We start from the raw sequence: 72,089 nt of genomic DNA on the forward strand, positions 1-72,089 counted from the left end.
GTTAAAGGATAGTTTGTTAATGTAAATATTTTCATAATTTAATGTCTTTTTGCACTAAATCAAAGAGAAAAAAATTGGTGTTGTCATTATCTGTAGGTTATTATGATATTTTTTTTGCACTTTGCAAATTCATCCAATTCTGGAACCTTTGGCGGGCCGGTTTTGGCCCCCGGGACGCATGTTTGACACCTGTGATGTAGATGTTCATAAAAGTTCAGACTAAAGTTGAGGAACATTATATCAAAAACAGAGAAAACTGAATAAAAGGTGACTTTTCCAGTGAAGATATCAATAAATAACCATGTCCATCCACTGCCATTTGTCAAATTCCATGGGTTTTACTGGTGAATTAATGTTGTAGAAGATGATGGTGTTTCCACTTTCACTACGGAGCCTCTGAACATCGAAATGGGTCATATCTGATGACCATGAAAAGATGACAAACTGTATTTTACATCAATATTTTACACGTATTGAGAAAATTAATGGTTCAGAAATTATTAAACATTTTAGATCAGTAGAAGGTTTTGGCTCCTGGTTGATGTTTAGGTCTTTATGGGTTAATGAATGTGACTCATATTGAGCTCATTAGAAATAGTTGCGAGCTAGTACAAGTGTTTTTAAGAACTTTATATAACAATAATGGAGATAAATGAAATTGTTTGAAACACTCTTTAATGATTAATAACAAACTTTCTGTACAACACTCAGGTTTGTACATTTATAACTATGCCTTTGACCCACACATTTATTGCACATTCACCATGAAATCAGTGCAAAAATTGTCAAGTCTTACACGTGTGTGAAACTCTAGTTAAATGTCAATAACTGAAAATAACTCAATAAGGGGTAACTGGATGAAATTAGAATAACACGTGGTGAAGATGTGATGAATAACAGTAAATATCCGGCTGTAATTTGTTCCCAATTCTTGACTCTTTCAGGTGACGGCTATGGAAAGAATGTCTTTAGAGATAAGCCCATCCCTGGATTGATGTACGCCTTCAGATGGTTCTGTACTTTCATTCTAAAGCCTTGAGTCAAACCTCCATGTAGAGCAGTTCTTTGGAAAACAATTTGGCCACAAACTCTGATATATGCATGCTGCGCAACAGTGAAGTCAGAGAATGATAAACTGTTACCAAATGGTAGAGAACAAAGAAATGACTAGTTTTTCCACAGAATCAGTAAAGTCATTTCAAGTCAACATCACAGAATATTACGAAGTTAAATGGTATGCGACATTTTTGGTCCCGATTCAAACATGATTTTAATTGGCAACAATTCTCATGCACCCATTTATGTGTTTTGTAGCAGATTCAGTTCTGTGAACCTGCACATATGGTCCACTTAGTCTGTCTTAGTTAGTTTGATGCTCCTCCAACTCCATCTACTAACTAAACACAGGCTGTATACTTTGGGAAAAATTAAGAGACTGATGAAATTTTGCAGACCTGACCCATATGGAAAACCTTTGGAATGTAATTAAGAGAAAGACGAATGGTCTCAAGCCATCCAAGAAAACCACACTGCTTCTATCTTTGCAAAACGGCAGCCGATAGCAGTGTCAAACAATGTTGGAGAGCACGTCAGGACACGCAAAACTATGACTGAAAAAGATTCAACCAAATATTGATCGAAAAACATTAGTGTTATTGTTTAAAATGACTATCTTTGCATCATTCAGCAGGATTTGTTGTTGTTTGTTATTTTAACCCAGGGGTGGCCAACCCTGGTCCTGGAGAGCCACTATTCTGTATGTTTTAGATGTTTCCCTCTTCCAACACACCTGACAGTCAATATCAGGCTTCTGCAAAACTTGATGATAGGCTTATCATTTGAATCAGGTGTGTTGAAGAGGGATACATCTAAAACACAGGTGTCAAACATGCGGTCCGGGGGCCAAATCCGGCCCGCCAAAGGGTCCAGCCCGGCCCTTGGGATGAGTTTGTGAAATGCAAAAATTACAGAAAGATATTAACAATCCTTTTAGTTCAGGTTCCACATTCAGACCAATTCAATCTCAAGTGGGTTGGATCAGTAAAATACTATCATAACATATAAATAATCACAATTCCAAATTTTCCTCTTTGTAAATGTAAATATTTTCATGTATTTACACTAAAACAAAGTATAATTTCGCAAAAAATGTGAATAACCTGAACAAATATGAACAACCTGAAATGTTACAAGACAAAAAAGTGCAATTCTAACAAGATTCTGCCTGTTATTAAATGTTTTGTGTGTTGGTAGATCCACTGTGATCGAAACGTTATAATGTACATGTGTAAATGATAAACTGAGGCATAATACTGTCAAAATTACACTTATTTTTTCAGTTTGTTCATGTTATTCACATCTTTTGAAAGGATAGTTTGTAGATGTAAACCTTTTCATAGTGTAAATTTCCTTTTTTCGCTCTAAAACAGAGAAAAGTTTGGAGTTGACATTATTTATATATTTTTAGGTTATTATTTTACTGGTTCGGCCCACTGCAGATCAAATTTAGCTGAATGTGGCCCCGGAACTGAAATGAGTTTGACACCCCTGGTCTAAAACATGCAGGATAGTGGCTCTCCAGGACCTAAGTTGGCCTGTTTTAACCGGCTGTCATTTCCTACAAATAAATGCTCTAGAGCTGTCAAACATACAGCCTACTGGCCAAAAGGGGCAGGCTAAAGGGGCCACTTTTATCCATTTATCTAAAAGATTTATTAGATATTTTATCTTAGAAATCTAAAGTTTATGTAATTAAAGTGGCCCCTGGGTTGGAGTTGGACAAAATAATGGAAACACCTTCACCTCAAGATGATAATGCCCCAATCCATACAGCTAGAATTGTTAAAGAATGGCATGAGGAACATTCTAATGAAGTTGAGCTTCTCGTATGGCCGGCACAGTCCCCAGACCTCAACATTATTGAGCATTTATGGTCAGTTTTAGAGATTCAAGTAAGACGTCGATTTCCACCGCCATTGTCTCTAAAAGAGTTGGAGGGTATTCTAACTGAAGAATGGCTTAAAATTCCTTTGGAAACAATTCACAAGTTGTATGAATCAATACCTCGGAGAATTGAGGCTGTAATTGCCGCAAAAGGTGGACCTACACCATATTAAATGATATTTTGTTGATTTTTTAAGGTGTTTCCATTATTTTGTCCAACCCCTGTATATCCTTTAATAAAAAACGTGAATAACCTGAATAAATATGAACTGCATGACAGGTCTCCAGAAACATAAGCGAACTTTTAACAATATTCTGTCTGTTACTAAGGGTTTTGTGTATTTGTAGATCCACTACGTTGTGATGAACGTGTGTAAAATGATAAACTGAGGCATAATATTGGTGAAATTGAATTTACTTTTCTGAAGAAATTTCAGGCTGTTCATGGTTCATGTTATTCAGATTTTTAAAGGATAGTTTGTACATGTAAACATTTTCATAATGTACATTTTTTTTTAGCTTTCAATTTTTAACTTTTTTTTACCCTAAAACATAAGAAGAGTTTGGAGTTGACTTTATTTATAGGCTATTATGTTATTATTTTACTGAGTTTGACACTGCTGCGCTAGACTATTCTACTGAGAAACCAGTCGAATAAACAAAAAAGTTCATTTTACTCAGATCTATAAATAGTCAAACCCGTGGTCTGCTGGTTTTTCCAGATGTAATGTCTTCATGAAGGGTCAGGAAGATTGTTGCCAAAGACTAAAAGGCAAGTAACTACAGCAAACTTCACATTCCTGCAAAAACTGTGGATTTTTGCGGGCCATGCATAACCTAAACACACAACATCATTTCTAAACACAGAGTTAAAGTGGTCTTTTGTCAGAGGCTGACATTAAATGCCGCTGCTTGTAAAATGTGGAGTGTGAAGCTGTAAAAGCCTCATCTTGTCCCAGCATGTTCTTCTTGACGTGGGCTTGTTCTCAGTCATGTAAAACAATTAACAACACTTACATTTACACAAACTCAGTCTCACAACAGAAATGTGCGGTGTGAAAAAAACAAGTGCTACACAGATATACAGCATCGCACATTTTAACAAATTCAGTGATTCTTCAATATTTGCCCTTGTGCTTCAAACAAAATTTACAAAAACGCAAGATAAAACAAATAGAGTGCTGTTATAAAAGCTAAGAGCTACCACACAGTACATTCATCATCCCTGTGTTTCCCTACAGTGACATTTTCAAATCAGGGCCCGTATTCTTCAAGCAAATCAGAGCGAATGCATAACTTTTTTTTTTTTTTTTTTTTTTGTTAACATAAACTTAAATCTTCCCCTTGGCAGCATAATATTGACATTTAATTATCTATATTAAATCTTAATAAAAAAGGCCCATCTTTCCTCCTCCAGGGTTTGGACAACTACACCACTTTCCTTTTCCTCCACAGATGTTGTTAAACACATCAGTTTCTGTTTAAACATATGTGATGAATTATAACAGGTCTAATTAATTTGTTGGAAGGCAGCTGCTCCGACAACTGACACTAAAGTTTACTTGCTGCATCTCCCTGCCAGAGAGTATTATTAGAAAACATTTTAGCCTTTTCTTGACTTGTTGAATGAAACCAACTTAAACTGATGACACAGTATCAGCGTTCAAGGAGGATTAGATGCTGGGTTGTTGCTTTCTCCCCTTAACTGTTACTTTTTTAAAATCATCTTTCTTTTTCCTACATTACAGTTATATGTCTATGTAAGTCTGTTCTCTATAAGAACACATAACAAATCCTGAGGTCCTGCTTTGATTTTCAAGGGTTTTGCATCCTAGTCGAACTTTCAGTGCATTTCTATTGCTGATTATGAGACGTTTGAGAAATACGAGCCCTGGTCAGCAGAGCTTCTTCAGGCCAGAGGGAGGACCAGTCGTCCAGCAGCGACTCCACCGCTCCTGGTCGGCCCCTTTGATTCCTGCTACCTTCCTCCTTTGGTCCTCATTCGCTAATCCAGGTCCAGCATCTGCTCACCAACAATGTCCATGGCGGCGGAGGCCTTGAAGGAGCTGCCTGCAGACCCAGAGTCCACAAACATGTGGGGTATTTCGTTCCCAAAGTAGATCTTGCTGTTGGCTGCGATGGCTTTGTACTTCATCAGCTGCAGATACTCTGGTGTTAACTTCAGCTGCGAAGACAGAAAAACAGAGCGGCTCCAATCAACTAAAGGACAACCTCTGAGGTGGATGCATTTGGAGTATGTCTCTTTCAAGCAGTTTCACACTTCTATTCAACTACATCTCAGAGGCAAATACTGTACTTTTGACTCCACTACATATGTCCGACAGTTTCAGTAACTTTTCAGATTTCAACTTTTCACCTCTGTCATCTCCAGTGAAAACCATATAATCTCCAAATGTGTTGATTTTCAATGTCTGTGATGAAATGAAGGATAAAGTGTTCATTTGTAGGTTGTGAGTGGTGTCCTCTTTCTTCAGCTAAAGAAAGAAAACCTCCTGAATTAACTGGAAAAACATCTTCATAAAGCTGAAAAAGACCTGTTTGAGTTTATAAAAAGTTGACTTTTTAGAGAAGCACGGAACAGCGATGCTAAAGATACACGATTAACTTAATTAATTACAGTTAAATGGAATTAAACTGGAGTTAAACTGGAGTGAGTGGGTTTATTTATGATAAATGATTATTTAAAGGAGCAGACCAACAACATAAAGCCTGCTGTACCATTAAGTTTTAGTCTGGATTTGTTTTGTAGGGCATATAAGGTTATATTTGTAATTCTTGTTGAGGATGGGGTTATGTTTTATACGTGGCAGCATGATTTTTTTCAGTGAGTAATTTGCCTATAGAGAACCTAATATAGAATACACTGTTGCCCATAAAGTTGGAATCAAATATTTGTTACATCTCCTTATGTAATGATGTGACAATGTGACCTATTCTCAATAGATAAAGTGTAACTGGGACTCAGTGTGAAATCACTGCTCCTATAAATAAAAGAGGAAGCTAAATTATTCCAATGTTATATAGTAATAGAAATAGTATCTGTATTGTCTGCAATACATGGAATTAATTCAGTTAATTTAGTTAAGTGTTCATGTATGAATAAAAACTAAATGTATGTATGAGAAATTATTTTTTGATCCTGTGTGAAATAATTGACATTATTTACACATTTGATGTTTGTCAATTAAAAGTTAAAGTTTTTTTTGTTCTTTGAAACAAATTTCTATGAAATTAAAAAAAAAGAGGAGACGTCAGAGGTCTGGATGCACATATTTAGATGATTTTACAGAGAAAAGTTTGAGCAAAAGCGGTTTATGTTGGACCTGATCTTCATGAAGCGGATTTTCATCTGAATTTAAAGTCTTTCCAGATGAAGTCAAAACTAAAATCACCACAAATAAGAGCCGCGGATCAGATGAACTTCACCAGATCATGTCTGTGAGAACCTGTATCAATCTGGATCCAGGTGAGACCAGAACCTGCAACCAAACCTGGACCATCATTAGAAAAACATCTGCATCCAGATTCATCCTTTTCCCATGACTTTGAAAGCGTTTAAATAAACCTGTTCCTTCAGTTTTATCTCCAAAAAAACCCAAAAAATTAAAAGGTCATTTTACAAGTCAAGAAAGTTGTGGTTTGTTGTAAAACTGTTGAAATATTAGCCAGAAAGTCACAGAGTTGATGTCATGGTAACTGTCTTTCTCCTCAATCTGTTCAGAGTCATTACAGATGTCTTTGTAACTTCAATGCAACCAGACTTGTCGAGATTTGACTTCATTTCACCTAGTTCTCAAAGACTGAGGTACAATGTGCCAAAGCAGCAGGTGTTTTGGTGTCGGTGGCGTGTATCACATACAACATGCAGTCCCTTCTGGAGTGTCACACAAAACCAGATGTTTATTTACTAGCCTTAACACGAATTCCTATTTTCATAGAATGTAAAATTATCTTTTAAATTGACAAATGTGTGCAAATGGAGACATAATTCAAATGGGGAAAGAAAAATGGTCTTTCGCTATTAGTTGTAATACCGTAGTTTGTCTCATGGGTCATAGCATATGGGGCATGACTTCAGCTCTTTACAGTGTGTAGTTCTAATAAAGTTAACTTATTCTGGTCAGGTTTTGTCTTGCGTGTCATAAATCATCCATGATACTGGGGGGAAAAAAATGTAGATTTAATTTTTTGGCTTCATTTCCCAGCCCTACAGGCATACGACAGTCTTACAGGATATGATTCACTGCTGTAGAATAAACTACCAACAGGGTATAAAAACAGATTAAATGACCTCAATTCTAAACATCTTCAGCAGCAAAATGGAACATACACATGAACACAGCTGTGATATTAACCCTTTAAGCGCCAAAGTTGCAATATTGCGACAAGCAACATACGTGAATGAAACAGACCATAATAACTCCAAATAGTTACCAAATCTTGTTACCACCTCCCACCAATAGATGGCAGACATGTGCCCCTTCAATCCTAACACTATTTCAGGCATATTTCCATTCAAAGCAAAGAAGAAAATCCAGTTTTAAAGGCGTGGTCCCGAGCTGGTTTAGTAAGTAAGTAAAGTGTATTATTTTTAGTTTTGATAGATAAGGACAGATTTGGCTACTCTGCTGCTTGGATACAAAGCTACTAAAACTTACTGCAGTTCACTTTCTACTAGTTCATTTATTTTAACCCTTAGGGGTCTGAGCCTATTTTGGCCTATTTTGAGCACTTTTGATTTTGCCTTTATATACTATATAAAGAAATGTTTATAATACCCATGTTTGGTTTCTTTTTTTTCAGCACAACTTCATCTATCTTATCTGCCGATTATTTTTTCACTTTAACCTACTATATCAACACAATCTGATTCGAAAAATGTATATAATTTATTGCATAAATAACACAAAGATGCTTAACAAACCTTTTCAAAGACTTTAAAAGTGAATATTGGTTCCAAATATTAGGTATATAACATCAAATTTGTAATAAATTAAAACTATACTCAAGTATTTGACATAAAAGCATATCTTTACATAGGTGTTTTCTCTGGTTTTCTCACCCACCCGGTCCTCCCAGTTTCCACATCTGGTTCAGGTGGGGGTCATTCTCACCCTTGTCTGTAATGCTAATGCATTCTGTGGATTAGAATCCGCAGATTTGGCCAGTTTTTTCCGTTTTGAAAAAGGACAAAAAATGATGAAGATATGGTCAGAAATATAGTGCCCTCATTTTCATACTTTTACTCACGTTTGTTTGCTCCGGTTTCAAAATGTCATATCTCCAGATGTGTTTGCGCTATCAACATCAAATAAAAATTGGGAGAGTGTTTCAAGTCTGCACTTTTGAATGCAAGTGTTCTATGTGACTGACTTCCAACGCTACGACGTGTTGAAAATGTCATGTGATTCAGTCATGGGGCTGTGATTGTGGACTCCTAACAGTTAAAGATAAGATGACAAAAAAAGACAAAAACACTAAGAAAACTTCCATGTAAATTTGTTCAAAGTTCAATTTTACTAAGTTATGCGATCCAATATGGCCACCAACCTGTGACATCATTTACTCCCATCATAAACTTTGGGTCATACCCAGTATTTTTCCAATTTACAGTATGAATTTATCTCTAACCACTTCCAAACTACAGCTTTTTTTTTGGGGGGGGGGGGGGGGGTTTTGTCGCTTAAGTTTTTTTGAAATTCTTCACACATTTTTGACAAAACGGCAAAAAAAAAAAAGAAAAAAGAACAAACCAACATTGCTTGGTCGCATCACACATTCCTCAACACAACCCTATCCTTTCTTTCCATCATTCCCAGCTCTGTAAATAGTCCATTTATTCCACTTTTTTTCTATTTGTGCTACTTGTTGTCGCAGTCTATGAGTCACCCTTTCCATTGTATATGTTGCATCAATAATTTCAATCCATTGGTCCTGTGTTGGTGCTTCTGTCCTTCCCCAGTGCCTTGCAATAGCTTTTTTGCAAGCCACCAAAAGTATCTTAACCAAGTATATATCATTTCCTACTACATTTCCATCAGACAAGTTACACAAATACAGAATATCACAGCACATTGGAATCTCATCCCATTATTTGTCTTAGTACTCTACACACCATTCCCCAAAACACAGTTATTTTACCACATTTCCAAAAAACGTGTGGGATCTACATCAAATTCTCCACATTCCCTCCAACATTTCTGCTGTCTGTTTAACTGCCTACTTTTCTTCTTAGGTGTAATAAAGAAACGCACCAGATTTTTCCAGGAAAACTCCCTCCAGATCCGTGAACTAGTGGATGTTTGGTGTATCTTCCACATATTGATTCCAGTCAACATATGTAATTTCCACATTGAGCTCCTTATCCCATTTTTCTTTTATATAATTGGTTGAGTTTTGGTCATGTGAGCTGAACCCATGATAGATAGTTGAAATTATTCTTGATTAACTTTCCTTATATGCTTTGATAATGATTTGGATCACACTGTTCACTTCCCTGGAGGGGTCAGCCTGGATTTCCTTTCTGTAATAATCTCTTAGTTGTAGATATCTATAAATGTCATGTGTCCCCAGATCATATTTTTCTCGCAAATTCTGGAAACTCTCCAGCTGCCCTTCTCTTTCTAAACACCCAAACTACAGGTTTTTGAAATCTTGATCAAAATTTAATCAAAAAAAAAAAAAAAAAAAAAAAAAAACTCAGGCCCCTAAAGGGTTAATATAAAAACTCGATATGGTAGTAAAATACTGTCAGGGACCATTTGACTTGACCTTACTTGACAGTATTGTTGCCTTTCCATTGTTGTGCATGTCTTACCTTATTGGCCTCTGCTGCTCTCTGTGACGTGTAAAACTCTGCGTCTGCTTTGGCTTTCTGCCGAGCCAGGAAAGCACCGTCTATGAATCACAAACAAACACTGTCAAGAGTCAACAGCAGTGGGGCCTTTTAACATCAGAGGATATGACCCTGGTGCAAATACTGGACCATCCAACAAAAGCAAAACGACGCTCAAAGCAAATATGGCTGCACAAAATAACATCTGTGCAGCATTTGCAAGCATTGAACATGTCATGACCACACTGATAGGGCCAGTTGAACCAACATGGTCTTGTTCTTTCACTGAGTCACCCTGGATTTGGAATTAATGTATAATTAATAGGTCGTCACCACACTGGGGCATGTCTGAATCTGTAATCAAACACTGACTGATGTGAACTGTTCTATTCAGTTTGATTCTATTATGCAAGACTGAACATTTCTTCTGTACTAACCTTCAATTTCAGAGATCTTCTTTTCTGTTTCCTTCTCCATGATCTTCTGTCCAAACTTGATCTCTGCCACCTGAGCTACTTTCTCAGCCTCTGTAAAACCAAAGAATGCACTTACACTTTCAGCATGTGGTCTGTGTTATGCATTATGATCCTTTTATCTGGAGAATAACCGTGTTTCCCCCCCATTCATTCTCACCGATTACAGCTTTAATCCTCTCGGTTTCTGCCTCTTTCTCCACAACCTTTTGCGTCTGTTGAGAGATGAGCAGTTTGGTCTTCTCGCTCTCCCTGCAAAGATAAACACACTTAAAACTGCAGCAGCTGATAGTTTTTTAATGTCATTGGCAGGAGTTCCATAAATTCCTCCCAGTATATTGTAATTCAAGTGGTCTGAAAGGATGTGAGACTTTTTAAGGTATTCTTTATCTGTAAATTTTTAAATCGCAGTTTTTTTCCAGACAGGTAGGAGGGTTAAAACTGACTGACAACAGTAATTACCAATCGCTGTCCAGAGACTGTATGTCCCAAAAAACTAGACAATCGGACTTTCCACATTGATAATTTTCAAAATAATTAAACAATCTAAATGCTATTTCAGGGTATGACACTATAACTTGTTACCTACATCTTGCAGAAAACCCCATTTAATTTGGTTCAGTGGTCACAGAGAAATGTGGATCTTCGTAAACATGTCATGGGTTCATTTCTTCCACGTTTGGCACTTGGATGCTCTTGGTATCCATATGAATGAAAATATTTTGCTCACAACTGACAAATGAATTCAAATTCTGTGAAGAAGGAGGAAGAGCTCAATCCAGTCTTCCATGAGTTAATAATTTAATATCTTTCTTTAATCATTCATTTTCACACCTTACCAGTGTTTGCAAAACTCCGAAATCTGCTTCCTTTTTGATGCAATTCATTATTCATTTCGTTAGTTGAAAATGAAAAGAAACAAGCAGTCACTTTTTCAAAAGACATATTTTTGTGCAACTTCGTATTTGTAAGGCATGGACACAATGGACAATGAGTCTTCTTACAAAACTTGGAGGGAAGGCACTTCTGACATGCTTTACAAAGATCCCCATTTCTCTGTGACCACTGGCGCAAATTAAATGGAGTTTTCTGCAAGATGTTGGTAATAAGTTATAGTTTCATGCCCTGACATTGCATTTTGATTGAGTCTCTATTTTTAAAGTTATCATTGCAGAAAATCCAACTGTAATTTTTTTGGGACAAACAGTGAAATGCAGCCTGGATGTGATTCTACTGTTCTACTCCATGTCAATACGGAAGCTTAGATAAGATAAGATAAGATAAGATAAGATAAGATAAGATAAGATAAGATAAGATAAGATAAGATAAGATAAGATAACATAACATAAGATAACATAAGATAACATAAGATAACATAAGATAACATAAGATAAGATATTATTTATCCCACCATGGGGAAATTTCACAATTAACAACAACATACAACAAGCGAGTGCAGAGAGCAACACAGGCAGAAAAAACACAAATGAGTGAAAAATAAGAAATTTGGTATTCATACAAATACTTATAAAAATATAGAATTGGAATTAAAAATTCTATATTATTCACATTGTGGCTGTACATGCACATGGTGTGATATAGGGGGGTGGGGGGGGGGTTACTGTGAGCTGTTATAAAGTCTGATGGCTGTGGAGAGAAATATTAACACTAATTAATTGAAACTATGTAAAAATACAACAACAATAACACTACAACATTCAGCTATGCAATCTACTACTACAACATAAATTGAAATTACTGTAATACTTGACATATAATGTGCAATAATCCGTTTACATTCAGTCATTTCCCCTCTTCTGAAGAAGACTGATTGACTTATTATTATTATTATTATTATTATTATTATTATTATTATTATTATTATTATTATTATTATTATTATTATTATTATCTGCACTTTGATCTGTTGTTTTCTGTTTTCTATTCTAAATGTGTGTGTTCTGTTTTGTATTTTCTCTATTTTTTAAATGTGTGTTTTTAATTGTTCATTCACTATTGATCCTGTGGTTCATCATGCCAATGCTGAATGACTATAAAGAATCCTGAACTGTGAATTTTGAATCTTACACAGTATTTTCAGTTTTTACCCCTTGGCCAACTTCAGGCTGAAGGGCTACTGTAATCGTTTTGTCATCTGTGTGTCTGTCTGTCCATTCAACAACATATTCACATTCTCTGAAGAATGCATTGAGATATCTGCACCAAATTTATACTGTGGATGCATCTTGGCATGGAGCAGAAGCCTATTGAAAGTGGGTGACCTTGACCTACTTTTTCAAGGTCAAATGGCTTTGTGCAGTTAGAATATCTGAGTACTTTCAAATATAAATATCTATGTAATAAGTTTTACACAAAGACAATCTAATCTAAATTATAGGGCAGTAACTTTCAACAGAATCTTACACTATATCTGGCTGAGGGGGATTAAAAGTGTGCAGCATGTTATGTATGACAGGGTAAATCTTTAAAAATATGAAAGTAGTACAAAAATGTGCAAATGTAACTGTAAACAGTGTAAACATACATGTAACAGTGTGAACAGTGTAAATACAACTGAATCACAAGATAAGTGTAAATATTCACTGGTGTTACAGTTTTATGATTAATATGTGCATCTCTATTAAAAAAAATATCAGAAAAAGAAACAACAACAGCAACACAAACACAAACCAACACAAACACTTATGCCTTTTATTAAATTCCTTCAAAGTGTTTTCTATATCTGTGAGTCTGGACAGACATGGACATAAACTACAACTGGACTGGTTGCTGGAGGTGCTGGACCTTAGAGCAGTAATAGTAGATACTTATGGTCCTTGATTAGATGTTTCCTGGAGACTGTGTGGGCATTTCTTAGACCAGAGACTGAACATATTATAGCCTTCAAAGAAACAGTCTCCAGGTTTGGTTGAAAACATGACGTTAACAACATAAATGCAGCATGAGCTCCATTACAAAGCAATGACTACTTTTGGTCTAATTTTGTTTAACCTTTTAAACCCTAAGTCTAAAATGGTCTGCTTGGACTTCTGTTCTTATTTTGACAAACTAAAAGGTTAGAAAGTATGTTGTGAGTCTGTTTGCCCATTTTTCCAGAGCACTTTTTTTTTCCAGATGTTTCAAAATCTAGCAATCGTTTACAATTTACTGCATGTTATAATACAGCTAAAATGCCTTTTTCTCCAGCTTCTAGTAAAGGCATGAGTGAAATTACAGTAATGACTCAATAAAACCTATAAAGCACAACATCTCAGGTTTCAGAAACTGTTGAAATTTTTGTAATTGCACCAACAGTGAAAGAGTTACAGCCATCCAAGCTGCATATGTGCAGCATATGTCAGCGATGACATGTCAGGTTTTAAAGACTTAAAAACCAGAAGAAATTATACTAATTTACAAATACAATGTATACCAGGTTTAAAGTAAACAAAAAACCCTAAAACTAAAGCTAACATAGAAAAAAAAATGGCTTTGAAAATGTGACAGAAAATATAAACTAAATGTGTGTGTTCAGTTTTTTATTTTCTCTATTTTTTAAACGTGTGTGTTTTTAATTGTTCATTCACTATCGATCCTGTGGTTCATCATGCCAATGCTGAATGACAATAAAGAATCCTGAATTGTGAATTTTCAGTCTTACACAATATTTTCAGTTTTTACCCCTTCGGCCAACTTCAGGCTGAAGGGTTATTGTAATCGTTTTGTTATCCATCTGTCTGTCTGTCCATTCAACAACATAATCGCATTCTCTGAAGAATGCATTGAGATATCTGCACCAAATTTATACTGTGGAAGCATCTTGGCATGGAGCAGAAGAATATTGAAAATAGGTGACCTTGACCTACTTTTCCAAGATCAAATGGCCTTGTGCAGTTAGAATATCTGAGTACTTTCAAATATAAACATCTATGTAATAAGTTTTACACAAAGACATTCTAATCTAAATTATAGGGCAGTAACTTTCAACAGAATCTTACACTATATCTGGCCGAGGGGGATTAAAAGTGCATAGCATATTACGTTTCCATCTGTCTTGCTGTTTGCTGTATTAGTTCATCTGTTTCTTGAAAATTATCACAAATCTGGATTGCTCAAGACAGAACTGATTCCCATTAACTCACAGAGCGCATGACCCAAGAATTCATGATACTGATGAAAGATTTCATGTAAATGTTAAATAAGCAATTAAACAATGAAAGGTTATTTCCAAAAAGTCAAGGGTATGTTTCAGTGCGTCATGATAATGTTCTGGGAAACATTCCTTTGTTAAAAAAAAAAAAAAAAAAAGTCACCGTGAGAACAGTATGTTCACTGTTCGGTAATTCACTGGAATTAATGTGTCACTTCTGAAGACGTCAACCAAATAACCTGCTGATGATATCAATGTACAGTAATTCTTGATGCATCTTTAGTTTTCTGTACTATTATATGTGAATGAATTCCCTTTTGTTCAGAAAGTACTTAAAAAAACAGACTACAAAGGACTGTTTTATTTACAACTGCATCTTTTCAATATTACTCTGTTTACATAACCAACACATGAATAGAATAGAATAGAATAGAATAGGCTTTATTGTCATCACACCAGTTGTGCAACGAAATTGCAGGTGGTCTCTGCCAGCGACAGTGCACTTACATCTAAATAACACAATAAAATACAGACATTCATTCATTCATTCATTCATCTTCTGAACCTGCTTTAGTGCATGTCTTTGGACTAAGATACAGACATATATTAGAAAAATATAAGATATAAAGTAGTGTGCAATCAAAATATGTGCAAATTAGAGATATACTGTATGAAAGGGGAAAACTTAAAAAATATAAAAGTGGTACAAAAATGTGCAAATGTAACTGTAAATGGTGTAAACATACAGGGTGGGGAAGCAAAATTTACAATATTTTGAGGCAGGGATTGAAAGACAGTGTATGACCAATTAGTTTATTGAAAGTCATGAGAATTTATTTGCCACAAGAAAATTGACATAATAGAAAATGTTTTTATTCTATGTGTCCTCCTCCTTTCTCAATAACTGCCTTCACACATTTCCTGAAACTTGCGCAAGTGTTCCTCAAATATTCGGGTGACAACTTCTCCCATTCTTCTTTAATAGTATCTTCCAGACTTTCTCATAATAGTTTTGCTCATAGTCATTCTCTTCTTTCCATTATAAACAGTCTTTATGGACACTCCAACTATTTTTGAAATCTCCTTTGGTGTGACGAGTGCATTCAGCAAATCACACACTCTTCGACGTTTGCTTTCCTGATTACTCATATGGGCAAAAGTTTCTGAAAAGGTATGGATAATAGTGTTAGGTATGATTATGACATCAATATATGTTTGGTTTCAAAACAATTGACATATTGCCTGCTGAGAAAAAACAACTAAATGTTCATTGTAAATTTTGCTTCCCCACCCTGTACATGTAACAGTATGAACATACAAATACAAATGAATCACAAGATAAGTGTAAATATTCACTGGTGTTACAGTTTTGTGATTATATGTGCATCTCTATTAAAAAAAATATCAGAAAAAGAAACAACAACAGCAACACAAACACAAACCAACACAGTTATGCCTTTAATTAAATTCCTTCAAAGTGTTTTCTATATCTGTGAGTCTGGACAGACATGGACATAAACTACAACTGGACTGGTTGCTGGAGGTGCTGGACCTTAGAGCAGTAATAGTAGATACTTATGGTCCTTGATTAGATGTTTCCTGGAGACTGTGTGGGCAGTTCTTAGACCAGAGACTGAACATATTATAGCCTCCAAAGAAACAGTCTCCAGGTTTGGTTGAAAACATGACGCTAACAACATAAATGCAGCATGAGCTCCATTACAAAGCAATGACTACTTTTGGTCTAATTTTGTTTAACCTTTTAAACCCTAAGCCTAAAATGGTCTGCTTGGACTTTTATTATTTTGACAAACTAAAAGGTTAGAAAGTATGTTGTGAGTGAGTCCGTTTACCCATTTTTCCAGAGCACTTTTTTTCCAGATGTTTCAAAATCTAGCAATCGTTTACAATTTACTGCATGTTATAATACTGCTAAAATGGCTTTTTCTCCAGCTTCTAGTAAAGGCATGAGTGAAATTACGGCAATGACTCAACAAAACCTATAAAGCACAACATCTCAGGTTTCCGAAGCTGTTGGAATTTTTCCAGTTGCACCAACAGTGAAAGAGTTACAGCCATCCAAGCTGCATATGTGCAGCATGTGTCAGCAATGACACGTCAGGTTTAAAAGACTTAAAACCCAGAATAAATTATCCTAATTTACAAATACAATGCATACCAGGGTTAAAGTAAAAAAAAAAAAAAAAAAACCTACAACTAAAGCTAACAGAAAAAAATGGCTTTGAGAATGTAACAGAAAATATAAACTACAGCAAAAAGTCAAAGTAAAACAAAAAAGTAAATTGTCTTTGTTTCCGTCTTGTTTTTGCAGATACACAGAAGGATAAACACCCTCTGTGTAAAATGGGACCTTTGATCCTGATATGCATTCATCCATTCTTTAATCCCTCCTTTTTCAGCTGCTGAAATCAAAGCTTTCCTCATAATACTTGAAACACTAAACCTTAAGTGTTTTCTTTGTATTCTTTTAGCTGTGGTGTCCGACCACCACTATAAAACAAATGTATAAACACTATAATTTAGTTTCTGTGTTCTATAACTAAACAAAGTGTGGGACATTTTCTTAAGAAGCAGTCATTACATACAGTACTACCATCAACTGTAAACATAACACAACAACTAACCCAAACAACACGAGACAAAACTAGAAGCTCAAAATAGTCAATGGCTCAAAATACAGTTAAACCCATAAAGACCCAGTGTTACTTTTGTGGTAGTTCCCATATGAATTTTTCTCTATATTCAACCTTTCTTAAGTGATTTATCACCATTTATTCTAATATTATCCTCTTTATTCTACATTTTTTTGGTGAAAATCAAGTATTTTCTTATATTTAACTCACTGATCACATAGATGTTCATAAAAGCTCAGATTGAAGTTGAGGGTTATTATATCAGAAACGAGAGAAAACTGACGATAATGTGACTTTTTCAGCAAAGATATCATTAACTGAACACAAAAACAACTGTCTCCACCCACCGTCACTGATCCAACTCCATTGGTTTTACTGGTGAATCAATGTTGTAGAAGATGACAGTGTTTCCATGTTCACTACGGAGTCTCTGAACGTCCAAATAGGTCATATCTGATGACCATGAAAAGGTGACAAACTGCACTTTACTTGAACTATTTCAACATTTGATAGGTTTAGTGGTTCAGAAGTTATTAAACATTTTAGATCAATAGATAATTTTGGTTGCCAATGGCTGTTTGGGTCCTTATGGATTCAAGGTATAAAATGCACCGTAAAACTTTATGAAAAAGAAAGACAAAAAAAGAAGGAAAATCTGAAAATTGAGAAACAAACAAAAATGTTAATCACGCTCAGGACAAACATCAGAAACAAATGTATGTTATAAACCTAGACATAAACTTTGTCATTTACATTCAAAAATAACATTTCAATGCAGTGTGCTCAGGAGGCAGCAGCAATACATATAACAGGCACTATATATATATAGATATAGATATAGATATAGATAGATAGATAGATAGATAGATAGATAGATAGATAGATAGATAGATAGACAGATAGACAGATAGACAGATAGATAGATAGATAGATAGATAGATAGATAGATAGATAGATAGATAGATAGATAGATACACAGGATAGAATAAATAAAAATATGAAAACTAGGGGTGGTAGAAAAATATCGTTATCGTTTAATATGTTGCAATATTTCATTTCACAATACTGTATCAACATTAAAAAGTACTGTATCTATATATATATATATATACACACACATATATATATATATATATATATATATATATATATATATATATATATATATATATATATATATATATATATATATATATATATATATATATACACATATGTGATATGATATATAACTGATATTTACTGATATAAATGATTTACTGATATATATAATATATCAGTTTTGTTTTCTGGTTTTCTTTTTTTTATATACTTTATAATTATTTAACACTATTTTCTTAAATAATGGTTATTTCAAGCATCCTTATAGCACTTTTTACTGTCTGAGATATTACAGATGTTAACAGATGTTTGTTCCTTTGTTGGGATTGCACAAAAATAATATTATGAGGTTGGATGATTCAGGAACTGTACACTCTGCATTCTATTCACAACTAATAGAACATGAACTTTTGAGCAGGATCTTAAACTGTAATGTCTCTAAAACATAATTTAAGTTTTAAGTTTTTACCGAGAAAAGTTTTGTGATATAGTGTAAGATCCTTTTCTGATCAAATAAAAATATGTTTAAAGCTGTGGGAGACTTTCGTCACTAATTTTCCATCAAATCTGTAAAACCTCAGTCATAGCCTCAGTATCCCGAATCCATAAGTCTTTCTGTGATTACTCACCTGAATCTCCTCCTTCACGGTGAAAAATTTCTTAGTGTACTCCACCATAAACAAACCATTTGTTTACAGACAGAGCCGGTAGGTAACTTGGACATCTTCGGAGTTTTGTCGTGACGTACATTGTGGGAAGCGGAGGTTCACGAGGCCGCCTGGCAGCGGCAGCTCTGCTTCCCTCCAGCTGTTTAAGCGTTTCAGCCGTTTCTGCGTTGTGTTTGTTGCAGCTGCCGCTGCCAGGCGGCTGCACGGACCTCCGCTTCCCACAATGCACGTTGCGACAAAACTCCGAAGATGCCCGAGTTACCTACTGGCTCTGTTTGTAAACACATGGTTTCCCGCACCTTTAATATTTGTGCATATTTCTGGTGTAATTAAAATTTTTCCAGGAAATAATCTTTTAAAAAAAGAAACAAAAGAAACAAAAAAATATTGGCTTGTTAAAAGTATCATGATATATTGTATTTTGATCCTAGTATTGTGATTTGTATTGTATCGCTAGATTCTTGTGAATACACACCCCTAATATAAATTATGTGTGAAGTATAAAAAACTATGGTTATAAGAAAGACCTTAAAACACTATAAATCTGCAAAAAGAGAGAAAAACATCACATAACACTTACTCTGAGAGACTGTTGTTTGACAACCTCCTGACTTCGAGCTCTAAAATACAGAACAACCCTGTTCCCCTCTGCCATTTTGGCCCAAAGTACTTCGCCTACACACTAATTCTGGGATCTCTTGAGGACATCCTATTACAGAGGGTACAGTGAAAAACTGCTCAGCTCTCCAACAATCCCTCTAAATCAAAAACGAAATAACTTCTTAGAAAACAAATCGCTTCTTTTGTCTGGATTTAAAGTGCATCACCAGGACGATGGTTACTATAAGACTTACAGTCGCTGTAACTGCTCAGACCTGTTGACCTTTCTGGTGTCTGGTAGCGCTGCACAAACATCCTGACCCACACAGGTTGTAAAAGCAACTGCATATCAGTCATGTGGTGAAACTACACATCTGCTCCTCCTAAATATCTGCATGACCACTGGACGTAACAGCTTTATCTGTACAACCACACAACTATTTGTTCATTCACAAAGCAGGTCTGACGGTTTTATCAAGACACTGAAAGGAAAACAAATGTGTGTTCAAATGTTTTACAAGCTAATACTCGACTGGCTCATTGGGGTTTATAAAACAGGTCAGGAGTTGTCAGAATCTGTCAGCTCATGGCAATAATTCAACTGCTTACAAAACTAGTTGACTCTTTTTAAATGTTGTGGTGAAACTAAGCTGAGGATTGGAACATAACTGATCCCTACAATAGAGAGAAAACTGGAAAAAGCCTCCACTTTCCACTGTGTGAAAAGTCATAACAGATGAAACTGCAGGTAAATGTAAATGAAAACAAGACCTGGAAGAAAACTTACAGGTAAAACTTCCAAACCCTGTGAGGTTGAACAGACAGAGATGTGGGTGACTGTGCAGTGTTCAGTGTTTTTCATACAAACAGGTTCCACGCAGAACAGTCAACAAAACGAAACCTAACCTGTGACCTCACCACGAAAGTCAATGTCTGCACTATGCAAAGCAACATCTGGATAAGCCAAAATCATTTCAGATGCAAACGCTGTGGAAAAGTAAAGTGAAAACTGAGCTCTGTTACCAAATTCGCCAAAGGCACATTTGGAAGACATAAGAACCTTTGACGGAAAGATTCTGCCAACTATTACACAGAGTGTAACAGCCAGTGGCAAAGAAAGAACATGAATTCACTGAAACACACACACACACACACACACACACACACACAACAGCAGGTCTGGATGCAAATGATGTACAATCAGAATGAAACTGAAAGTAAAAAAAAAAAAAAAAAAAAAAAAAGACAATGATCCTCAGAACATCTCAAAATCCACCATGAACTAGAAAAGCACTCTGAGAGCGCAGACCTCCGCCAAGGCAGATCAGTGCCCCCCCCCCCCCCCGATCCCCACCAAAATTTAATAATTTGTTCCTTGTGCCAGTATCAATATTTCCTGAAATTTTCATCCAAATCTGTCCATAACTTTTTGAAAGATCCGGATCAGTCTTTGCCATTTGATAGAACACCCCATTGTAAATCCCTGAGTCAAATTGCATGAGATTTGCACAATTCCCCCATATTGTGATTTCCACCATAAATATTAGTCCCATATTTATTTTACCTATATTTTAAGATTCCTTGACCATGAAAACATACCATTAGCAACTGGATTCATAATTATATCCTTATTAGTTCAGTAGTTATTCACGAAAATCAAAATTTCTCGTAATGGCGGTTTTCTTCTGGATCTAGCTCCTTAAGTATTAAAGCTACATGAAATCCGGTGGCATACTCCCGATGCGGAACTGACTGAGCTACATGATGGCGCTTGTCAGAAATTTCTACCTTTAATATTAAAGGCACAGTAGGCCAAAAAGTAAGGGCACCCCCATTTTTTATATAAATTGAGATAAAATCCGCCTTCTGGATCAGATCCGGATCAGCCTTTGAAATGTGACAGAGGACCTCATTGTCAATTCCTGATTAAATTTCATGAGTTTTGGTCAATAATTAAGCGAGATATTGGGAAACGAAAATTTTGGCCCCATTTACCACAATGTTAACGAAAATTTCAACGTGATCCAGAATCCAGAATTTCTTCCGGATCACCCCCAAAAGTTAATCATTTCTTCCTTATCCCATTTCCAACAAACCCTGAAAATTTCATCAAAATCTGTCCATAACTTTTTGAGTTATGTTGCACACTAACGGACAGACAAACAGACAAACAAACCCTGGCAAAAACATAACCTCCTTGGCGGAGGTAACTATTTGAAGAATCTGAAACTTTCAGCCAGGCTCATATAGACTCTGAAAACACCGACTCACCAGTAAAACCTATGTAGTTTGACAAACGACAGTGGTTGTAGATGCTTGTTTTTTTTCTTTTCATTTTTGCTAAAAAGAAAAAGAAGTTACTTTTGATTCCTTTTTCTTTGTTTTGATATAATAACCTTTAATTTGTTCTGAGCTTTTATGAACATTTACATGATCAGTAAAATACATATAGAAAAACAACATATTTTCACCAAAAAAAAAAGTCAGATACAGATGATAATATTTTAATAAGTGGTGATAAATCACTAAAGAAGAGTTAAATGTGGACGAAATTTCATTTGGAAGTCAGCACAAAAACAGTTGCTGGTGTTAACTTACTGTCAAACACGTGGGATTTGACTCAGTTGTCAGTTACAGGTTTGAGTTACTTGACTAATGTTAACTAACATTGACAAAAGGCTCCACTTGACTTTGACTTGTACCAAAAGACTTGAAATCCTCCTGCTCAGACACATACTGAGGAGTCATGCTTGATTTGTGAAAAATGATCACAGGGTTTCAAATACAATATGTGTCCATTATTGTAAAGCAGCAGTCGACTATTAGAGCACCGTTCATTACACTGGTCTACAATTTATTTTATTTGGCTCAGAGATAAAATGTGCTAAATCTTACATTCTTTAACAGAATGAGTCGGTAAACAAATTAAAAAAGAGCTGGTTAGCTGATGTTTTCAGTGTATATGATAAAGTGTTATTACATATATATTGGTTTATGTACATTTACACAATAGATTTATAAATCTACCACTAGAAAGAACCTGTAAAGTGAAAGAATTGAAATGTACTGACAGTGTTTTGAAGTAGATTTGAGACAAATATTCCTTGTAAGTAAAACCGATTCTCTCATTAATACTCATTATTTCACATTTTGATATAAGACTGTATCTTGGAAACTACAGACAACCAGCATTTCTGGCTTAATTTTTATTTATTAATAATGGATTAGATTTCTATAGCGCTTTTCAAGGCACCCAAAGCACTTTACATTACTGATCCATTATTCATTTGCTCTCACATTCACATCACCACCAAACAGTCATACGGATTCTTACACCAGTGTGAGTGACACTGGAGGCAAGGTGAGTGAAGGTGGGTGCCCAAGGACATAACAGCACATCACTAGGACAGAGTGGGATTTGAACAGCCAACCCTTCGGTTATTGGACGACCCACTCTACCTCCTGAGCCATGGCCACCCCAATTATTAGTGACTCAAATTTGGTGAAGTTTCGCTGCTTTTACTCTGGAGGCATTTTACTTGTAGACCAGTGTTATTATTGTTCATGTGGAAGACTTGTACATTTTCATTCGAAGTTTGACTTGACTTGTCGTTCTCAGTTTTCAACTGGACTTGCTAGATTTTCCCCACAGAAACACAGGACTTGCCTGAGACTTAAAGGTGAAGATTTGAAACATGGTTATTGCTTGAACATGTGACTTACTCACATTTCTGCAAATCAGGCATGAAGTAGAAATCTCTCTAAACCTGAAGTGATCTTCGAGGAATTTCCTCAAGTAAAAACAGAAAGACTAAAAGAGCGCTTGATTGATATGATTTCTCCAAAAGTCGACTGATTTGAAGTATGTGACAAGCAACAAGATCTGTGTGGGCTGCACACAGAGGGCATGATTTACTGTAAATCATCTGTTTCTCCTTATTGCCTCATGTGTTGTGACTGAGTACAAGCTGCTAATTTGTAAAACCAAAAGTAAGATGCACACAGACTGAAATGAAACAGCAGATTCCTGCTCTGCACAGCTTGACACAGAGTTGGATGAACCTCACATCCATCCATTCAGGAGGGAAAATAAATAGACAAATGACTTAAGGGGTCAGAGAACATTTCTTCTTGGATAAAGAAGGAAGAGAAAACTTACATAAGCTCATAGTTTCTGCGAATGCTTTCTGGGATGTTGGGTTTTGTGACTCGGACCGCCTGCAGAGCAAAGAGACAAACAAAAAAAAAAAAGAGACAAACAGAGAAAAGCCAGTTAACAGAATCTGTGGGAAGCAGACAGATAAAGAGGAAACACAGTGTAGTGAAGCAGGAAACTTTTTAAAAGGTTTTCATGACTAGGAGATTTATCAGATGAGGGCTGCTGAGACAAAGTCACTGCTGTTCTCAGACTCACTCCTCTAATCTTATTGGTTTCCAGCAGTTGTTATTTTAACTGCTTCTGGAGATTTACAGGAAACATGTGACCAGAGTTCTGTATTAAAACCCAGCGGAACACTTAACGCTCAGGAATGAAAAGTTTTCATCTCTGCGGGTGTTAAACGTGGGGGTTTGAGGGGGAGAGTCAATAAGGGAGAAAACCACTTTAAGAGTCAGTCATAATGTTGAACCTACAATAAAGGTTTTAGCAAAGTTCTAAACGCCCACATCAGACGAGGAAAACAAACCAAAGACTCTGTGTACAATAGGTAATTAGAACTTAAATACCCCAGTTCAGTAATATGGACTAGCTGAGACTCAAACATCTATATTTGTTTCTGCATCAACTCAAACATAAACACTTCCCATACCTCCATCATCCTCTGCTTCTCCTGGTTAGATTAAGAGCTAATTTCATCATGAATAACATCATTATATGTTTCCATCAGTCTCCCAGTGTTGGTCCCCAGAGTCAGAGCAGAGTTAGAGAATTACAACAAAAGACCCGAAACTGTCAGAACTAGTTACTCTTTTTTTAAAAATGAAGACAATAATACAGATGAATCCTTGTGTTTTACTGTACCTGTATGATCAGACCTGGTGCCATAGTCGTTAGATCCGTCTGTAGCGTTAACTTCAGGTTTTCATCAATTTGGTCTGAAAGAAAAAAGGACAAGAGAAATACATGGAAGATGGTGAGGCGAGGAGAAGTTCAAAAAATCAGTATAAAATGCTTCAAAAGTGAACTGTGATCATGTTGAGACAGTGATACAAACATTAAATCCACAGTATGGAAGCATGAGACCACTCATAAAGTAAGTCAACTACTGCCACTTTAGCTCATCATGGTATATTTTAGGGGTTTTTAAGGGAGTTCTAAGTAGTATTGGCATTCCAAACTCTCACCAGTAGGGGGATGTCATGTACCAGAACACACTTAGAACCAAAACCACCCATAAATCAACACTATGGTATCCACAGACTGTATCACTCACTGAACAAAGTATAAAGCTCATAGTTTACACACATCTTTATTATGGTATCATCAAGTTTTCTTCTGCAAACTAAAACTCATAGCCAGTCGGTCATAATAACACTGTGCCTTATAAACTTCACGTGCTGCATCAGCTGATAGTTTACATTATATCTCTGTTAGCTTAGCTCTGTTTTTAGACTGAAAACAGCCACAGAAAAACCACAAATCACATCTGTTTTCTGTATGGTTTGTGTTGTCAATAGCTGAATTAAAGATCTGCTTGGAATCGAACAAACAAGGTCAGAACTGTCACAGTTTAGTCTGAACCATGGATCAACAAACAGCAACTTAGCAAAGATAATAACAACACATAATAACATTATACCTTCATAAGCCTCATAATGAAACTCACCCATGGAGAAGAAACACTGTGATTTCATCATCAAACTCCATTCTTTTCATTTAGAGCTGTGTCCAACAACAGTGCTTCTTTTATCACTTTCTTTGACTCAAAAAAGTTGTTTCTTAGTGGTTCTCATCCCATCTGGTCAGTTTATGATGCTTTGGTCAAAGGCCCTGTGGTGTTAGTTTTCCTCACTATGGGAGCCCAGCAGGGTGACTCACTACTCCCTCTAGTGGTCACATAAATCCCTGGGCCAATCGGCCTGAGTTGATTCATTTTATCTCAATCAATCAATCAAATTTTATTTACATAGTGCCAAATCATAACAAAAGTTATCTCATGACACTTTTCATATGGAGCTGGTTGAAACCAGACTCTCAAGCCCCTCCAGCTCACCAGTCCAATACATTGCCATCTTTGGCAGAACTTCAGAGCTCTTTATTCTAAACATGGTAATGATATTTTTAGGCTATTTTTTTTTTTTTTAATATTTGAATGTAGAAATACCACATATAGACTTTTTAATGTCTTTACAAGAGAGATGAACAGGGAATGTTGCAGTTTGTGGTCTGGATCTTGACCTTGAGGCCACTGGGGTCTCCTTTGGAGAGCATAAATAAGTCACTCAAACAAGAAGGCAGGAGGAAGATGTTCATTTACGGTCATTTCTGGCAGTAGGTCAAGTTATTTTACCATTGGGAGGAGGCCCTTAAGGTTAAGATGGTTCTAAATAGAGGTGGGATGAAGTATTGATATGGGAATATAATGGATCATAGCGGCACTTAACAAGGAGGTTTTTATTCAAACATGCAGGCGTTGTAAAAAGACTGTCCTGCCAACATGATTTAACACCAGTCTCTACTTGTTGGAAAGATGGCAAACATGGACATGAAAGCAGCAATCAGTGTGTGTTAAAGACATTAACTTTTCTTCTTTGTTACACAGACATAATGGTGTGATGTAAGTGAATTCATTGTAGTTGATCAAGCATTACAGACCTGTCCAATCATGATCATACTAGGAGATACTTTCACTTTAAGTCAATTCTTATTCTAAATGAATGCTGCTACTGATAACACATACACCTCCGAGTAAAGGACGTAGAATTTTTTAACATCTCGATTGTCTCTTAAGGACAGTCCTACACTTTTACGGGACATAATGATCTGTCCCTGTATTAATTGCTCTTTTATAGCCGCTATGATAACAAACACTTCTTCCCGCAGGACAGCATTTTCCAAATAATGCTTCATAGACGTAACACAGTCTGTTCCAGCACTGCTTTTACAGGAATCCCTTGCATCACCTTTCAAGGCTTCACTTACTTCTTTTTCTCCAGAGAAGCTGTAAGTTGATAACCCATTACTTGGTCCCTACAAAGGCCTTCTTTATGACTGAAATCCAGTTTATTTTTCTGTTTTCATGAACCTAAACGTTCTTTTTAACCTCTGGCTGGTTGCCACCTATCTTTGTTCTGTTTCAGATCATTCAATGGTGTTGGATTTCTTAAATTTCATTAAAATCGGAGAAGTAGGGGTGTTTGAAAACAATTAAGCGGAGGTGTACGTGCAACACAGTTTAGTGCGGTTGTGTATTCGTTCTGGTCTGAGGTTCGGTTGATAATGTCTCCCATACAGACATGTTAATTCCATTTCCAAGAATGAAAATTAAGCTAACACTTGTGCATATGTATAACAGCTGTTGAGGGAAACAAAGTGGCTCAGACCTAATGGAACAAGTGATAAAGTCTGGATGTTTTGAACCTTCAGATTCAGCCTGACTGCCTGCTGTTTATACAGACTTATTATCTTTTTGTCAGTCATTTTACAGGCAACCTGCAGCAGTTTAACAAATTAGACACTTTAACAAATTGGTTTTATATTTTTCATCCATATGTGTGTGTGTCTATCTATCTATCTATCTATCTATCTATCTATCTATCTATCTATCTATCTATCTATCTATCTATCTATCTATCTATCTATCTATCCAGGAAAGTGAAAGTTTGAGCTTTTTTGCATTAAAAAATTATCTTGATTAGAAACTGCATAATGCAACATTTTTTTCAGATACATTTTTAAAATAATTTTAATTTATTTATTAATAGAATGTCCTTTGCAAAGGACAGCATTTTTTTTTTTTTAAGTAAAACTGTGAAACTTTTGTCCCCTACAAGAGGACAAAAATGCATTGCTGGGTCTCAGTAGAATATATATGTGTATACTTTTATCTTGTTTTTCTGTTGCATTTGATGTTTATTGTATGCTGATGTACATATGAATTTCCCCCTTGGGGGATCACTAAAGTATACCTTATCTTATTTTTATCTTTATCTTATCTTATCTTATCTTATCTTATCTTATCTTATCTTATCTTATCTTATCTTATCTTATCTTATATCTTATCTTATCTTATATTATCCACTTACCAAACAGGCCAATGTAGACCTCCTGTAGAGAATGCACACTGCAGAACTGGTTGAGCTCATGATGAACCTTGTTGAATATCAAAGCTTTGTCGTAATCTGCCGTGAAGTTCCTCACTATGTCATAGACTGGAGAGAGAAAAGCAAGAGCTCAAACATCTCTGAAATGACAGATGTAGTACATATGGCTGCAAAACATCATCTCCTGTTGCTTTGCTATTTAGATACATGTTTTGGTTGCTCACGGGTAAAGAATCCAAAAGAGATCCAACAGGAGTTTAAGATAAATAGAGTCTCTGAGGATTTTGGGCTGTGAAGAGCTTACCTGCTGAAGGAATGAGGTAGTTCACCACTTCTATGCGATCGAAGTAAATCATCACACCTCCACTGATGGGAGAGAAAATTTACTCAAACATTTTCAAGGATAAAACAGACAAATAGAATGATTCCACTCCCTATCTTTGTTTCTTTAAGATTCCCCTCCATTAACTACAACATGAGGACAAATGCATATGATAACCTGGTTTGAGAACACATCTGATACTACTTAGCCAATCAAAACAGCAGCACTACCTCGTGCCACATGGTACGTTCTTCACCTCATCTGTCTGCAACGTTGTCTGCAAGGCAAAAAAATAAAAAAATAAAAAAAACAAATGAGACTCAATTTACTGTATCTGTGCAGTTCGGGTGCCAGGAACCCTCATGTTAGTATTAATGACCTGATGTGACTCACTTGAACAGACTTGAAGGTGGTGATAAATGGGAGCATGAGATGGAAGCCAGGGCCGCTGGTTGTGGTCAGGAGAGCCCCTCCTCTACAGCGCGCACACGCACACACGCACACACACACACACACACAAATTATGTAAGGGATAATGTGAAGCGAGACGGTGCTTATTGCGAAATCAACCTCCATCCTGTATTACTCTGTCAGGATTAATTTCACAATAATGACTGACTCGCTGTATATTATCCAGCTGAACACAGCCATTTAGTACAGATTTAGCAATTAGTAATGAAACAAAAATATTGATATATTGATATATATATATATAAAGGATTTGACTGATTTGAGAATGATTCTTACTGCTGTTGCTAAATAAAATGATTAGTTATTAAAGCACAGGCCAAGAGTGTTGATTAGTATTCATATAAATTGAAATAAGACAGTAAAAACAACATAATGCAGATATCAACTGGGACATTTCAGCTCTCAACTTGAATAAATACTCTGATTACTTGGGGAATAAAAACTTTGAAGCTTTAAGTTTAAGAGTGAATGGAGAAAGTCGAGGTAGCCTCCATTTTACAGTGACAACAATGAACCCATTTCTTGTTCTACTCCACTTTATTGTAATTTATTTTATAGTGTGCACAGTTTTTATGTTGTGTTTATGTTCTTTAAAATCCCAGCTAGGGATGTGTATTGCAAATTAGTCTAATGCTTTGGTCTGTTGCAATAATCTATGCTAAATTAATGTCCTTGTACAAATAAACAGTACATATATCAGTTTCTTAGTTTGTCTTCAGTAAATTATTATATTATGAGGTGAATAAGGTTTACTAGTAAATAAAAGTCAGTTACACACAATCACAAATCATCTCATATCTTCTTCTTGTTACTGCTTTAAACAGACAGCATCACAGCACCACTTTATTGGTGCCCCTACACTGGCTCCTGGTTCATTTTAGAATTGGTTTTAAGATTTTACGGATCACGTCGTAGTTGTTCGACATTCGAGGCTTAAATCTAAAGGTGACCAGAGTGCCTCGACTCTGGAACAAACTGCCTGTGGAAATAAGACCTGCTGACTCCATAACCCTGACCGTAACCGCTTTTAAATTGCTTCTTAAAACACATAGGCTTAATTTTAGTATTTGCATTCCTTAATGGTTTAGTTTTTATTTTGCTTTAGCATTCTGCATTCTTTTTATTTTATTTATTTAACTCATTTATTTTAATTACTTCCGTCTTACTGCCTGTACTTTCCGTTGCTTTCAGTAGTTTTTCAGTCCCTTTTAATTTTATCACTGTAATGTGTCACAACATTCTCTGTTTTTATAATGTCACGACTCTTTTTCTTTTATTGCACTTTTATCAGGATTGGATGTTAATCCCACTGATTTTCGTTTGATTTTAACTGTTCAAAGTAAGTAATTCTATATTTGCCAGCAAAAAGTTTCTGTGTAAGCTTTGTTCACTACTGTTTGGTTAAGTGGAAGTGCACTTACTGCTCTGATTGTTCGGTTTGCTGTCAAAGCACTTTGTAATCTGCTGGTTTTAAAAGCACTATGTAAATAAAGATTATACTTAATATCTGCTGTGTTATTTGGTGTCATGTTGAACAAGTTACATAGCAATTTGGCGTTAATATGAAAAAAACAACATTCTGCTATTTTAAATGCATATATTTATAAGATTTTGTTACAGATTAGGAATGTATTGTAACCTATCTCTGTGTATTTTATATTTTCAGTGTTAATGCCCAGTCATTAGAGTTAGCAACTAAGCATTTCACAACCATTATACTAATGTATGGGTGAAATACATCTGGATTGGATTTGAAATAAGTAATTTGGTTACATCACCTTAAGCTGTGGGACATTTCAACAGTTGCTTTATTTTTCTAACATTTTACAGACTCAAATGAGTGGGAGAATAACCAGCACATTAATCCATATTAAAAATTAAAAAAAAAAAACAATCACTGGTTTCAGATGTATTGCAAAAAAAAAGCTTTTCAACATAGTCAGACCTCTGGTTCTTTACTGCTTTTGGCTTCCAAATGCAGTTCTATCACTGACATGTGAAGATAACTACTTCTGTGGAAGGAAAGAAAAATTCCCTCATAAGATTACTTGTAAGGATAAAAGGTACACCTCCCGTACACAAACCTCATTAGTCATAAGAAACCACAGTCTTAGTCACTGATTGCAGGCAGAGGTTTTCTATTTTTTTTTTTTTTTTTTTGTTAAACGTTTACTGGACTTTGTGTATATGAGAAACCATTGAAATATTAGAGGGTACAGACACAAAGCAATCTTTTCAGGAAGTTTTAGAACTCATTCGTTTCAATTACAGATCACTGTTGTTAAACCTTAAAACTTTTGCTGCGCGCACCATTTATAATATCATCGACCACATTTGACCATTTTCAGTAAAAAGCACATATTTTCCTCTATTTAAATTACTGACCATATGAATGCTTAAAAAAAGAGTACATTTAAAGGTTATTAAAACAGACAAACTTGAGGAAAAAATTCTTTTTCAGCAAAAAAAAACATATACAACCACTGCCATTTATTAAACTACATGTGTTTTATTGGTGAATCAGTGTTTTCATGTTCACTACGGATCCTCTGAACATCCAAATGAGTCATATCTGACGCCAGTTAAAAGCTAAGAAATTGCAGTTTACTCAGCTTATTTCAATGCAATGATAGGCTTAGTGGTTCAGAAGTTATTAAACATTTCAGAACGGTTGATGCTTTTGGTCACCGGTGACAGTTTAAGTCTATGAGGTTTGAAGGTTAGGGCTGTGCAATATGACAATATTTACTGTGTGACAATAGAAAATTACTTCATATTATGTTTTATCATTTACTGAATTGAATTGCAGTGCATCGTTTTTACCCAAACAAACATGAAGGAAAGTGAGTGTGACACAAAAATGTGGATTCCACAACTAAACAAGGACTCTGACCAGCTGAGACAAAATAGATGGGAAGTCTGAAAAGTCTGACACACGCCAGAAAAGTGAACACTGTACAATAAGATAAAATGATCCCTATTGGAAGAGTTTAGCTCCAACAGTGGCCAATAGTTAATATGAGGAATCTAAAGTGGAACTGATGTGTTTAAAGAAAAAGAACAGCTCAGAACATTAACACTGCACAAAGAATAACTTAAGAGTTCTTAAGTTAGTTCAGTGCTCAGTTCCAGATGTTGATGTGTGATGACAGATTTATCTACTATTGACTTATTCATTTAGGTGTTTATTACTTAGATGTCCAGTTCAACAGAAACCTAATTTCTAATAAAGTTCAATAAAGTCATTTTTTGTTGTTAGGAATTACCAATATTCTATCAGCCTTTAAAAATCCACTGTTACTTGATGTTTAGTATTTTGTATATTCATTTTGTTTGCAACCACAGTTGATAAGAGTGACATTTTTATATTTTGTATTTTGCTTAATTGAAGTATAATTGAAAATGTGCAAATGTTATGAATAATGAAAAATGGTCAAATATGAGTAACTATATATATATATATATGTATATATGTATATGCATGCAGATAAGTGACTCATAATGCAATGAAACATAGGCTTTTCTTATTATTGTTTACTGAAAAAAATTAACTTATTTAACCCATACGGACGACCAAAACCATCCACTGATCTAAAATGTTTAATACCTGTTGATCCACTAATCCTATGAATACATGTAAATAATTGATGCAGTTTATCATCTTTTGCAGTTTGTCATCTTTTCATGGTCATCAGATATGACCCATTTGGACGTTCAGAGGCTCTGTAGTTGCTGTGGAAACACCGTTATCTTTTACAACACTGATTCATCAGCAAAACCTCTGGAGTTTGACAAATTAGTTTTGATGTAGATGCTTGTTTTATGTTTAGTTAATGATATATTTTGCTGAAAAAGTCATGTTTTCTTCAGTTTTCTTTGTTTTTGATATAATAACCCTCAACTTTAATTTGAACTTTTTCTGAAGATCTACATGATCAGTAAATTAAATATAGTAAAATACCTGATTTTCACTGAAAATAAAGCAAAATGCAGAGGATAATATTAAAATAAATGGTGATAAATTGCTTAAGAAAGTTTAAAATGGAGAGAAAAATACATTTGGTAACTGCCACAAAAGTAGCACTGGCTCTTTATGGGTTAATTTAAAGAATATGTGTAACATATCATATTGATCATTATGTAGATATAAAATTAAATCAGAGTATGAGATTTTGGTCATATTGTACAACCCAGTTGTTCAAAACACTCCCCATTTCAGTTTCTGGTGTTAAACACATACTGTAGAAAATATGCTCTTTATTTGCTGCAGACTTACCTGTAATAAACTCCAGTGTGTCCTTCATCGATCTTATGCACAGAGGCTAAAAGTGCTGCACCTCCAAGAGCTGCAATTATGGAAAATATGGCACCCCACTGTGCCATTCTGGCAAACACACAAGAAAGATGACATGTGAGAAAAGTTTGGAGTGTTAAGAGTTTACATGTTGTGATGCTATCAAATCCTTAGTCACAACATTGAGTAACAATTAAACTCAGTCAGCATGACCTCCACTCCCTCAGCAGCTTGTGAAGCCTTGTAGTAACACATTGACACATTGCTCACTGGTTTATCTCCTCAGGCTTAGCTTGGCATCAGCTGGGACTCAGTGACCTTGTTACCCTTAAATAGGATTGAGGCTAAAGTGCAAAAACGGTTACCTCACATGTTACTTACTAAATCCATCATCTAAATTCAATTTTCTTCTACTTGAGCTACATTTGGCGGTGACTTGAGGAACAGACTTGGATCAGTAAACCTTTGCACTGTTACTATATAAACAAAGAGAGCTGACTGACCTTAAAGAGCTGCAGGCAGACAGGATCTATTTGTTTATACTTTGGTTTTGTGTTACTTAATGCCTTTTTATGGATGGCCCCATTTAACAACTGTTATTTTGTCTCTAATTTGCCTTTTTGTCTGTCATAGCAAAACATGTAGTGGTGTGTGGTCTGAAAATGCGCTATTTAAATAAAAGTTAACTTCCTCTCATGCAGCTTTAGACGATTTTATTAGTATTTCAGAGCATTGCCTTACTGTTGCATCCCGTTTCCTTTTGCATGGACAAAATGCAGGAAATTACATGTTGTTACATTTCTATTACCATTATTAATACTAAAAATAAAGAATCTTCAGCTATTATAAACATATGAATGATCAAACAAGCAGAAATCTGGAGTTTGCGTCACTTCCTCTTTCTGGAAGCTAGCTAGTAGTTTCTTGTTAAAAAAAAATGTATAAACATAAACGCATATTTCTAAGGTTGTTTTTAGCATTTGAGCCGAATGAAGGAGACTGGTTTGAAGATTAGTTCTGCAGTCAAAAATAGTGTCATAAATACAAATATCTTACATTCATTGCACAGACATTCTTAAAACCATAATAAATTAGCCGCTGTTCGTTTGGGAGCATCGAAGCTAACTGAGATGGCACTTTTTAAGTTATCACTTTAAAGAAGAGACCCCGTTATCACTGCATAGTTGTTACCTATAGTTATAACTGTTAGTCTATGAGTTATATGCATTTAATAACCTGTACTTTACTGTTACTGAGTTAAAACACAAGGACAAACGTTGATTCACCTTTCCGGTAAGTTAGCAAAACATCAGTATCTCCTTCTAACAGTCCAAAAGGAGACAGAACAAGCCCAGATACATGTCACAATTTGTTTGAACATAAATTAATACATGTTGTTCTTGTTCGGTGGGTTTTACCTATAATTTCGTCCTAGATGAAGCCAACACAGATAAGAAGCAGGACTCTCAAACACCTGCTACCTCCAGGTTCTTCTTCTTCTGTTGTTTGTTTTGTTCTTCTTCGTTGGTTTGGAGGTTGTGTCGTTGGTGCCCTCTAGTGTACAGTTAGTGAAGGTGCGCCGCAGTTGGTTCATTATGAAGACTCAAAAGCAAATGTATTTTCACAAATGCAGGGAAATTAAATCACATTCAACACATATGAACTGCAATTGGAGACTAATTATAAAGACGACGGGAGACATAGTTAAATTACCCAAATAAAATAGAAGAAATACGACTAAGATTCATTTTATTACCCCACATAATAGGGGAATTTGTCCTGAACTTTAATAACATTCACCATACATAAAGCAGGATATAGAGAGACAATTTACAAAAATCATGGAAGACAATTAAATAGATAATTTACTAATTAAAAAATACTGAAAATAAAAAAACAAGTCCATCATACAATGGCTGCTTTATACAATAACTTTCTATATCATGTAAAAAAAATAAAAATAAAATTAAAAAAAAAGACATAACTTTGTATTTACATTTATTTGTTAATATTTTTATTTTTATGTATTATATTTTTTTCCAGGTTATATTTATTGTTATGTATTTTTTTGTCTATTTCTTTCTTCTTCTTCCAAATACACTAACTATATTGTATTGCATTGTATTGTATTGTATTGTACTCTATTCTATTCTATTCTATTCTATTCTATTCTATTCTATGCTCTTTTTCCTCCACATACCCATACACTTTTTTTTTTAAATGTTAGCATTATTTTTATCATCTAGAGCAGTGGTTCTTAACCTGGGTTCGATCGAACCCTAGGGGTTCGGTGAGTCAGTCTCAGGGGTTTGGCGGAGGTCAAGACACACGCTCGACTCATCAGTCGGGTGTGTGTGTCGGGCTAGGTCCGTGTATGTAAACAAACGCCTTTGGAGACTCTTTCTCTGATTGACATCCAATATACGTGGTGTATTGTTGTTGCTTATAGCACTACAACACATCCGGAAGTGTTTATAATCTCTTCCACTCGTCTGACGATGAATTATTTTCCACATCGTTGTTATGACTTTTGCTACTTCCTGTTAACCACGGAGGCAGACATGTGTAGCGTTTGTTTACATTTTCAGTCACCGCACTGGTCAGTTACAATCATGTGACGACCGACGCACCGTTGCCAAGGTGAAGCCACGCATTTCTGAACTGGTCTCTCAAAGGCAACAGCAGAAGTCACACTGATTTGCAGTAAATATTCCTTATTATTGTAGCCTGATGGAAATTAGGTGATGGGTGTGTGTTAAAATGTTAAAAATGATAAATAGCATAAATACAATAAGTTCATTATTGGAATACATAAGGTTAAAAATTAAAACCATTTCAGTGTGGTAGTACTAAAAAAGGTCATGTCTTTGTGAAAAGGTATGTAATTTGTTGTGAGTTCATGCATTGTATTGGTTTTGTTCTTTGAACACAGTGATGTTAATGCACGGTTCATTTTGTGCACCAGTAAAACATATACCTGTGTCTTGAATTTGAAAAAAATCATATTTTATTTTTTAATAAAGAAGGGTTCGGTGAATGCGCATATGAAACTGGTGGGGTTCTGTACCTCCAACAAGGTTAAGAACCACTGATCTAGAGTCAAATCAAAAATGGAAATAGTGATGAGTAAATTGTCTTTGTCTGTTTTACACTGAAAGACAATAACACATATAACCTTTCACCTCCACTGTCTTATTTCTTTTCTCAACACTGTTCAGATACTCTTTTTTTTTAACTAGTGAAAAGTACAAACTCTCAAGGAGGATAATAATACAGTAATACCAATGAACATAAGTAAAATAAAGTAGAAAAAATCGTGGGGATGCATACCCATACACTTGTCTTGGTTTTATCCTAAAATCATCCACCACCATTAAAAATCTTAGCTGTGACAGGTTCAAAGGTTCTTCTAAACCTTCTGTCTGATAGTAGTAGCTGATGCTCGGTATGTAATCACTTATTATTTTATTTCCTTATTTTGGAACAACATGCTCATTGGCTGCCTGCCAAGACTGATGATGCCCTACACCAATATTAAATTTAGTCTGAATCAGCCTCTTTTGACTTGAGTTGCCGAAAGATGGCTCCAAACCAAGCTGTGATGTATCTATTGAAGCTCTTGATATTGTGTGTAGTTAGTGGTGGAAGTATTTACAAGCTGTATTTTATTAAAAGTAATGTAGTGTAACTGCATTATGAGTAAAAATCTTAGAAATATTATCATCAAATAGGTAAATGGAATGATAGGACTGTTTCTGTTCTGTTTTCTGATTAATTTCTGACATTATTCATTATTTGTTACTGTTGTTTCTGCCGGAGGTGGAGTTATTTATAATCATGTTATATCCCATTTTATTTACAGATACACCACAGATCTCATCATACTATTACCTGTAGGGGGGACAAGACAATGTTCAGATACATTAATCTAGTAGTTCTCAAAATTTTCAGCTCAAGACCAAATCATTAATTCAGTGTCTCCTCTGGACCCAAACTTAGTCTACATAAAAATATCATGTCATCATAAATCTACATTTTTATGACTCATCTAGTGTCAAAACATTCTGTAGTTAAATTTTCTTTTGTCTTTTACATTTTTACTCCAAAGGAGAGGCAAGGGGCATTGTTTTTGGTTTAGTTTGTTTCTTTGTTTGTTGGTTGGTTTGTTAACACTCTAGCACCAAAACCATTGGTTGAATTCATACCAGACTGGGTTTATAGATTGCCAGAGACCCAAAATAGATGCACATTTTGGGAAAAGTAAGTCAAAGTTCAAAATGTTTATGAATTTTTAAAATCCTTTGTTTTTTACATTTACTTATAATGGGCAAAATTTGTCTATGGGTCTTTGTCTATGCTGACATCAGCACACACATAGACATGATGACATCAGCTGGATCGATGCCCAAATAACTTGTTGTGTCTGGAACCACTCGCTTGAATATTGTTGCGTCTTTTGACTCATTTTAGTCTTTTTGTACACCTTTTATGTTTTTGTTTTGTTGTGTCTTTTTCATCATTTCCATCTTGTTATATCTCTTACAACTGACGCTGCTCCCTTTTACACATATTTGTTGAGGTGAACTTTTACAGACTCTTACAGACAACTCGTTCCTTCTCTTTCAGTTAGGAAAATGAATCTACATATGGTGTCATTGATGAATATTTTCCTATGCAGTTGGTGAGGAACTAAAACTCTCATCTGGATCCTGACCTTGAGTTTGGGAAACACAGCAATAATCTGTTTTCAGTTCTTAGACATCTGATAATTTTAGATTTTTGGCAAAACATTGAATGACTTCAACATTTATTGAAATGAAACAATGTGTGTAGTTTAGAAGGAAAACTGTCACTGTTTGATTTAGCTGCAGACAACACATACACACACTGTCTTTTATAAGACATCAGCAGCAAAAAACAAAACAGGAAACCATCGGTTTAACCTTCATGAGTATAGTGAATGTGAAAAGTTCATGTTCTCCATTGTGTAAAAGTTTCAACTTAAAAGTAATATATAACTGAAAATGTCAGATAGATGTATAGTCAAAACTTTTATATTTGTCTCTGAGATGTAGTGAAGTAAAAGTAAAATGCTGCTAAAAATATGAATATTCACGTAAAGTACAAGTTGGTTCAAGGTAAAGTTCATTCATTGTGTGCATTTAAGTTTCACTTACAATAAAATGCAATAAAAGGGGGTTTGCTCTGGCTCTTGGAACCTTTAAAATATATAAATAATGAATGAATAAACCAATTTAAAAAAAAAAAAGACCTGTGAAAAATTAACCTCTAACAGCCACTGACGACCAAAAGCACCAACTGATGTAAAAGGTTTAATAACTCAGCAACTACTAGAAAGAAAGAAAGAAAGAAAGAAAGAAAGAAGTGTGTTTCATAAGTTGGCAAAAGCATCACAATGTGGAGACAATTCAGTATGTGACATGAAAATACATATATTTGATTTAAAAACTTAATATGGCATGATTTGAAGAAATTACAGTAACCCCCCCCCCCCCCCCAAAAAAAAAAAAAAAAAAAAATTCAATGCAACTTTCAGTTGTGATAATTTGTATGAAATAACCAAAGGAACAAAATGCTGAAAAAATGTGCTCATTCATACAAAACTGTCAAAACAAAACAAAACAATACAAATAATTAAATAATGTAATGGTTGTTTACATTATATATGTGTGTGTTTCCTACCATAAGAAATCACTGGTAATTATTGTGGGGAGTCATTAACATTAACATGTGATCACACTCACCTCACATGAATGAATATTTATACTATTACTGTTATTACTAATATGATCATTTAAGGTTATTTATGTGACTTTGGTGGCAGCTCTTCAACCTTTACTCATACACTTGTTGTAGCGCCAAGATTCAGAAAGGAGGGTCTAGCTCAAACTTTTACTCAAGTACTACAACTGAGTGCAAGTACATTAGTTACATTACACTGCTGTTCATATCAGGGAGCCAGGGGAACTGCAAAAAGGCAGAAAGGTCATGATGAAAATTATCAACTTATTACCATAAAAGCTTCACAAGATGCTAATAAACGTATTTGTTCCTTGCACTGGATTTTTTATTTGTTCATTTTGCAAAAAATAATAAAATCCAGTCAGCCTCTTCCATCCAAAAAGTAAATCTATATTTTATTTGTATAAAAATGTAAAATAAATGAAATAAAATAAATCTTATACTGTTATCATTAAAAATTTATTACTATAATGTTAAATAAATAAATAAATAAATAAATAAATAAATAAAGGGTTTCACCTTTCTTGTCAATCTTACACAAAATTATTGAATTCATTTTGAGCAGAGTATTGATCCATTGCCTGCACATATACATATTTTTTGGGCTTTGCTGCATTGAAATGGTGAGGCCCAAAGTTGTATTTTTTCCCATGGGGCCTTAAACACATGACAGATGATGGGGATCTTTGAGAAACTCTAATAATAAAGTCATTTTTTCACAAAATGACCTTTGTTGCCTAAATCACCAAACCCTCAATTTCTGATTAAATATTTAGTTTCTTGAAAAATCTGAAAAAAAAAAAATTGCTTTAGCAATTATTTTAGGAATGATAGGAAGTGCATGAGATGAGCGAATTTGAACTTTTTTCCTTATATGAACAGCAGGTGGTGCCAGAGACCATATGAAAATTATTCCTCTGTGGAAGACAGAGAGAAGAGCACGTTACCACATTGCCTCAGTCTGTTATTATTTTGTCTTTTCAGAATATTAAAGGCTCTCACTGATTCCCTGTTGCTGATTTTAATTTTTATCAGTAATTTTCAAGGGTCAGGAACAAAACAGCAACAAAGACAAACACTTAAAACAAATAAAAAACATACAATTGATCAACTAATTATGAAGTGCAAAACTGTAAACCTTGATTATATTTTGGCTTTGACACAGTAGGAGGGTCTGGACACTGAAATAGCTGTGGTGTTTTATTTTTAGACGTCGGCCTCTTGAGAAATTTACAAAGGACCAGAGCTAACCCCAAGGTGCTGCAGTGGCAGCTCTGTGCTGTGCATTTTAAACAGGGAGGGGCGGAGTGGAGGGGGAAAGGGAACAACAGAGCAAGGGAAAAGAAGTTTGTCAGAGTTCATTAAGTATCAAGGGAACATCGCTGGAACTGGCAGTGTAAGCCGCGCCGGGGCCCTAGTGCCATTAATCACGACTGACAAGAAACCAGGGGCCGATGGGAGGAGGTGGAGGGAGGAGGTGGAGGGAGGGGCGGGGGGGCTCTGCCAGAGACTCTGGTAGTGATTATAGAACAGGGTCCAAGCAGAGTGGGCCAGGGGTGTTGAAGGTAAAACACACTGCAGCCAAGGCTCTATAGTTCAGGTCTGTTCACAGAGAAGCAGGAAGCAGCAGATCCCACTCCCATAATCCAGCATAGACCAGCCGACTGACTGACTAACTGCAGCCCTGAACACACACATATGACTCCAGGCTTTGGAAATATCACAGGGTAATTGTAGAAAAAGTGGAATATTTTAGTTTGAGAAGAAAAGCACGAGCAGCGTAGAGGCTGGATGTGTGCCTTTGTGTGTTTCAGCCTCTCTGTCTCATTTATATGAGCTCAGCCTCTGGCTTAATAGCATGCAGGAGGAACAGAGTGGAAGTGCAGCAGGAACAGAGTGTCGCCCATATATCTCTGTCGCCCTGCCTTATTTTCTCCCCGCACCCCGAGAAATCTTGTGGTAGCTCGCCACACTGCTGCCACCCTGGAAGAAGAAATAAATGGAAAGGGAGAAAGAGAGGGGAGAAAAGAAAGGGGAGAGCTCGTGACTCGTGAAGATGGAGGCCTCTGTTAAGTGCTGTGCTTGAAAGCCCGTCCGGCCTCATTAGCTGTCAGTTGTAACAATACTGAGCTGGCAGCGAAGACTGCTCCCAGTCTCAGTGCCATAAATCACAGGCTGACAGGACCCTGACAGGGCTGGGAACCAACACACATGCAACACTCGCTTGCTTTCTGTCTCTCTGCTGTTCCCCTTTCTTTTTCTCTCTGCTCTGCCTTTTTCCACTGCTCCTTCTTCCTTCATCCTGGGTTCGCTCTGCCTCTCTGGTCTTTCTTTTTCACTCCCACTCCCACCCCAGCTCCCTGTCTCTGTGTTCTCCACACACACTCACAGCGTAGTGACTTCTGTCAGCACACAGCTCAGGACACATGTGCTCAAACACACACACATACACACACATGCACACACCTTTTACATTACTTTATTTGGCGTCCCATACATGAGTGTGTTTGACATGATGGGTTTGGAAAAGTCTCCTTCTTTGATGGATGAGATGTGTTCAGTGGGTCAGTATGTGCATGTATTTGCTTGTATGTGTACAATACCTTTATTAGTTCATTCTGTCTCCTTAATCTTTGTCTACTTCTGTTTTTTTCTCGAACATTTCTGAAGCATATATGGTTGTTGCATGGACTGTTTTAACTTGTACATTCGCTAACGTTCTTTTGTTGCTGTTAAGGAATAGTTTAAGTGGATAATGTGTTTATAAGTTCTTCAAATGATTAAAGCTGCACTGGTGGAGAGTTTAAAATATCTTTTCATTCTCAATACAAATCCACTGTCTGATTGTTAAAGCCTTAGTTTAACATTTACATTCACTTATTAAATTTCTTTCCCTGATTTAGTTGAGAACTGATAGCACTTTCAAGTCCTTACTTTAATATGCAGTGAGTGTCAGTAAGTGCGTTGGCTTAACGTAGCTTAGCATAAAGACTGGAAGTAGAAGGGAAATACGAGTCAGACTCTGTGCACAGTTAAAACAAGTCCTGTCATTACTGTGAGCTTTAAGGCAAGTAGTGTAAGTCACAGCTTAGATTTAGCAAATAGCATGTCCAGCACCTACAACACTGTAAAATGACTAATGACAGTTTCAACATTCTGGTTTCTGTTAGATATTTAATAACTGAGTTATAATTTAAATGTGTTGGTTGTCTGACTTTTTAAATGAACTTCTGAAGTGAACCACATTAATGTTTCCCCTCACTTTGCAGACTTGGTGCTAAGATAAACTCACCACGTCATGGCTGGAACTTTAAATAAAACAGACTGATGTGGCATGGAACAATATTTTCTTAGCAAAGAAATGAATATATATATGTATATTATCAAAGATTTGCAAATAAGATTCTAGCAGATGCTTTTATCTATATCAGGGGTGTCAAACTCATTTTAGTTCAAGGACCTCATACAGACAATATGATGTGAAGTGAGCCAGACCAGTAAAATAACAACAATGACAAAGTAAAATTATATTATGAAAATGTTTACATCCACAACATTACCTTAAAAATCTTAATAACGTGGAGAAGCTGAAATGTATTAAGAAAAAGAAATGCAATTTTAACAATATTATTATCAGTTTTGTCACTGACACATGTACATTACAATTTAGAGATCATAGTGGATCTACAAACACAAAACATTTAGGCCACTTCCATACAAAACCGCATCTTTTCCTATCCGATCTTTTTGTCATTTTCAAAAAACTGCTCCGTAAACACAGAGTCATTTCAGGAAATATCTGTGTCCACAGGAAACCACTGAAAATGATGTACTGATGCCAGGCCTGTATGTGGTGCTGTAATGCTCTCGCAAAAATCGGAGAAGAAGATATAGACATAAAACTTGCTTGGTTCTACAGGGTCTGATCTAATACTTCCTCCTGGTTGGCCCTCTCCATGGGAGGTCCAAGAGCATGTAGTGACTATTGTTAGCTATGGTTGTTTGTTGCTCATTGTAATGAAAGAGTAGTCAAAGATTTTGATTCAATATTTCCAATAAGCTCAATGGCTGTTGCAGTGCAGGGACTACTCTGTAGTCCACCATTGTGGTTGTTGTTGTTGTTGTTGTTGTTGTTGTTGTTGTGAAGTGGCGTCTTGCTTCTGGGGTGAAAGGTTAGAGAGGTGGGGCTATGAGCTCATCGTTTTAGAAAAGTTGCGGTTTGGTCGTACAGACGAAGATGTGATTTCAAATTTATCCACTCTGGGACCTGGTTTCAAAAAGTTGCGGTATAAAATGAAAATTTCACAAATTCATCCCATTGGACCCCTTGGTGGGCCAGTTTTGGCCTGCGGGCCGTATGTTTGACACTTATGATGTAGATGAAACTTCCAGTTTAAGAATTAATAGTTTTGTCATTCAATAAAACTCATTAAACAAGAAGATTGCCAGCTGAAAACCTCAGCAACACCAGAGAAAGGCAGACCAGACTATCTAAAACTAACCTCCAGTGAAGGTCAGAGAAGGACACGATTTGACAAAGTTACGATCCCCCACTAAAATGCAAAGTCTCCAAGCGCAGCTTTAAATGTAAATGCATGAGTGTATTTGCATGTGGAGTATGGCCTGTTCACTTCAATAAGGCCAAGCAGGAGCTGCTAAATGTGCCATGTGCCTGCGTCCATTATAGTGACGCTTGATGATGTGTGTGACACGACTGGAAAGGAAGGAAGTTGAAGAGAGCAGGGCTCCGGGTCATTAATCATTGGTATTTGACACATGAACACACACACGTAGCTGTGAGGTTTGGAAGGGAGATTGGTGCTGAGTTTGCAGCTGGAATAAACCCAGCAACACATATGAACAGACCAAGTGAATGTACAGCATGTGTGTGTATATAAGCAGACAAAAAATGAGCTCACAGCTGGGCTACATGCCTCAGATTTTACCCACACTCCTCCTCCTCTTCCTCCTCTTCCTCCTCCTCTTCCATTCCAGAGCTGCATATTTGAACCCAAACCCAACAGGACTCATGGATCTCACAGACATGGGGTCAGCTCAGGCTGGAGTCTCCGTTAAGTAAATCTACTTTTAACATGTGTGGAGATATTTATGACAGCTCTTGGCATTTAAACATTAGTTTGTACTATTTTTGATTCAGGTCAGGGGGAGGGTACCATTCATCAACATCAGCCCCCTGTGATATGGAGACCCTAATGTCACAACGTCTCAAACACCTGAAATATGAGGGCGCTTTCGTAAGTGTTCTTGTCAAAATCAGATCTAAACCAAACAGATAATGCCAAAAGGAACAGCACAATAATGATTCATAGGTCAGTCAGGGTAAAAAAAGAGGCACATTTGAGCACAAATTTGATATGTAATCACAGTTTAGTTGACATGATTGACCTGTTAATGGTATTCATCCATGATATAGCACAAGTTTAGTTTTGAGGTTGAATATCTGTCCAACATTTGCTTTTAAGGCAACTATAACTATATATAAATAATGTATAAAAATAAATATCCATCCAACCATCCACTGTATCCTGACGTTTACAGACAAACAACCATTCGCTCTCACATTTACTCCTACGGGTGTTTTTGATTGTCAAGTTAACTTATTAAGATGCCTGTCTGTGGACAGCTGGAGCAAATAGGAACACAGAACCCACATGGACACATAACATGGAACTGAACCCTGGACCTTCTTGCATCAACATGCTCGTCAAATAAACACAAAACAGAAATTTACATATTAGAGGTCAGGGCATTAGCTTATATGAATGTCTCCCAAGTTTACATTACATATAAAACAAAGCTCAAATGTCACAATTCATATTTATGTAATATACTCCAATTTGCACTCTGTACATATTACAGTATAAATCTTCTGTAAATAATATGAACATAAACATATATTTTTGATAGACCGGATCCCACACATCCACTTACTGTATAAAACTCCAATTTGCACTCTGTACATATTACAAAACAAATCCACTGTAAATCTCAACCCATTGTTGTCCTTGTCTCTAGCCCAGTGTTTGTTTATATTAGATGTATGTTTAAGTGTTTTTGGGATTATGTTGGTATTGTACGTCGTGAGCAAAGAAACACCGAAGCCAAATTCCTTGTATGTGTTCACATACTTGGCCAATAAAGCTGATTCTGATTTGTACTCACGTAAATCAGTCAAAATACAGGACATTGTCTCAATATATAGTATATAGGACATAGGATAGAACTGCTGTATGGTTTATCACCCTATTCATTTTCCATTTGTTATTTTATGAACTTTAATATAAATAAATAAGAGGCACTTTAGCGACTAAAATGCTCCATGATTACCTTTGTCTCTCCACTGTTTTGTTTTGATTACTGTTTGAGGGTTTAGGATGTCCTGTTCTTCACGGTACTGCAGCATCCCAGAGGAGGTCAGCACAAAGTTGCACAAGTGTCTCCAGTAAGCTGTGTTCCATTAATCTTCCTCAAGATGCAGAAATCTCTACTTAACATCTTCCTCATGGGTGTCCGCCTGCTTTTGTTTCTTCATGGTGAAACTTATTAGAGGACATGTGCATGTGTGATTATGTGCATGCTGTATAGTGTTTGTGCATGTGTGTGCTTGTGTGTGTGTGGGTGGACAGGGTAATTGGGTTTGTGAATGAGCATGGCTGTGTTCGGTTGCAGTGTTCGTACAGTGCGGTTCTGCACTCAGCTGTGGGGGTGTGGGAAAGCCATCACAGAGGGAACTTAGCAAGAATGAGGAAATTGCAGACAGATAGGCCTAATGGTTGTGCTGAAGGAAGAGGTTGCAGGGCCAACAGCTGCTAGCCATCCATCTGGACCAGCCTGCAGAGCTGGACTGGACCACTTCAGGGTGACGTATGCGCCTTCAGGGGACGAACACACTGGGACTTTCCATCAGAGCAGGGTCAAGAAGCATTTTCAAAATATTCATAGAGATTGTCTTAAGCGCCCCTGAAGGTCAGTTTATTCAGATGCAATAAGATGAAACTTAACTGATGACTGCAGTAAGTCTGGATATTATTAATAAGCTACAGCTAAGAATAACAGTATAAACAAGAAACTGTGGGCTTTTAGACATGCACAGCACCTGTTTCAGCTCAGAGCCTTTTATGGCATATAACTGATGAAATATAACGAAACATATATTATACAATACCATCTGAGCAACTGAGAATATCAATTCCCAGTATTTCTACAGTAGATAAATCCTTTGTTCTCAGAGTCCTCTGAGACAAACACAGGCTGATTCTGTGGTGCATTTTTTCCCTTGAATTTTCAGTTGGCAAAGTTTCAGTTTCTGACTGTAGTGCTTTTGTTCAAGAATTTTTCCAAGGAATTAATGTGGTTATTTCCTTGAAAATAAATGATACTATTAAAGTGTAGAGTCTGTCAGATTTTTTTTTTTTTCCTTACAAGGTTTTACTCACATCTGAGGATCTAAGACTCTTAAATGTAATGTGTTAACTGGTGCTAAAGCAGAAGAACATTAGTTGATGACTGAATGATTATTAGGATTGTTAACCCTTTAACCCCTGAGACATTATTCCGGGTAAACATGCTGCTGTGAAGTGTCTGTTTCAGTGTCATAAAAGATGCTGTGAGTATGTGTTTGTGTTCCTTGTCTTCAGTGGTTTTGTTTTACTGTGTGTTTTAGGGTCAAAACAGGTGGAATAACAGAAAAAGATAAAGAGAGGAATTGAAATTTGACAGGTTTTTACTAAATAAGGTACTCAGAATGTACATCAATCAGAAATTTAGGATGTTGGACATGAACTGTGAACTGGAACACACTGAACAACAACAAGGATTTGAATTTTGGCCCAGTAGTTTTGGTTTTGGGGCTCTTTTTTAACTAAAATAAGGCCAGGTGGTATTTGGCACCTGGTTGAACTCCAAAAAGCAGTTACAGGGTCAAAACTCAGAAAAATCACAGTTAAAAAATGTAAGGAAAATCACCACAACACTGCAAACAACAGTAAAAAAAAAAAACAAAACACACACACAAGGAAAGTTGTGTAAAAAAAAAAAAGAGCCCAAACCGTCTGTTCTTATAGTGTGTTGGTTTCACTCACTGCTCTGTTTTACCCCCATTCCACAGGTGGTGGTGGGGTGCACTGAGCATGCTCAGATGTCTCTGGAAAGAACAAGGTCTATTCTATCAGCAGGTTTGTTGAGCAAATGGTTGAATTTTTATGAATATTTAAAATAAATCATATATTCAGAAAGCTCATGACAGACACGTCAGGGATTAAAGGGTTAATATAAAACTTTATTAGAGTATCTTCTGGGAAAACCTTCAAAATACGATGTATATTTGTAGTTAATGTCTTCATCTATTATTATTATTATTATTATTATTATTATTATTATTATTATTATTGTCACATGTATGTTCCATAATACTCCTCTTATCCTCTATCTTGGTCTCACACCTGCAAAATGTTTGGGATTTTGTAATGAAGGATTTATTTTGACTCACCATGTTTGGGCAGCTGAAGGCACTTTTGTTAGCTCAAGATTTTATGTGTCTGATTGAAAACCACACTGTAAAACTGCTAATTTATCTGTAAAGTGGGTGCTATGCACACATGTTCACAGCAAATCAAACTACAATCTGTTCTTTCAAAGTGGAAAAGGTCTGAGTTTGCACACACAGTGCCAGTAATTTGCAATTTAAGACACCACGATTACTTAGAAACATGCCATGACACTGTGCTGTTTATTCAATTATATCTGTCTATTACTCTGCCCTGTAAAAGGTTTGTTATGACTCAGTTGTGATAAATATCAGTTACTGTTGAGCAATGAGAGAAACGTTGCTTATTCTTTTCCAATCTCATCTATGAGGAGGGATATTGGCAAATGACTGATGAAAGTCTAAGTACCTCTGGACAGCTGTTGGATTCATTCTGGATGTAACATCGATCCTCCTGTTGATGTTCAATCACCGAGCCATAAAATATAAAAAAAAAGACGAAAAAAAAAGACTCAGCTGTCCCTCTGTGGTTTGTGTTGCTGATTTGTCAGAGCAGAGGGTGAAAGCCGATGAGGAAAATTTACTCACTACTCTTGCTCTGCTGCCTGATTTCTCTGAAACTCCTACTCCCGTCGACGAAAACTCTCTGCAGGCCACCACACACATGCACATGCCGTGTGCAGTTCAACATGCACCACACGCTCATACACATACACATGCACGTGCTTGTACATGCACAGGCGTCTGTACGTACACATGCATACGATCAGGCATGAATGCATGCACACACAAATCCACACACACACACACAAATCCACACACACCCTCTAACCTCACTATGGTCTCACACAGCAGGCCTGCCATAAATCAATGGGCAGGATCGTGTCTGCCAGTTAGACTAAACAAGAGCATTTGTGAGGATTTGCTCTCACCCATTAATCATCTTGACAGCTTGAAAAACACATTTCCCCTTTAATGACTGTATTTGGATAATCAGCTCTGTTTCCCTTCCCGCCCTCTCCCTGGCTCTCCCTCCCAACCCCTCCCCAGTTCTTTTTTTTTTTTTGCCCCCAGCGCCATCATAGGCATGTGTGCAACTTTGCAGGAGAAGGCAGAAGGCGGACTGTAGATGTGAGGGAGGGGTCGCTCACCGTCTAAAAGGCTTCTCCGAAAAAGCAAAAATAATCTCGCTGCCTGTGGAAAAAAGCTTTTTTTTTCACCCTCACTCAACAAACCGCAAGGCCCCTGCTAATATAAACTTGTGTATGTGAGCACACACACTCTGTCACAGTCCTGCTAGATTAAACACAGAGAATTCATGGATCAACATGAACCACATGTCTTAATGTGTTAAAGTTTTCAGGGCCGTAGAGACATCTGGCACGATGACCTAACCCTGTGATGTAAAATGTGGAATATGAGATAAGAGTTAATTTGACTACAAGTTGCTATAGGAATTAAAGCTTCTACATATCTAAAGAAACTCCTTTTTTGGAAATAAATTAAAGTTAGTGTTTACAAAAGGCAGACTGGAACCATCTGTACCACACAAGGTCAGTTATATGTCATTATTCACCTTTATTTTCTCTTTAAACCCATAAAGACCCAGTATTACTTTTGTGGCAGTTCTCAAATTAATTTTTCTCTCTATTTAACCTTTCTTAAGTGATTTATCTCTATTTATTATTATATTATCCTCTGTATTTAGTGTTTTTTTCAGTGAAAATCAGGCATATTCCTGTATTCAATTTACTGACCATGTAGGAGTTCATTAAAGCTCAGATTAACGTTGAGGGTTTTTATATTATATTATTGTTATATATATAGTTAGCTTTTTTTATTCTTCTGTATGACACTGTTTTTAATTGTACAGCTGCTTTATGTCTTTAATCTATTATTGTATTTCATTCTTTGATTTTGGTTTTCCCCTGTAAGTTGCTTTGGAAAAAAGCATCTGCCAAATGCATAAATGTAAATGTAAATATCAGAAACAGAGAAAACTGAAGAAAAAGTGACTTTTTCAATCAAGTCTATCAATAACTGAACATAAACCCAGTATGTCCATCCACTATCATTGATCCAACTTCATGGGTTTTACTGGTGAATCAATGTTGTAGAAGATGACGGTGTTACCACGTTCACTGCGGAGCCTCTGAATGTCCAAATGGGTCATATCTGATGACCATGAAAAGATGACAAACTGCATTTAACACCAATTATTTACTTGTATTGATAAGATTAATGAATCAATAGTTATTAAACATTTAAGATTAGATGGTTTTAGTCGCCAGTGGCTGCTTGGGTCTTTATGGGTTAAATATAGTGGGTGAATCATACGATTTGTGAACAACTGTACTTATATGTTACCTTATACGTCTACTGTACTACACATCAGAGACAAATCTTATACTTTTTACTCCCCTCCATTTGTCTGACATGTTTAGTTATCTGTTATTGTTAAGATGAAAAATGTACACAGTGCATAATATAAGAAGCTTTTTAAAATAGAACACATTTTAAAGATTAAACCAGTGGGGTTCAATCTTTTTGGCTTCTAACATCTCACAAAAACCAGTGTGTATTCAGTCTCACATGTGCAGCTTCACCAAACAGTGAATTTTCCCTCTAAACGTCTCACATGGTTTCATTTCAATAAATGTTCAACTCATCCAACATGTCACCAAAAATCAGATTAGAGAAAAAGGCCTAAAACTGAAAACAGATGAGTTGATCAGAGCTTCATCCGCTGTCTCTTTATATAAATCTGAATATGAAATACTTCAAACTAGCTCCACCAACAGCAGAAACAATAGTAACATGCTGTTTACACACTCATGCTTCAGTAATAATAATATATTAATGTCATGTGTTTTAATATATCAGTCAGAAGAACCAAACCAGCATAATGAACATGCTTCAATTGCATTTTTCTGTTCTCAAATGCATCTCTACATTTAAGTTAGCAGGATATTCATTTGTAATGGAGTATTTTTTCATTTCTGAATACTTTTACTCATAAATAATTTGCATAGTTCTTCACTACTGCTGCTTTGTGATTCTTTAATCCTCTACTGTGTTTTCAGGACAGTCCCCCACACCACAGATCTCAGCCTTTTTTGAGCTGAAGAGGTTTTAGAGCAGAATAATCCTTTAAAATCAAAATCATCTGTCTGTCGGTCTGTCTATCTTTCAGTCTTGGCCTGGTTTTAATGACTGCATATTTTAGTTTCACAAATGATCAGCAGACAGTTAAAGAAATTAGGCAGGGAGGGTCTAAACAAACTGGCCAAGATGCATTATGGGAGTGTACCGCTCATTAAAAAGGCAGGATATCTTGGACTTGCTCTCTGAGGTTTTGTCCAATTCTTCTCTTTTCCATAAAACACTTTTGAGGTCTTGGCCTTAATTTGTGCAGAGTATTGAGATAATTTGTATTAAGATTGGCATTATATGAATAAAAGGGAACAGAGCTGATTATTTTAACTTCTACTGTGACTGACCTGACTATTCTTACATTTTCAGTTCCTCAGTCTTCTTGTAACGAAACATTAAGTCAAGTTCAAGTATCACTGTAATGTAACATTTTCATCTCATATAAAGCTTTAGGGGATGTAACACTGATTGGTGTTGGGTTTAGTATTTTTAAATGTACCACTCTAGTAACCCACCCACCAAAGGGGAGGCAAGGGGTAATGTTTTTGGGTCGGTTTGTTTGTTTGTTTGTTTGTTAACATGCAGTAAAACTATTGGTTGAATTCATACTAAACTGAGTTCATAGATTGCCAGTGACCCAGAATAGATCTCATTACATTTTGGGAAAAATAGGTCAATGTTACAATCTTATAAGAATTTTTAAAATCTTTTTTCTTCCCATTTGCTTATAATGTGTGACATTTCAAATGTCTGTAGCAGCAAAACCATTGGATGAATTCATCCCAAATTTGGTTTATAGATTGCTGGTGACCAAGAATAGATTTCATTACATTTTGGGAAAAGTAGGTCAAAGTTTAAATTTTTTTAATGAATTTTTAAATCTTGTTTTTTTCCCATTTATTCATAATAAGGGGTGAAATTTCACATGTCTGTAGCAGCAAAACTATTAATTGAATTCATACCAAATTGACTTTATAGATTGCCAGTGACCCAGAATGGATCTCATTACATTTTGGGAAAAGTAGGTCAAAGTTAAAATTTTTTATGAATTTTTTTAAATCTTCCCATTTACTTATAATAGGCAAAATATGTGCAAGGGGTGGGGTTTGTTGTGCCTGGCACCACTTGTTATTACAGTTTTTTTCAGATGAAGGTTATCTGAGTTCATAAAATAAAATAAAGCCTATAACTCTTGTCGACATGCACAAATTGATCGCTGGTATAACATATTGTGTGTATTGTCTGTGTGTATTGTGCATGTTTGCACCAGGTGTCCACAGTGTCATGACATGTGGAATGGAGTATGTGTTTGAACAGTTGTGACAGATCTATGCCAGAGTACAACAGAGCTGAGTGATGGTGACACACAGACACACTGAACTCTGGTTGGTTGTGGCAGCTGAAGCACCACACATCCATCAATCAGCAACAGACAGTTTGAGTGGTGACTGAACGGAGACGGACGCCGTCATGATGTCATTTGTAACACACGGGTGAAGGGTTTGCATTTTTTAAAAAATTCTTCTTGGCATTTAAAAAAGAACGTAAACACATCCCGTTATTGGAAATGTAGTTTCATGATTGTTCTCTTTAGGAACCACCAGGAAACCAAGCTTAACATGAAGAGAATTAAAGCTTTTCAGTCAGATTTTTTTTTCTGTTAAATAGAGTTATATTTTAATCCACTTGCTTGTTGTACAAACCATAAGGATCAATCAGTGACAGAGGTATTAAAATGAGAGACACAGAAAACATTATAATGGCTACAAATCATGTATTTAAGCAATACTTCAGTAATGTATGAGTCACAGTGATTTAATGCATGAATTAATGTAAGATGAACTAATGATCAAGTCCCTGTGGTTTTATATGATTACTTCATACTTGCTTGATCATCAATTAAGGAATGAGTCACTTTGTACATTAATTGATATGCTACCGTTTGAGATTAAAAAGCCATGGCACACCCATGGCTGAGGCCTGGTTTATCTGAGTCAGACCAATGAAGCCTGACATTAACTTTGACAGAAGTTTGGTATATTGCATTGCATGTTCGGAATAAATCACTAAATCAAATATATAATACATTTGTTCCCCCTTTTTTCCAGTGCAGTTTTATTTATCTTCACATCCAGGATGAAAAGGAGAAATTATTACTGATAGGACTCACTGATACCACAACTTTAGATTTTTAGGAATGGTCTCAACCCACTGGTGCTTTTTGTGATCATGCCTGCTTTTGAAACTATAATTTATAGCATTCAAATAGGTAGATCAGATGTGCAGATCTGTAAAGAATGTTTGTGGAATTGATTTTGTGCATAATCAGTTAATATATGATGCAATAACTGTGAATTATAGTGTGAAGTAAGTAATCCACAGTGACACGAAAAACAGGAATATTAAACATCTTGTATTAATTCATACATTAAATCATCATGAGTCATGCATCAGTTAAGCATTAGCTAAAGACCTATTTGTTTAGTTCTTTTTGCTCCTCTGTGACACTAAAAATTGTGAAACATTCATCATTTTCTCAATACCCTCGCGAATCTGTGATGTCCAACTTTGCATTTGTAGCTGGTTTGGTACAAGTTGGCTCCATTTTGAGTCTTTGTGCAATGATAGCTTCAGGTTTCCACTTCATACTTGTAGAGATTGCGTTGTAGTTCAATCCAAAATTGGTGAAGTAATTCCTATTTTTGATAGGTCCAACTTTCTGTCATCAACAAATAAAGCAGAGAAAATCCAAAGGGGTTATATTTTGCTAAACCCACTTTTATTCATCTTTGGTTCATTTATTTGTGCATTTGGATCCTAATAGTTCATAAAGTTTGAATTTGAACCCTCCAGGTGCTGCAAAACTTTATATTCATTTTGGCAAAAATTGAGTGAATTTCTACAAACTGTTTCAAGTCCTCCTTAATTTGTTATGTCTATAACTAGTTATGTCACGACATTTGTACATATAAGGTCAAGACTTCCAACGAACATTCCTCCGAGTACGACATAATTGTTTGTCAGCAGCAGCGGTTGTAGTCCATACTGAAAATATGTCCATACTTTAAGCCAATTACCTAAAATGTTCGGTTGTTGGTTGAGAACAGCACGGTCAACAACATGGAGGGGGCGAGGCATGAAGTGGCTCATTTGCATTTAAAGGGCCAGCGCTCAAAACAACCTTTCTGGTGTCATTACTCAGAAATAGGGTTGAAGATGGACCTGTGGAGTTGAATTAATGAAGAATTCAGACCCAAGCAGAGCATTTACAGTTTATGTAGACCACAGGGAAATGTTTTAAAAATGAATAATTCCATTTAATTAAAGTTAAATATCATTTTTCTGTATGGATGTAAAAATCCTACACACAATGTGCATGCAGTAAACGTGTAACTGCATGACAAGGTAGTAGCAGTAGTAGTAGTAGTAGTAGTAATTTATTCATCCATTTAACAAAACATGATATATACATACATACAGTTTGGATTTCTATATTAAACATGGACAAAAAGGCATAGGCAGAGACAACAGCTTATTTATGCCTACCCTATTTACAAGAAGGAAAGTTGCAGAAATAAAACAAGATAACTCTAGCTCTAATAAAAACATTTGAGAACAAAAAAAGTAAAATATCACTCCAATAAAGTGTCATAGATTACAGTGAGTGAACAGTGACTTAGTGGCGTGGGACTTCATTTGTGCCCTTATAAAGCATTAGAAGTCATCTGTCTTTCCCTGTCTATGCTGTATATACATAAAAAACTATAATATTTGTAATTAATGTCGCTGTACTGAAGTCAAACAGCCAATATAAAGTATATAAACTGTGTCCTGGCCCACAGTTCAGTGGGTATGATGTGCATAATCATAAAGGCAGCTTCTGCGCCTGGATGCTCATCCAAAGACGAAATAAAACAGACATAAGACCCAGAATGCTTAAAGTGAGTACATTATGACCACAGTCTGTCTCGAAGTGGAAGAAAAAACCAAGTTGTCAGTCAGAGCATGAATTAGGAACATCAGGCCCGCTCGTCTTTCTCCGCCAAGGCACGTTCATTTCCGAACGCTCGTGACATCTTCGCCGCGATCTCCCAGCGGGCACCAAATGGAATCCAGCTGGACACGTAGGCCAAGCGCTATTAGCAGAGCACCGTACTGTAATTGAAACGTTCATTTCTCCACCGGTGGTTAGGGAGGGTATGTCTATTAACGGTGCACACTCACACCACTGGAACTTTGGAGAGACCACAGCAGCTCAGTCTGGGCAGCTTTCCATGTCGAGGTTTGCCAAGGTCAGGCCTGGCTGAAAATTAAATCAAAAGCTGTATTTCTCGATCTGAAAGAGAGCTGTCAGGCCCTCGGTGTCATTAATCAATAAATGAAACAAACCGAAAAAGGAATTACACGACCCTGTAGATTTCTAGTGGCGCTTTCAGGAATAGTGTTTGACTTCCAACATTTTAGAACAATCAAAAACAAGATTTTGAAGTCTTGGTGCTGCACTTCGAAGAGTTTTCCACCAGTGATGGGGACAGGTGATGCAGTACCCAGATCTACCAACAGTGGCACCCTTCTGCTGATGCACAGGTGGAAGAAACACAAGAAAACGTGTCAAAAGAGACAGAAAACTGCAAATTACAGTTGCATTTTGGTGAGAAATAATGAATGCATGCATGAATGCTACAAGACAATGTTTAAAAGTTGTCTGCAGGATGTTTTAGAGTCAAGAATTAAATCATCATCACAAAAATGTACCTTGCTGATATGGGTGAAATCTTAACACTTTTTGATTTCTACAAAAAAAAAAAAAAAAAAAAAAAAAATCACACCATTTTGTTCCAGCACATTTCAAGTCTGGATTAAAAACTAAAACTTCAATGATGACAAAATCCTTACATTATCCAGTGTGTATGTACACTTGCACTTTGTTGTATACGATGATTAAATGGTGCAGCACATTGTTATGAAATCTCTGATATTAAAGCTCTGTTTAGAAATCTGCCTTTGATTGTAGAGACTTTTCTGTTGGGATAGTATTTGACGGTCAATGGCCACAAACAAAAGCAGATTTTCCAAAAGCATCATAAAGTATAACCTAGAATTTGGGTAACAGACAGTTTCCATTTAGGCACTATCAGATAGGAAGCTGGTACATAAACTACAATGGTTATTTCATCAGCCAGTATTCTATGGAAACAGATTTATACCAGTAAAATCAAACAAAACATATCAGTTTGAGAGGAAAAAGTCACTTCAGTAAAAAGTGGCAGTAGCTATGAACAAAAAATCATGGGTCTCAAAGAAAATTAAGTACAAACAAAAGTGGTACCAGGCACAACAAACCCCGCCCCTCGCACATATTGTAGCTTATTTTGGCATCAGTCCAGCTGATGTCATCATGTCTATGCGTGTGCTGATGTTAGCATGTCAGTTACCTCTATATATGTGCCAAGTTTGAAGTAAATTGAAACAAAATTGATGTTGTTATAGACGTGAAATTTCACCCATTATAAGTAAATGGGGAAAAAAGATATATAAAAAAATTCATAAAAAATTTTAACTTTGATCTACTGCTCCCAAAATGTAATCACATCTATGCTGGGTCACTGGTAATCTATAAACCCAATTTGGTTTGAATTCAACCAATAGTTTTGCTGCTAGAGTGTTAAACAAAGAAACAAACAAACCAAACCAAAAACAATACTCCTTGCCTGCCCTTTGGGGTAATAATAAATAGAGACACGCTATTAATTGAACTTATATAATAATATACTATGCTATATTAAGTTTCACATTTGCTTTTGTTATTGTCTTATATTTGCACAAATCTCATTCTATCCACTTCACCTTTAGAGCACATTACACAGCATTGCTGTTTAATTCACACTTGCTGTTGAAATTGAAAAAAGAAAAAAAGAAAATGAAGATTAAAAAGCCAAATTTAGACATGATGCAGCCACCTTTCTAGTTGAGGTGAAGTGCCCTTTTTCACCACAGACACATTATTTTGTCTGTCATAGGAAAAGCACAGGTGTTAATAATATTAATGCTGCTGGTTAAAATGTATTTAGGTTCTGGTGGGAAAATCTGAAAAATATGTCCTAAGTTAACAGCTTGTTGTGCTGCTTTTGCTCTTTCCGGGACAATTATATTTAGAGGTAACATAAAATTAGTAGACCATTAAGGGGCAGAGTTGCTCATTGACACAGCTGTTCATCAACTCTATTTTGTGCCTTTCGGGTAACGTGTGAAAGCAGAAGCCATACATAATCTGAAACTACTGTGTATATAGAATGGGTCATTAATCCAGTTTGCCCTGCTTTATTGTACATAATCTTTTATTTCCAACCTCTAATTGAAAACTGGAGTAACTTCCATTTCACAATAACATTTGCAATCTTTATAAAGAAATTGCTGAAAGCTGCAATATGTTTCTCATGACCAACGCAAAGTTACTGCACTCTGTGTATTGTGTATCGAAGCTGCTTCAGCCAGCACGCAACCTGTTTAACAACCTGGAAGTCTTTAATGCGGTTGTGTTCATTGTTTTCAGGACTGGCATTACAGCATGCCTGAATGCAGACATGACTGAGAGCGGAGTTGAAACAGGCATGTAAAAGAGTCAGTCACAGGGTTTACGTGGAGAAATAAAGCAGAGATTGTGTGACAGGCCCTGATGAGGGATGTGTTCACGCCATCTGGGTTGCTTTAACACTGCGGTCACTGCTGGATGCCGAAAGCTCTGTATTGTGTCCTGATGTTAAACACAGAGGTGGTAGTCATGGAGTTGAGGTTAATGTTTTGTTTCAGAGACACAGAGCAGGAGAGAGGGAGAGAGAGAAAGACCGAGTACCCTCCCCTCTCTCTCTCTGTCCTAGCTGTCAGCGGCGATGGTGAGCCGGGGTAGAGCTGGCGTCTAATTGAAGAGCAGCTCCACACCCTGTCGTCATTAATCACTAGGCCTGTCAGCCGGCTGCTCAGGACCTCACAGTGGCACTCTGCACCGTCTCTGCACTGACGCACACAGGGGAAAATATTAGTCCCCTCCATCACCCTCACCATCTCCACTGATACCACTACCACCTCTCTGATTACTACTATCATTCTACACTTATTTATCAACACTGTATCTGCACTACCCCAATGTCCAATACTGCTTCAAGCCTTGTTTCGAGATATTACCTTGTTAGAAAAAAAAGCATCAGACAAGCGTTTTATTACTGAGCTGCTACACTATGATTTGAAATGTATTGATATTTACCAGTAGAAGTAAGACTATGACTCCAAATGTTCATAGACAAAGATATTCAGTCATTTTTGGTAGCATGTAACAGGATATGTCTGGTACAAGGTTTTAGAAATGTCCCAATGGGTGTTTTTGTTTTCGAACACTGTGAAAATTGCCTAAAGCCCAAAATTGAAATTAGTGCTACCTCTGGAGACAATATATTCATTGCAAATGCTTTACCTTCTATTGCCTATAATTGTTGGTTTGTTATTCATTTCATTTTTTAACAAATAATGCACTTTTTTTTGATATAGCACATAATTTTAAGAAAGACAATTCAGTATCGTCTGGAGTTCAAGTAGACACAGTTGATCAGTGAATCATTCACCGTGCTAAAAATAACCATATCACACAGCTCTACCCTGAGGTTTACTGCTCAGTTTCTAAAAATATTCAAACTAGGGGATTCTGACAGACATATAATACAGTACCATCACTATTTATTGTCCTAAATAAGGTTTGTGCGATTCCAACCCTTGTTAAGACCCAGACTCACAAAATAAAAAGAAAAAAAATCAGCTTTGAATATGTCACCCTCTGTGGACAAAGGATTTGTGGGTCTGAATACTTACACACACCCACAACCCTCACACAAGTGACATAAATGAAGTGCGTGGGTGTTGACTCAGCTGTGAGAGTGTGAGTGTGTTTGTGTGGGGGGAGAAGATAGATGGAGGAGATTGATGAGTGAGGGGATAGGGAGAATAGTGAGGCATTTGATGAACGAGTGTAAACTGGCAACAGTGGAATTAATTCCACCTCCCCGAGAAGATTGAAAGTTCTCCCCTCTGTGTGACCTCTGCTGTGAATCATCTTCAGACTCCAGCCAGTGTAACCTATTATACGTGTTAAACAGCATCCAAGCTCTAATATCTACAACTAGACAACACTATTTACATTTAACTGTATTTGCAAGAGTAGATGCTCTATTCTTGTCTTTCACATGTACTTCACCAACAAAACTTTAGGGGGCAACACAACCCAGTGTATCTTCCTCTTTGTGCAAGTTAAAAAGAAATGTGTTGCACTAAATACATATGTGCAAAACAGCATTATAACCAAAATATCCTTGACCTATTTTGTTTAGACTACTTTTTAAAAATGGCATCAAAAGAGCAGCAAACGCAAAGTACCAGCAGACAGACTTTCCAGCCAAGTGTATGGCTCCAGTTTCTAAAGAAGAAAAATAAGTGTAGCGTCCCAAAGTGCTACCCAGAGAGGTGATCAGGGCGCCATGACCTTGCTGGTGTGGCAGGGGCTGGATGTGGTTTGGGAGGGTCATCCATTTTGTTAATGGTCCTGTCAAGTGACACCTGTGCTCGCCTTTCCCCTGTCTGGAGTGCTAATGAACCGCGAGAGTAGAGGAGTCTGGGAGTCGGGGTCAATAGCCGCCTCTGAGACTACAGCCTCTTCACTTTGCGCCTCCTACACCCTGTCAGCCAAATAGAGTGAAGACACAGACACATTATTAGGACCCAAACACTTAAACGACAGCGGTGCTGCCTTAAGATAGACCAACTCCTTCTGTTCAAATTAGTATCTCTCAGCGCTGAGTTGAGAACACCAGTTTCTGTTAAACCACAGAATAGCAGAAAGCGGCAAGAAAATTGCTCTTCACTTGAGGATGGAGGCCTCCATGTTTGTGGTTCCTGTAAGAGAGCCCGCTCTCCTCAGGGGAGGTGTCAGGACTTTGATGAATATTTCTCTATTAACCGCCTCCCATTGTCAGCTCTGGCCTTTGTGTTACAGGCCAATCCGTCAGACCGTGAGGAGATCCTGGGTCGACACCTCCCTCAGGTCATTATTGAAGTCCCAGTGACCCAGCAGCCACTCCACACAGATATCCACTCTGCTGAGGAGGCTGTTTCCAGGCTTCACAAACAAGAATCAGCAATTAAAAGGTGCACTCGCAACAACAAAAGCAATGTGGGTGATGGAAGGAGGGGGAGCAATGAAAGTCCTCAGAGGCTAGCTAACAGGGCTAATGTGACCCTGCATGCCCTCTTTGGGACACCCCTGTCTACTGATATGAGCCATGAAATATTGCACGTAGCCACATATAGCGTGGCCATAATGATAGATAGACCGAGATAACTGCAGTGCTGCACTCTGCCAAGATATATTTCATCTTCTGATGCTTGTGACAAAATTGAATTTCATGGTGCTATATATAGGAATCAATGAGAATAAAACAAGTTAAAAGCAATCACGTATCTTTTATTTAATAAAATAAGACCTTCTCCTGTTGTTTGGATAGCACAGCCATCATTAATTGTTTTTATTTATATCATCTTTACTTATCTTTGTACCATTAATAACGCTGACCCAAACTCACTAAACCAATGAGCTTGAAAAAATATTACATCTTTGCATATTTACAAATAAAAATAATGGCATTGTTCAGGATCATTCTTGGGGACATGCAATTCTCCAGAGTCAGAGTAAGCAGAAGAAGACAAAGAAAAAAAAAAAAAACAGCAGAGAAGTGAAGAGATAAAAAGAGGTCCCTCGAATAAAGCCTCACAGTCCATCTTCATCATGGTGCAAGTTTTTATTTTTAGAGTGTATGATAGGCATAATGGTACTATACTTAAATCATTCTGTTTCAGTTAGAATACTTAAGAACAATTTATTTGGACAGCAAAAAAAAAAAAAAAAAAATCCCCTCAGAGTTGAATACCAAGCGCTTGAGTGAAAAATAAATACAGACTTTCATTTCTGGGAGACAGATATAGAGAAAAAAACAAAAAAACAAAAGACAAAATCAAAACTGTGGTAATAATCCCACAATTTCATCATTTTGAAACTCCGTCTTTAATCATTTAAGTCTCTTGGTTCTGTGCTGCAGACAATCCATCACCAGGTCTTTTGCCTTTAGAGCGCCAGTCACAATCCTGAGGCTAACAGGTGGTATTCCTGGCAGACAGGCCAGCGGGCATGATGCCCTGTACTGGTGATGACCCCAATCTCAAGAATCCATCTTCAGGGCCGCTCTGGAGAGTCCAAGCTGGTGCCTGCAGTCTGTGGGCATCAACACTATTTCAGATGTCACTGGTATCCAAGAGCGGAGGCTGAGCCCAGTCTCTGAGAGTAGAGGGCGTAGGGGGAGTAGTAGGCTGAAGAGGAGGGGATGGACGGCATGGGAAGCCCCGGGGCTCCAGGCAGGTGGGATTTGCTGTAAGGGTGGTAGCGGGCCAGGCCCAGGCCGGGAGAGCCTCGGAGGGAGAAGGAGCTGGGCAGAGTACCTGGACTGCTCGGTGGGGGCAGATGGAGGTGGCAGGAGGCTGTTGATGAAACAGAGGAGGGGTAGGCTGACAATAGCTTACTGTCCACCATCCCAGGCAGAGCTGTGTGGGTGCGCAAGTGGGCCAGCAGCTCCTCCGACGTGGCAAAACGCTTGTCGCAGGGACCTCCAACAGACACCCAGTTACAGGCATGGGGCAGCGGTTCATTAGGAAGCATGAACCCATAGGTGTAGAGAGGGTGAGACAGGGACGGGGTGGTGCTGGAGGACAAAGAGTTGGAGTGCAGGGAGTGAAGGTGGTGTGAGGGGTAAACCAGGGGGAAACCAGACTTAAGGCTTGAAGGATCATGGACACAGGTGGAGCAGTTACTGCCTCCTAGATGGGGGGCGTTGGGGTAAGTCAAACAGTACGGGTCCCGACATAAGCCCTGCATCAGGGATGGAGGAGAGGCTCCAGTTAGAGGACTGGAGCTGGGGTGCTTCCCTGGAAGTCCTAACCCCAAACTAGACTTGGTAGGATCCAAACTGGGAACAAACTGAGAGGGATAGCCAGCGTAGGCCCCAACAATGGAGCCATGGTAGCCCATGGAAGCAGGAGGCAGAGGGAAGACAGAATGTCCTGGTTTAAAAGGAGACACTGGGGCAATGTGCCCAGAGCCCAGTCCGGGCTGCGATGAGGCCTGCGGGTCACTCTTGCTCTCGGGCCGTGGGCTGCTGGCAGAACTGGCATTACTGGAGTTGGCACTGGCCCGCATGTGACTGGAGTTGGCTAACTGAGGCCCATCCATCCCTGACTTAGCTGTATCAGAGTCTTTTTTGCCCGCACTATTGTTGTTATTATTGTCCGAGCTGGCCTGCTCTGAGCCTCCAGGTTTGCTGTCCATGTGCTGGGCCTGGGAGTGTGAAGGGGGCTGTGTGGAGGGGGAATGGCTTTGTCTGTGGGGCTGGCTGTGAGTGTGCAGGGGAGGGGAGCTGGAACTGGGCGACTGGGCATGGGGAGGAAAGGACGGACACGATGCACTGCTACCATTAGAGCTTCCATTTGGCACCCTGAAAGAGGTTTTATCTGAAGGCCCCTTTGTCACCAGAACATCCTTACGACACTCGCCTGCTGATTTGGAGTAAGGCTTGAAGCTGGACTTGTCCTCCAGGGACTGGTGCTGCTCTCCAGATTTGGAGGATCGACTGGAGGACTCCTTGTCTCCTAGACTGGCTGAGGAGAGTGAGGCCAACTTGGAAGAAGAGGGGGGGTCTGGTTTGCCAATTTGAGAGCAGGTCTGAGCCAGCAGAGCCAAAGGACTCTTCTTGGCATCCAGCTGAGAAGTAACAAAACAGAGCAAGAAGGTGAATAAACTGTTGATTTATTTCTGTTCAAACAGCCTGCCCAGTTTGCTTACAAATGTAACTGTTAGAATAATTATATACTAATGACAAAAGAATACTAAATATATAGCTTCAAAATGGACCAATCCTACAACAGACTTCTAAAATGTTTTAACATTTGACATAAATAAAACCAGTAGAACACAAAGAAATAAAGAGACGCTATTTAACAGTACAACATTTAGAGGACAAAAAGTGTTTAAAAAATGAAAACAAGTAACTTTGTTTCCGGTAAAACATTATGTTACCCGACTTCATGTCACATTTTCTAAACTCTGGTCTTTTACAAACTTGCCAAGGAATCGCAGTGCGTAAAATGGCGCATATGCTCAAATTATTTCTAGAATAACACTCACAGAAACGCGATCCATATATTTATTTTTTACAATTTTCTTGTTAGAAAGACAAAAGACCAGCTGCTGTGTAGAGTGGAAAATGTTATTTCGTTAATTCACTTACTTCAATACTGACTGGCGCGGATGTGAGGGGCTGGAGGTACTCCGGGTGCAGCAAGTGGCCGCTGTGCGCCGTCAACATCTTTACGATCCGTATGGGAAGCCTTTTAGCCTGACGGGAGGGATCCAAAGGAGAGGGACAAGACGTGAGTGTGGACACGGACGGACGTTCCGCTCTTATCCGCTCTGGATCACCGCTGGCGTCGGCGGCGCTGCGCTCCGGGGACTGGCTGCGTAAAAGGGGTTTAGGTCCACCGGGGGGATCTCTCATCTGGATCGGGGCGCGAGGAGGGACCACGACATCTAACGAGGGCTCGAGGGGTTCAACTTCATTTACCAGCACCGTTTCATGACAACAAATTCAACAGAAAATTGTGCGGTAATCCAAATGGGCATGTGCGCAGTACGCGTCCTCCGTGTCGGACCCAAAGTGTCTCTAAAGAGGAAAGAATCGAACAAATGTCATCCTTCTTCGGGCTCTTCAGTGTCAGTTACTCCTAAATATTCCTTTATCCAGTGATGATGGAGAGGAGGAATCGAGCAAAACAGAAAACACCATAAGTAGTCACTGTATGTTAGAAAAAAACGGGGCAAGTGTACAGAATATCCCCGCAGAGGAAAGTGCGTGTGACAGTCCTCCGGTGTGCGTATCTCTCTTCCTCTGCAGCAGCTTCACAGCATCTCACTCCTTCCACATACTAACGACGTGAGGGGAGGGATTTCAAAGCGACCAGCCGCCGACCAATCACAAGTGGCCGCATTCAGAACCAGGGGCGGGACTACGGGGGAGGCGTGGTCGGTCCCCTGGCCTCACCCTCATACCGTGACTGTAATGTATGTGTAGAAATCATGTCAGTGACCTCCATAAGTCCACATGCAAACCAGACGTAAAATACACAAACACAGATTTGACAACAGTTTAAACAAAAAAGTCAAGGAGAAATTTTACACATCGTATGGGGAATCTGAAATATCTCCATTTAGGCAAAGGGTCAGCCAGGGAGAGTTCTCTATACAAATGGGTGCATTAAATTAAAAAAAAAAAAAACAAAAAAAAAAAAACTTACTGCCCATGCGCTTTTTTGGTATGTTAATGGCTTTATTGCATTAAAGCAACTAAATTGCCACTGTTTCTTGGCTTAATTTAATTTTTCAAGCATAAAGCAAATTCACATGATTCAATTCGCATGTCTTTTGCTGTGAGGGTGGCATTTGCAGTTTTTGTGTTTACAAGCAGCACTCCTGAAAGCTTATTTTGAATTTTTTAGAGACACCTTACAGATGTCTATACACCACTGTAAAGTTATCTTGAGGATGTACATTAGCATAAAACAGAAGAATAGAAGACAATGGCACACTTGCTCCATTGTTGCGACATTTGTAACCCTCGTAATTTCATTTCATTTCCCATAAAGAACAAGCAGTGCTTTATGGGGATTTCCACCCTGGCTGGAATGCCTCTTCAACTAATCAGATGCCTTGGCCAGAACTACCCAATCCATAATCCAACATATTTCAACACTGCTGTTTTCAGACAGTTTAAAGTAGTGTCATGGATCACTGATTACTGGCAAAAGTTAATCAGACCTAGTCTTTCTTCTGAGGTTTAATAGGTAAACTTGTTTGACATTTCTCAACACACACTGGCCTTATCAAACTGTACTGACATCAGTCTGCTGTGTGATTATAATGGCTGCTGTCATTTATGTGCGGCTGAGAGGAAAAAGCCAATGTGAGAGGATGAAGTCACTTCAGCCTCACTCAACAGCGTCACTGTTTGACCTGTCATCATTAGGCTTAGTCCTCACTCATCACCCACATGCTGCCACTCATGCTTCAATGACTTGCAGAGATCCAAGAATATGTGATTGCAAACGTGCACGGCGGGCTAAGTGCTGTACAGTCTTCTTTTGAAACTTTGTGTTTGTTTAAAACTGTCTGTCGCCACCTCGGGCCGAGACACATAAACAGGTGACGCATAACAGTTGGTTTCTCACTGGGAGATTTAAAGGTAACACCGAGAGCTTAAAGGGGATCTCAAACTTTTACAATGCAGACTGCCTGTTAACTTGTGTGAGGATTTCGATTGTCCTCATGTTTATCACGCAGTCATCGACTTGTTAAAGTGCATAGCAGTGTGGGTGGGGTTGCATAAGGAAGGGGGGCGTTTTAAAGGAGACCAAAGAGGAGGGCACTGGGAAAATGCCAGACAAAAGCAGTGAGAGAATGAAACAAGGGAGGGCTCAAACAACAGGGAGCAGCTCCTTTCATGTGTCCCCTTGATGTAGGCTGGTAACAGCTGTTTTGGCGTGTCGATGACTGATGGCTGTTTCCTGTTGTGGATATTTTAAGGGGACAACTTTCCCGTTAAAGAGGCTTCTCAGCATGTCCAGGTCCTGCTGGCCCTCGGGCCATTTCCATGCCTTTTCAAGGCTGTATGAAAGCAGTAGGTTTGGCTGGAATAGCAGCCAAAGAAAAACCCCAGGATGGGGTTGATAGGGGCTGAGGAGCAAGGAGGACTGGACCCCACATGCCCCTGTGATCCTGTGATTTATAGCGCCGCTGAGGCCTGTAATGGCCACCATAGCTCTGTGGCGGGACCTAATTCATCCCCGTGTTGAAAAGCTGCTGTTTGCCTGACTCCAGAGTAAATATATAATGCTGACATTAGGCAGCTGAATTCTTCTGGCTCAAGCAAATCCTCATCTGCTCGTTTGTCTTTGCTCCGTGTTTGGAAGTGCTGAGGCGTTTTGCGGCACACACGGGGATTAGTGTTGTGTAGATGCTCTGTGTGATTGTTTAATGAGGGGCTGACATTGATGTGAGCTCATAAGAGTCTTGTTTCTTTTCTTTTCAAGTTATTATACTTCTAGAGGCCTTCACTGGTGTCAGCCAGACTTTGACAAGGTCTGGCTGTGTCTAGTACTGTACAAAGAGAAGGAGAGAGAAATGATAAAAGCGCCAGAGAGGCAGAGGAGGGAAAACGAGTGTAAATAACTCCTATTTAATTATCTGTGACTGACTTATGGGGTGTGAGGAATGGGAATAGAGGCCTGAGGCTGGGGCTCTGCTCTACCCCTAGTGTTTTCTCCAGCAGTAATAAAACCAAAGGAAAAAAAAGTGGATTAAGACAGTTTCATGGGGTGTAGCAGACATGGCATTTAGACCCAAACACTTAAAAAGAGCCTCGCAGGCAACATTCCAGCCAGGACAGAATGTTGAAACAAGGATTTCCTTGAGCTGAAAGGTCCACAAACAATATCTACACAGTGTACTTAATGTATTCACACTTCCTCGTTTATCTTTCTGTGGTTGTCTCTCCTTCTGTCGACATACATGCACTAATCCTTTCGCAGTACAACGTGCATGCGCTCACACGTGAAAATGTAACCTCTGCACATATATACAAACACAGAGGGACCATTCTGCATATCATATGATCAGAAAGGTGTGTTTTGTAGTTTTTATACAGTATCATCTATCTGATTGTCTACATAGTATATCAATGTGTGTCAGAGGCAGAGCTGTGGCTGACAACCTTATCTCTCCAGTTTAGGAGGGAGATTGTCTCCCTTGTCAGCTCATCACGTCTCGCAAGCTAACGCTCTTATCCACTCTGCCTACCTGTCGTCTATCTGTCTGCATTATAATCACACTGGGATAATAGGCTTCCCTCTGTGTTCGCAGATTGGCACTTTTATTTCCGAATCCTACACCGCTCAGGGTTCCGCCTTGTCGTACTCACTACACCTGAAACACATTCACAGACAGGCACGTAGGCTGCACACCGCCCACACCCGTGCAACCTCGAGTCCTCTTCCACACTCAGAAACAAAAGCCACCATTGTCCTCGACTCGGAGAAGTTATCAAGAGCACAGTGGAGAGGAGGAGGAGGAGGAGGAAGAGGAGGAGGAGATGAGGGGAGTAGGTGGAGGGAGAAACAGCCTGCGCTACCAGACAGCGTCTGCCTCAAATCAGATTGTCCTACATTGTTGTGTGAAATTTCAGATGACATCAAAGATGTTTTTTTTCTCAATGCTCTGACAACGAAGAGGGGGTCATTTTGATAGAAGCACAATAAAGGTATTCACGAGCTGGACCCATGACAGGTCTGGCTGAAAGAACAACAGGCCGTGCAAAGAAAATCTCCCCAGCACATTCCTCACGCTTGTTAAAGTCAATGCTGTTTCCTCCACTCATGGTCACAGTCACCACCTCTGCGTCTTTATCATCCAATCTCTGCTGAAGGGGAGGATGCTGGGAAAATACTCTTTGTTTGTCAATCTTTCTTTGTTTCCACCCTTATTATGTCATAAAATCAAAACCAAAATATATGTTCTCGTTAGGTGAGTTCTGACAAAAAGTACGTTTACTGTTGAGATGTAGTTCTCAGATGTACTGCTATTCAGTACTCTTAAACAATGACTTTTTAATTAACAGTTGAATAAACAACATAAGTTACATGATCTTGCAGTAGTCACAAAGTTCCTGCCAAACATAACTGGGTTTGATGATGAGGGGTGTGGCTCAGCGGTACATGTCAATCATCACAACCCGCAGTGAGACAGAGTCATGTCAGCTGCCAAGGCTTTGATGTGACAAGGGATGGCATTGCTCAATTAAAAGCCTTCCAATGTGTAAGTAAATCAGTGCCTTTCAGCTTTGACACATCAAACAAATGGTTATTGAAATGGTCCGCCCTTGTCATTAATCTCTCTGCATGTGCTTGCCAACCCTGGGTCATTGCTGGAGCAGAAAAACCTGTGAGTATTAAACATAGGGAACATGACAAAGTCAATTTACAGGAGTGTTTTTAGGCTGAATGGAAAACAAGACATGGACAGGATGTATGAGTTGAGTTGAACTTAATGTGGTATAGCAATAGCTGGTTATTACTTTTATGAATTCTCTTTAAATAAGAAAAAAGAAAAGTTTGAGAACAGGCAGCGATGGAAAATGCATTCCAGACATAGACCTCGTGTGGCCACAATATTTTTTTTCAACCAGGTCCTTGTGGTGACAAAGCACCCTGCTTGTCCCTGGCAGTAATTCACTGGCTCAGATGAATACATGAAAGTGAAGCACTGCTATATATCACGCGCCCCCACCTCATGTGCTCTGTGTGAGCCTTGCAAAGTCACATACGGCCGTTTGTTATGCGACCGTGCATTCTCATTTCGAACTCTGCGTTGAGGGCTACGGGCCAAGCTGACACTTATGAAATATTTCCCATGCTGACCTTAGCTACTGCCTCAGCTGGGGAGATTAATCCTCTGTCGGCAGACACTGGGGGCAGACACACACATACATACACACACACACACACACACACACACACACACACTACTCCTTGTGACTACAAAACATGGTAGTAGCAACAACTCTGTTCTGTTAGTAATAATTACAGCTTCTGTTGACTTATGTTGGCCTTATTTGATCATGTGCCGGTTAGGAGGTGGGAATGAGGGTAAAGATCACCTACTGCAGATACAAACCAAAAAGATGCATACAGTTTGGGATGAAAGTTAAAGCAAATACACAAATAAAGTTGCATTCTCAAATTCCAGCTGTAAAATTTGGACATTTAAATGTTCGGTATGTAAGTTCTGTACATGCTTATGTGTTGGTTTGAGTGTGTTTTGTGTTGCTTGTTTGCTGACAATAGCTAAATGAATTCCTTAGTGACTTTTTCGGATGTAACAGCCTGCTCACTTATTTCTAGGTAGAAGATTTGGATTATTTTTTGCTAACTCACAAGTTTTTCAGTGCTTCTGTTACATTCCTCTACAGCAGTAAAAAAAAAAAAGTGCAACAGTAGTCATGGTTAACTTAGAAACAGAGTCACTAAAAACACAGCACAACACAGCAAACAAAAAAATGATATACTGGACCTTTAATAAATCTCCAACATGTCAAAGAAGGGGTTCAAAGGCATTATCCACTTGTTCAATACTATCACAGTGTCAGTTTGTGTACTTCCACTTCTTATGAGTATGTTAAAGGCATTCATACTGACAATACTAAATGCTGTCCGCTGTAAGTACACAGATGTTGCAATCATAATGATAAAAAAGTCAAATGTCAGATGCTTGATACTTTTCACCCTTGGTGGTTGAAATGTTGGTCATTGAAGGTGGGAGAGGGACCACCAAACTTATGAAGACAGTGGCAGCTGTGTAGTATTCCTTTGGTTTCTTATCGTAGTTACATTAGCAGGTATTTTGACAAGCGACAATTGCAATGAAATATATGTGATAATTTTACACCCAGTTGCAAACCACAATTCTAAAGAAGACAAATGTTGGTATTGTCATTTATGATGCATGCACAACAGCCATGTACAATTTGAGACAACATCACCCTGTCAAAATCCATGTACTGCACAAGTAATGATGTTGTATGGGTCCTGCCTTGAACAGAGGTAACTGAAATGAGACGCAGTGTTAGATGTGATTTCTCCCTTCTTTATGTTGTTCCAGTCTTTGTCCACTTCTGTCCTCCCCTAATGTGCAGCAGCAGATGACTTGGCCAAGTTTGGTCTTTTATAAAAGGTTATTTAGTTGCCAGGAGAGAGAGCAAGCTGCTCTTGCAGTTTCTGCCAGAAGGTTGCACTACCGGTGTGTCGTAAATTACTTAAGACAGCGTACAGGAATGGAGTGGGAGGGGGTTGTGAGGAGGACGGAAGGATGGGAGAGAAAGGAGAGGGTAAGTGCAGTTTTCCTTTTGGTCCATGGTGATGAATGAGTTTCTGAACAAGGCAGAAAATACATCATATCACCTTTAATGGGTACACATTTCTGCAGCTATAACTCAGTGTTTAAAAATAGGGAGGGGAGGGTGAAATACGACATCATATATTCCTCCCAATGACACTTTTACGAGCCCTCCCTGCAGTATAAAGGCATTGATTGCTATTTCAAAGCTCCATGTTAGAGTCAGTGCTGAGTACCTCCAGCTGCCAGTGACGAGGATAGACTCAGAAACTCCTTTAACACATGGAGCCGGCAACTTGGCCTGGATTCATTGTGTTAATTTGTGGGTTCACACTTAGGTTTTCTATCGTAAAAAAAATGCAACTCGAGTCTGTTATCACAAGGAATGTTTGTGTGTTTTTTCAATCACCATGGGTGGTCATTACGAGGGAAAAGAGCAACAAATTGGGGAAAAGGACGGAACACTCTGTGCTCTCACACAGACTATGTAAATTATGGATTTAAACATGCATTTTGCAGTTGAACTGTATTTTACCCTTGAGCCACTAAGTTATTTCATTAATGGCAAAAGAAATGTCGGCTCCTGTTACACAAAAAGTAGCTGGAAATGACTGAACATTGTGTACTGCAGTAGAATGGATACTAGCAGCTGCTTTTTCACTTTTTGTCACTTTTACATAAATATTGAGTGTTGGGCATCATTCTGTCAATGAACACAAAAGTTGGTATTAAAGTTAGAATTAAGTTATATGTATATATATTCTATTGTTGAGTAAATGCTTTAATAGGTGTCAGTTGTGCTAATGGAAAAGTCTGACATTTCAAAGTGATCAGCTTAACTAGTATAAAGACTGACAGCAGGAGGAGAATTAGGCTGAGGCCCAGTTACAGACTGCTGACTGGACTTATGGCTTTGGCAAATTTGAGGTTCTTTTCAGTGAGCAGTTCCCAGCTGTAAATTTACAGTGTTTGTGTGAGCTGCTGTTAAAACCAACTCCATGGCTTGGCCAAGGTCGTTCATCTCAGAAGGCCTGCAGGGAGGAATTCTTCTCCTGACAGACTGCCTGTCCTTTCAGTAAAGGGGAAAAATGACAGACAGGAGAAAATTAAAGTGTCCTCGCGTGTGTCTATATATCAGCCAGTGTTGAGGTCAGATTTATAGTTATGGTTCCTGAAAGTAATGTAGTGTAATTTTACATGATAGCCTACAAATTGAGTGAAGTGAGAGAGAGTGAGCACAAGAGTCAGACAGCAGTTTGACAGAAATTCAATGTTGAGTAGGGTGTTAAATACGCCTGTCTACACCTTCAGTTATCTGTATGAACCCTGTCGAGAGCACAGTTTTACTCCATAAGGTTTGCATGAAAGTGAAAATGTAATTGTTGGAAATATCAGACCAAATCACAGTTAACTTGTTACTCTTTGAGTCTCTTCATTTGCCAACGTTCAGCTTCAAACATTGGATGCTGATGTTCGGCTCCCAGTCAGCATTCCCATCCATCCCAAAGGCGTTGGATGTTGTTGAGGTCAGGCCAGTTCAGTCTTTCAACACCAAAGTGGGAAAACCATTTCTTTATGGATATGACTTTGTGCACAAAGGTATTACCATGTTGCAACAGGACAATGTTTTTACCAAATTCTTGGAACAAATTGAGACACACAGCTGTTATTACATGGTGCAGCATTCAGACTTCATTTAAAGCTACAGTAGCCAGATATTGGGAAGAAATATACACCTCCTCCTGGAAGTCCCTCGTCTATGTCGGTGGTTCTTAACCTGGGGTGCCCAGAGATCCCAGGGGGGGTGCAAGGCTTTGTCTGCATTGACGTTACAAGTTGTGAAAATTCTATTTGTGGATGTTAAAGAAAAAAATACTGATACACTGAATAAAATAATCAAAAGTCTGTATGAACCCACTCAAAATATATTTTGTCTGCATTTAAAAATATCAATCAGGGCAACACGGTGATGCAGTGGTTAGCACTCATGCCTCACAGCAAGAAGGTCCTGGGTTCAATTCCAACATCAGTTGAGGGGGATGGGTCCTTTCTGTGTGGAGTTTGCATGTTCTCCCCGTGTCTGCGTGGGTTCTCTCCAGGTACTCTGGGTTCCTCCCACCATCCAAGGACATGCACTGATAGGTTAATTGGTTAAATCTAAATTGCCCATAGGTGTGAATGTGAGAGTAATAGTTTGTCTCTATATGTCAGCCCTGTGATGAACTGGTGACATGTCCAGGGTGTACCCCACCTTTGCCCCTATGTAGCTGGGATAGGCTCCAAGCGACCCCTGTGACCTGAGTGAGGATAAAGCAGGTTCAGAAAATCAGAAAATGAATGAATGAATTAAAAATATCAAGCTATTTAGTCCCTTTTGACTCCCCCCGTTGTCAGTGTAGCATCATATGTATAAAACACTGTGTCTGAAAAATGCAGATGACTCATCAGTATCAAAAAAGAAAGTCGAGTTACCTCAAAGGAGCTGTATGTAAGAATTATGTTCTAAGTAATCATAAAATGGCCCTGAATGTCACCACACATTAATTTCAGACATTCATTTCAAATACTGAAATCACTGACAGTAGTAGTCCAGCCAGAATATTCACATTTGAAAAGCAAAGTGTCAGCCCCTAAATAACGTTTATGTTGTCATTTTGTGTTTTGGTCTGATGCTCCACCCATCACCTATCTGCCAATCACCAAGTCAGTAGTGTTTCAGCATCCAGGTTACCAGTTCCCACTGAGCTGCAGCTGGAACATTTCTGATCATAAATGTCTGACATTACTAA

General features: G+C 37.7%; 2 protein-coding genes across 3 annotated transcripts; both read right to left on the bottom strand.

Annotated features, from left to right (window-relative positions):
- Nucleotides 1-4,106: 4,106 nt before the first annotated feature.
- Nucleotides 4,107-34,307, bottom strand: erlin2 (ER lipid raft associated 2). 2 transcript variants are annotated; one of them, XM_030143050.1, is made up of 12 exons: nucleotides 34,213-34,307; nucleotides 32,777-32,884; nucleotides 28,423-28,504; nucleotides 28,260-28,306; nucleotides 28,012-28,073; nucleotides 27,690-27,815; nucleotides 24,466-24,539; nucleotides 23,605-23,663; nucleotides 10,433-10,524; nucleotides 10,237-10,326; nucleotides 9,782-9,861; nucleotides 4,107-5,128 (listed from the first exon to the last, which is right to left on the bottom strand). In XM_030143050.1, the coding sequence occupies exons 2-12, from the start codon at nucleotides 32,881-32,883 to the stop codon at nucleotides 4,949-4,951; spliced, it is 999 nt and encodes a 332-aa protein (XP_029998910.1). In that variant the 5' UTR covers nucleotide 32,884; nucleotides 34,213-34,307; the 3' UTR covers nucleotides 4,107-4,948. The 2 variants fall into 2 exon arrangements, with proteins under 2 accessions (XP_029998910.1, XP_029998911.1); XM_030143051.1 differs by lacking the exon at nucleotides 34,213-34,307 and having other exon boundaries at nucleotides 32,777-33,003.
- Nucleotides 34,308-59,700: 25,393 nt separating this feature from the next.
- znf703 (zinc finger protein 703) lies at nucleotides 59,701-63,266 on the bottom strand. Its single transcript, XM_030144456.1, has 2 exons — nucleotides 62,591-63,266; nucleotides 59,701-62,064 (listed from the first exon to the last, which is right to left on the bottom strand). The coding sequence occupies exons 1-2, from the start codon at nucleotides 62,855-62,857 to the stop codon at nucleotides 60,553-60,555; spliced, it is 1,779 nt and encodes a 592-aa protein (XP_030000316.1). The 5' UTR covers nucleotides 62,858-63,266; the 3' UTR covers nucleotides 59,701-60,552.
- Between the last annotated feature and the right edge of the window lie 8,823 nt (nucleotides 63,267-72,089).

The sequence above is a fragment of the Sphaeramia orbicularis genome, chromosome 9 (genome assembly GCF_902148855.1).
Source record: "Sphaeramia orbicularis chromosome 9, fSphaOr1.1, whole genome shotgun sequence".
NCBI lineage: Eukaryota > Metazoa > Chordata > Actinopteri > Kurtiformes > Apogonidae > Sphaeramia > Sphaeramia orbicularis.

Coding starts and splice junctions, on each gene's coding strand:
- znf703 (XM_030144456.1), bottom strand. CDS start 62,857: ATGAGAGATCCCCCCGGTGGACCTAAACCCCTTTTACGCAGCCAGTCC. Junction 62,065..62,590: donor CCGCGCCAGTCAGTATTGAA/GTAAGTGAATTA, acceptor GTTACTTCTCAG/CTGGATGCCAAGAAGAGTCC.
- erlin2 (XM_030143050.1), bottom strand. CDS start 32,883: ATGGCACAGTGGGGTGCCATATTTTCCATAATTGCAGCTCTTGGAGGT. Junction 28,505..32,776: donor CACACTGGAGTTTATTACAG/GTAAGTCTGCAG, acceptor TGCGCGCTGTAG/AGGAGGGGCTCTCCTGACCA. Junction 10,327..10,432: donor GAGGATTAAAGCTGTAATCG/GTGAGAATGAAT, acceptor TTGGTTTTACAG/AGGCTGAGAAAGTAGCTCAG.